The sequence below is a fragment of the Cervus elaphus genome, chromosome X, assembly GCF_910594005.1.
Source record: "Cervus elaphus chromosome X, mCerEla1.1, whole genome shotgun sequence".
Lineage (NCBI taxonomy): Eukaryota > Metazoa > Chordata > Mammalia > Artiodactyla > Cervidae > Cervus > Cervus elaphus.
In genome coordinates, this window is record NC_057848.1 from 128,243,603 (window position 1) to 128,315,691 (window position 72,089).

A 72,089-nucleotide genomic window follows, 5' to 3' on the forward strand; every position below is an offset into this window, starting at 1 on the left:
GAAACTGGAGGCAGAGGTACTTAAGAATATTCATCAGCATGAATTATCCTGGAAATCACCCATGAGCCAGTCCTGCTCATGGCGCCAATTGTCTTGCTGTTCACACTGTGTGCACTGTTCGCTGAACCCAGGGTAAGCAAGGCACGAGCTAAGAGGCTGAAAAGAGACTCAAGGAACAGTAGGAATTGCAGACACATTTATTCTTTCCTGATTTCCCTGATGACCTGGGTTCAATCCCTGGGTCAGGAAGATCTCCTGGAGAAGGAAATGACAACCCACTCCAGTACTCTTGCCTGGAAAATCCCTTGGATGGAGGAACCTGGTAGACTACAGTCCATGGGGTCGCAAAGAGTCAGCCACGACTGAGCAACTTCACTTTCTTTTATTCTTTCCTGGCTGGCATGGCAGCCATAACACAGTCTTTCTCCTGGCTGATGCAGCAGCCATAGCAGCAGCCACAACATAACCATAGCATAGCTGTAACAGAGCCATAACATAACCTCATATAACATAACCATGATGTTACTCCAGTGTAACCCCAAAGAAGTAGCAGCTAGGGCTTTCATGGTGAAGCTCATACAGGGGTACTGCACAAAGTAGCCGTGACCAAAAGAGTACCTTGTGATGCACATGTGCAGTGTTATAAGTGATCTCAGCTGTTACATAACCGTGCAAAGTCATTGTTTACAGAACATGGGGCAAGAGGGCATGAGAGCATGGGGTGAGAGAGCCTGACTGGCACCATCTTGCTAATTTCCCCACACCTACTTTTCTAACTTGTTTAACTTGGCATAACCATCAAGGCCATCCTCCACGAAACTTTGATGCCCCCCCCCCCCGCCCCATGGAGAGAAGGAATCTTTTCATCTGCAGTGCTCCAGATCACCTTTGCTAGACCTCTAGTCTACCTTTCAGCTCCTCTCAGAACTCCATCCCCAATTTCCCCCTTCTCCCAGAATGTTATCACTGTACCCACTTCTCCCAATGCTTATCACCAGGTCTGCCATAGAGGAGGTGCCCATGGAACATTTGGGGAAGAAAGAAATGAGCACTGTAGTCAGGTGAATCAGTCTATGTTTATAGAGTTTCCTCTAAACAGCCTGCACATCTGTTCTCATGGGTTTTCCAATACAGGAACAAGGTACTGAGCAGCAAAGAGATTATCTCCACTTTGTAGGTGAAGAAACTTAAGGACATATTCTTGCTCTCCACCACCAGCCCCTGTAGTGACCAAACAAGTTGATTGTGTGTCAGTCAGCATGTATAATGGGGGCCTGGAAGGCACTCTCTTCGAGAAAGCAGTTTGAGGTATAAGTTTGTGCCCACACTTGGTCTTGCCATACATTGTTCCTGGGGAGGAGTGGGCCATACAAACAAGAAGCTGTGCCATCCCCCACAACATCCCTTCTACCTTAACATGCATATATACAATCTTCACCTGAGACTTAGAAATATCAGCACCAAGAAGAAGTGCACCCATCTGGGACCTCTTTATCATGTCAAAAATTACTTTCATTTTCTGCAATCCCTATTTCTTTTGGGCCCAGCCCAATGTCAAATACTTATCAGTCCCAAATCTGACTGGTGTGGAATATTGTTGGTAGCTGGGTAGAGGATATTGAGGACTAGCTCCTGTGACAGGAGCAGTGCATCAGTGCCCCTCACCTCAGTGTTATTTCAAGCCCACCACTTCACTACTGTGTACATCTCATCTTCCTGCTCCCACAGCTGAGACTATCCTGGCCCTGTGTTTCCCTGGACTCCAGATTTAGAAACTGTCTCCTCCAAATTGTAATCTTTGGTCTACTCCAGAGAATCAAGGTTCTGGGTGAAATGGGAACAGGTGGCAGGCAACCAAAGGCATGAGGCAGTGAAGAAGTTTATGAAGGAGGTACTGGGAAAAAAGACACCACCAAATCAGGTCCAATAAATGAGAATCAGGGCTTTACAAAGCAGGAAATCACAGCTCCAGGGAAACATTACAGTCCAGCCATCTAAATAGGGAAACTGAGGCTAGGGAGAAGAAAGCACTTGCCCAACAAAGTTGCACAATGAGCCAGCCGCAGCCCCCTTCTCTCTGACATTTATTTGGACCTAAGACAAGGAGAGGAGGTACGATGTTCAAATACTGATGTTTGTTGACAAAGTATAGAATGTCATGGAAAGTCATGTAATGTTATAAAAAGAATTGAGTTGAACTGTCAGAGTTGGAAGACTCTATATGCTTGATCAGTTTTACACCCTCCTTGTGGAGATGGTGTGATGGTCTGGCCCACAGAAGGAAACGGACTGGCTAAGGTCATACAGCAAGTCTGAGGCAGACCTGGAGCAGATCCCAGTCCTAGCAACCGTGTAACTTCCTTTGGTCCACACACGCAGGGGGCAGTAGTCCTCCTCTTACTAGTTTAGCAGCTGGATCTTTTCAAGGCAGATAGAACCCAATAGAGCAACGGACAGCACTCCTCCTGCAATGCAAAAAATGGCAGGCATTGTTCTTTAATCCCTCCCCTCTCCTCAACCGTACCACTTCCACCCCTCCTCGCCCCCCTCCCCTGCTTTTTAGACATTCACAGAGTTTTAGGGCTGGGCCTTCTGGATACTCCTGAGCTAGTGGTAGAACTGGATTCTTTGTTGCCTCAGCTCACCTGGCCCTGACAGCCACTAATGCCATTTAATGCCCTCAGGCTAGAGACCCAAGTTCAGGCTGGCCCCCTACCACATCCCAGACACATCAGCAGCAAGGCTGGTACAGGCTTCCTCATTCCACCTTCAACTTTGACCTCCAGTAGCCCAGACAAGATTTTTCTCTCAGTACCCAGGTTTCTCAGGGATAGGGAACTGCACAAAGCCTAGCTCAACATCAAAGGGCTGAGAAGGCCACTAGAGACTTTGGGGATCCCCTCAAGTTCCATAAAAAGTGGGAAATTAGGGTGAGAGTCAATCACGGAAACAGGTCTCTACGAAGAAGAAAAGTGAAAGCAGCCTTGGACTGGGAGCCCCGGTCCTCAATTCCAAATCTGCCCCAGTTACTAGCAGGATAGGTGACCTTGGGGAAGCATTTTCTCTTCTCTGGGCAGCAACAGACTTTTCAGTAACTGGTAGAAGCTGGACTCTATGGTCTCTTAAGGCTCCAGTGTGCCGAAAAGGCGGAGGAAGCTGGGACGCTGGAGCTGCAATTGACTTTCCTGGCAGGTGGGTTCCCTCTGAGCGGCTCCGGGGCAGGCGCCCGGGGCCCTGATTCTACGCCTAAGGATGGGGCCGGCAAAGTGCAGGGGGTGCGTTGTAGTCCCCCAGGAACCCCAACCACTCCGCCCCGCCTCTCCCAGCTGGCCTCTCGTTCTGGAATAAACTACCGGTGGCGGCCAGCGCGCCGCAGCCCAATTGCACCGCGGCCACGGAAATAAAAGCGCATGCAAAGCGAAACCGGGCTCCAGAGAGCTCCGTACTGACGGGACCAGCCCCTGGAGTTTACGGCGTCGCCATGCAGCCACCCGCCCGGCGTGAGGGGGTGGGGGACTGAGGAGTCCCAGCTAGGGGTTCTGGAGCCTCTCCGCCCCCTGCCAACACCACGCCCGCGCTTATTTGCATTTAAAGAGAAACGCACCAAGGAAAACAGTGGGCGAGTCAGGAAACGCCTTCTCACCGTGGCGATTGGACCACACGCCTGCCAATCAGGAAGCCAATGCCCCACCCTGTGGCTGTGAAGTCCGGGGTGGGGGGGAGGGGTATGGGGGAGCAGCCCAGAGCCTGGGGAAGGGGATCTGGTGCAGGAGGTGACTGGAGCCACAGCGGCGGCAGAGGCGGCGGTGGCGACGCTCTCAGCCGTAGCAGCCAAGGCTCCAGCTCCGGCCAGGGCGGCGCAAGAGACAAAAACCGGGCTGGAAACCGGACCGAGCCGGGTAAGCATTGCGCGCAGCAGGAGCCTCCGCCTGCCCGCCATACGGTGCAGTCTCGCGTGCTCCACTCTGGCCGCCTGGAAAGGAGCTCTAAGGGCTGGGCCGGTCGGCGTCCGGACTGCTCTGCGCTCCTCTTTGGAACCAGCTTTGAGGACTTTCTGGTGAGGGTCAGAGCCATGTCCTCTGAGCGCTAGCGACCGCGGCTAGAGGTGGAAAGAGGAAGGCAGGCCGGCGGGCTATCCTGGGCCATGCCTCGGGGCTCTCGGGGGAGGCAGCCCGCACGTGCTGCCCTGTGGTCTCCTGAGGGGAGAAGCCAACCAGCACCCCCAGCGGTGCTTTTGTAGGCCGGGAGCTCTACAGCTTTGTTGTAGCACATTAGCTGGAACAGCTGTGTTAGAAGAGTATCGCTCATCACAGCGGCCAAGCTGCCGCCCCTCCCCTTCCCGGTGCATCTCCTGCCTCTCCCTCTTTTCTAGGGACGAAGCCTACGCGCTGGCCTGGGTCCGACGAGTACTTGCTTTGGCGTGGGTTGGGGTATCTACTTTGTCTGTCTCCTCCCTGGAGGAGCTCAGTTGGGCCTGTGGGCTGCTCACTTCCCTTTGGAACCTCGGCCTTGAGGCCCCAACCAGCCGCGCCCCCTGCTCCTGGGCTTCCGGGCGCATCTGGCGCCCGCCCCCGCGGGCAGAGGGGCTGGCAAGCCATCTCTCGCAGTACCTTGGGTTAGGGCAGCAGCTCAAGCTAGTCCTTGGGTTAGAGCTGCAAGGCCGCTTTGTCAAATTCCCTCTCGCCCCCGCGCCTCCCTCCTGTCCCTGCTCCCCCTCCCCCGCCCTGCCTCGCCTCCTGTCCCCTTGGAGGGTACTGGCCGCGCTTTTTTCTCCAACCTCTGGTTAAAAATAGCGATAACCATGGTGTGGTGTGGTGTGGTGTGGTATGGTGTGTGTGTGGCGGGGGGCGGGGGGGGGCGCACGGTTCTGTGCCATAGGTAGGGGGAGTAATTATTGTAGTAGAGAAACAGCCGTTTGGGTGTGTGTGAGAGCTAGAGAAGCAGCCAAATCCTCCAACTTCAAAGTTACTGAAAATACCCAGCCTGCTGGGCTGCTGTCATTGTCTGCTGCAGACACCTCTGACTGGTGACCGTCAGACTTGGCCTAGGCTCTTCCAGTGGTGAGGGGCTGTGCCAGGCGTGCCACAGTTCAGGACAGGCCCTGCAGAGCCAGCCTCCATGGGCCAAGCTTGCCTTGGTGTGGGCCGCGGGAGTCAAGGTGAACCTTTGCCCCTCACACAAATATCTCCTGCAGCTTTGCCTGCCTGCTGCATTCACATGGGCTTGATGGAGGGTCCTGCTTTGTTGGACTCCCCACACCCCCCACCTTGGGAAGTCCAGCAGAGCCCCCTCCCTCAGTGCAGCTCCCCTCATTCGACCCCACTCACTGCTCAGTCTGCACCGAAGTGTGCCCCTTTCTGTGGACTCTAGGCCTTTCTGAGGAACAAGAGGGAAGGAGCTACGTGTGCAGTGTTTAATCGCTCAGTCGTGTCTGACTCTTTGCCATGCCATGGACTGTAGCCCACCAGACATCTCTGTCCATGGGGATTCTCCAGGCAAGAATACCAGAGTGGGTTGTCATGCCCTCCTCAGAGGAGCTTCCCAACCCTGGGATCAAACCCAGGTCTCCTGCATTGCAGGTGGATTCTTTACCATCTGAGCCACCAGGGAAGCCCAGGAGCTATCTAGGGACTTGAAAGGCTCTTCTTGGACCTTTAACACACCTCTGAGGGTGGAAAACTCTGTGTACTACAGGGCCTGGCAAAGCCTAGGCACCTCTGAGAGGAGAAAATGAGACCCAATAAATCCCTCACTTTAATGGAAGGCTAGCTGGGGACTTTTGTGACACTAGCAAGAACTGCAGATAGGACACTACATTCACCTCCTCTCAATTTGACCAAGCACCAATACAATCCCCCTACTTACATCTGGGCATCTCTGATTCAGAGCTGGACATGTCCGCTGCACTATCTTAAACCAGCAGCCACCCAACATATCTGCCCTATATGACTCCCCTCCCCACACTCAGACTCTCTCACCCTACACTGTTCAAATTCTCTTCCCTCTCAGCTCTGGGCCTATCTCCTTAGTGCCTTTCCATCTCTTGCAATCCGTGATGCCCTCTTCTTTCTCAGAACTTAGAACTCCTCCAGGCCACCTGCATCCCTTGGGCATTTTCTGACTTAAATTATAATAGGAAACAAACTATAATTAAATTTCCCTGCCTCTACTTTGTTTCCCTGATACCATGGACGTCTGGGTTCTTTCCGAACTTCTCACAGGGCAAAATGAAACCTGAATCTCAGCCGAAGTTCCCTGAAACCCTAGCAATGCATAGCAGTTAATGAATGCTCAGGAAGTACTTAATGTCTGTAAAACTTTGGAGAAGATCTTTATGTTCCCAACTGGCATTTGTCCTGATTCACATGAAAATGATACTCAAGTCTCTGATATTTATTGAGTATACATAATGAAGATTAAGAAAGGGAATGGGTTTCATCTACAATTTAAAAAAAAATAAAACACAATGTCTAACTTTATAAGCTCAGGACCTGCATTGCCCAGTCCCCAGCTAATTCATGAATCTAGAGACAGTTGCCATGGAGGGAGATGAGAGATCTGTGTGTACATGGGGTATTGTCCTGGGAAGCCTCCAGAAATTAGAGGGGTTTTGGTTAGGCAAAGGATAGTTGTATAAGCAAAATTAGGAATGGGAGGGAGTGGCTGGCAAGCAGGATGAGTGGTGACAGTCTTTTCTGGTTGAGATTGTATGGCTCCAAGGTACAAAGGCCCCTTACAATATCAACCAGAAAAGACCCAGAACTTCCAGATGTTCAAGCTGGATTTAGAAAAGACAGAGGAACCAGAGATCAAATTGCCAACATCTGTTGGATCATAGAGAAAGCAAGGGAATTCCAGAAAAACATCTACCTCTGCTTCATCGACTACGCTAAAGCCTTTGACTGTGTGGATCACAACAAACTGTGGAAAATTCTTAAAGAGATGGGAATACCAGACCACCTGACCTGCCTCTTGAGAAACCTATATGCAGGTCAAGAAGCAACAGTTAGAACTGGACATGGAACAATGGACTGGTTCAAAATCGGGAAAGGAGTACATCAAGGCTGTATATTATTACCCTGCTTATTTAACTTGTATGCAGAGTATATCATGTGAAATGCTGACCTGGATGAATCACAAGCTGGAATCAAGATTGTCAGGAGAAATATCAACAGCCTCAGATATGCGGATGATACTACTCTAATGGCAGAAAGTGAAGAGGAACTAAAGACCCACTTGATGAAAGTGAAAAAACTGGCTTAACACTCAACATTCAAAAAACTGAAATTATGGCATTCGTTCCCATCACTTCATGACAAATAAAAGGGGGAAAAATTGGAAGCAGTGACAGATTGTATTTTCTTGGGCCCTAAATCACTGCAGACAGCGATTGCAGCCATGAAAATTAAAAGATGCTTGCTCCTTGTAAGGAAAGCTATGACAAACCTATATAGCATATTACAAAGCAGAGGCATCACTTTGCCAACAAAGATCTGTATAGTCAAAGCTGTGGTTTTTCCAGTAGTCATGTATGGATGTGAGAGTTGGACCATAAGAAGGCTGAGTGCTGCAGAATTGATGCTTTTGAACTGTGGTATTGGAGAAGACTCTTGAGAGTCCCTTGGACTGCAAGGAGATCAAACCAGTCAGTTGTAAAGGAAATCATTCCTGAATATTCATTGGAAGGACTGATACTGAAACTGGAGCTCCAGTACTTTAACCACCTGGTGTGAAGAGCTGACTCACTGGGAAAGACCCTGTTGCTGGGGAAGATTGAGGGCAGAAGGAGAAGGGGGCAACAGAGGATGAGATACTGACTCAACGGACATGGATTTGAGCAAACTCTGGGAGATAGTGAAGGACAGAGCAGCCTGGCATGCTGCAGTTCCTGGGATCTTAAAGAGTCAGACATGACTTAGCAACTGAACAACAGCAACAGCAATGTAAAAAGGAAGTTGAGGCCCAGTGGTGTTGGGTTTCCCAAATGCCAGGTTGTGAAATGGGGTCTGATCTTGAAGGAATGAAGGAAGGGGCCATCAAAGAGTGGGTAATTGGGAGGTTCTGATATTTTTTTTGTGTGTAGCTATGCCACAATAAAACAGGATTTTAGAAAGGGTTTTAGAATGGGTTCTTAGAAAGGGATTGGAAGAGTGCCATAAGTTGGGCAGGTAAAAAGTCATCTTTGGATCTGGAAGAACTAGGGGAGTAGGCTATCTCTAGAGGAAAACTGTATATTGTCAGCCTCTCTTTGGCTTTGCAGGGGATCTTGGTGGGGCAGCGGGGAAGGACAGAGCCAGGCTTCTGTATACCAATGTGGTAAAGGCTGAATGCCCCTTAGTCCTTTGCTGATCGTTTTTCTCCCAGCTGGACAGGCCTTCAGGAAGCACCAGTTTGGATTCCTTTTCTTACAGACAGGAATCCTGAGACCTTGGAAAGCAGCAGAGACTTGCTTAAGTTCACACAGAATTTAGGGAGAGGCTTAGCAACTAAACACCACCACCAACAGCTGCCTCCTGTGCAACTCCTCTTATCCACTGTATCCGTTAAGCATAAATCTGTACAAATCACATTAATCAACCCCTCTTCTTACCTCACCCATTCATCAAGAGTGAAAAGAAGCTTGGTTAGCTTTCTAGGAACTCCTCCCCTTTCACGTCTCTTGCTTTTTCAATCTTGGTCTACAGCCTGTCGGGCTGAAAGTTTCAGAAGAGAAGTAGTTGAAAGAAGCTGGCAATCTAGTGTTTCTCTTATAGTATAGTGGAGATGTTAAAAATTCCTCAAGAACTGTTACATTTACACTCTCTGAACCAGAGGATGAAGGGAATGAGAAAAATAGCAACAAGTCTGGCTCCTTTGAAGAACCAAAGAGGAAGAAGGGGCTAGAAGAGAGCTGCCTAGTGTTATTTCTTCAGTTCCCCTGCCTCAAGTCCTGTCCAGGCAGATAGACTGGGTGATAAAAGTAAAGCCCTCGGATGAGGCATTTCATTGACTTCCTGTGTCACTCATTCTTGGTTTACCCATCTCGTGGCCAGGAAGTTCTTTCTCAGATGTAATCTTAGCCTCTCATGCTATACTTAAACCGTGTGTGTGTGTGTGTGTGTGTGTGTGTGTGTGTGTGTTGAGAACAGCTGGCTACCATACATGGAGATTTCATGGGCATTAAACCATCTCTTCCACCTTCAACTTCTCTGAATTAAAAAATCAGAGTCTGTCTTCTCTCCTTGGTCTTATTTTTTAAACCTGTGCATGTCGCTAGCAAGGCAGGCAGGGAAACCAGAACCACTGCAGAAGTGCAGGTGCTAACTGAGTGAGGGTGCATTGCTCCCCTGCACCTTCCCTTTTGGGATTAGGGGATAATAAGTACAATGAAGAAAATGGCCTGAGGGAGTTTGGTGGAGGCAGAGGCAAGCATAATGGTGCTGCAGGAGGTGGGGATGGGGGAGCTTTGCAACCTTTTGATCTGCATTTCTTGTTGCAGAGCCTTTATTGCTTTCATCTACAGGTTCGTTTTTTTTTTGTTTGTTTGTTTTTTTCCCTGCTGGGTTTCCAAGCAGATACTAACACCTCTTCTCTAGATAGTGCCCCTCAACTGGGGGCTGCAGCTCTTCTTCAGAGAGAGAGGGCTGGGCCTGGCCAGCTGTGGTCCCTCGAGAATCTGTACATTTCATATAAGCTAGGCCTAGCACATTCAGAAAAGTAGAATGTTGGGTGGGCTTGCGGGGGGAGGGTAGAAGTGAGAGGCATATGGAGTGAGGCTAGGCTGCAGTTCACCTCTGTTCTACAGTGGGCCAAACCAGGTAGGCATCCAGGCCTCCCAATGAAGCCTAGAACCTCCAAAATGACATTTCCTCAACATGACTCCTGACTCAGCAGCCACTGGAAAACTAAACACAGGACTGTCCTTTCCCCAGCTTCATGCAGCCTGGAGGAAGCAGGTTCCCAGTCCAGTCTCCCATTTCTAAATGGGAAAACCGAGGCCCAGAACAGAGAAGTGATTTGTTTGCCAAAGGTTACATAAGAGCATAAAGTTCCTGGCCCTCAATTTAATGCTTCTTCCTCTAAGCACACTGATCTGATCCCCTCCCAAACCTCAGTTTCTTTATTGAGGTCTCTCACTTAGGGTATGGTGCATATAGAGGATATCGTACATATAGAGGATACATAGGAAAGTCAGGAGTCTCCATTGTTCACTTGATCCAGCTACTCCTTGCAGGCTTTCTTGACTGCCTTATCATGTCTCTTTCCCTGGAGTTAGCTCCTCTCCTGTTCTTCATTTGAACAGAGGAGGAAGGAGGTATGTTGCCTGTTTTTGATCTCACCCTTGCTGAGTTAGTACTGAAATAATGGAAGCCTTATGATGCAGGCATGACACCTTCTTTGAATACATCCCTTTCTAAGGAGGTTTGGGAGCCTTAGAGGAGAGTGGCAATTAGGTGGTTCCCAGAGCCCCCACCATTTCAGGCAATCTGGAGAGGCAGCCTCAGCAGCCTGAGGAGAAAGCTGCTGCATCAAGAAGTTTCCCCAGGTAAGCCCAATTCTAGGTAGAGGCAGAGTCTGAGTGACCATACCTCCTAGACTGGATAAGCCCTGTATATTTGGGGCTGAGGCTAAGGGGCAGAGAAGTGAGCCTAGGAAACCTGCAAGCGACATGCAGAGAGCAAGTCTTAAAGGTCAGGCAAAGGGAGTTGGCCTTAATCTTGTAGGCAGTGCAGAATAATTTGATAAGTCAAGGTGTGATGCACTGAAATCAGAGTTGTAAGAAAATGAATCTGGCAAGGGTGTGCAGGATGGATGAGATGGAAGTGGGGAGGCAAGGGGGTGGGATTTCAGTGCTGCAGCAGGAGAGACCAGAGGGAACGCTGTTAAGAGACTTTTGTCATCCTCATCACAGTGAGGGGAAATCTGAGGAACTAGAGTGGAGAAGGAAGCTGCAAGAGGCCCTGTCACAAGGGCCCTTTATTGAACATCTGCTTGGTACCTAACAAGTAATCAATCTTTTATATTTATCATCTCTAATCCTTACTGTGACTCCATATGGTAGGTAGTATTTTCTTCAAAAAGGTTAGGTCACTTTCTCAAATCTCACAGCCTGAAAGAAGTGAAGCTGGCATTTTAGTTCTGGGCTGATAAGCTCTAGCTGAATTAGAATTCAGTTGAACCAACACTGTTTGAGCTGCTGCTCTGTGCTAGATGTGGTGACTGCCGTATAAGATGAAGGAGGCTGCATTCAAGAGAAAAGAACAGACAGGCTGAGGCTGGCCAGAATGAATTACTCATGGCTGAATATGATAATTCATTTGAGGGGCTGGTGTTGAGGAAATAGGAACAGGGGCTAGAGGGCTCATTTTAGGGTCTATGCTGCATCTAGAGTTGGTGAGATGCCCCCTTAAGAAGAGGTACCTCTCAGGAAGGCTGCAAATTAGGGGAGGAGTGGTTGCAGGGATAGCTTGATTGGGGCTCTACCAGCAGCATTTACAGATCTGACAAAGAGTATAAAGCTGGATAGCCCTTCTGTCAGGTCCTGAAAAAAAAAAAATGGTTTTGAGAGTAGACATTGGCTGTGGGCTTTAGAAATGTTAATTCAAATTCCAGATCTTGTAGATCATTTTCCTTAAACTATAGCTCAAGTTCTTTATTTTCATTTTGTCTTTACCTTCATGTTTGTCCCCAGTGTCAGGTTTCTGTCTGGACCTTTGTTTTGGCCCCTCAAACTTATCTCCCAAGGAGAAGAGTAGAGGAACACGTTCCACGGTTTGGGAGTGGTGATAGTGCAGTTTCTGGATAAGAATAATGGCCACAGAAAGCTTTCTGGAATGTGCTAGGTGGGGCCAAAATAGTGGTAGCCAGTGATGACTGGAAATGCTGAAGAGAAGGCTCAACTAGTTTGGTACAAGAGTGTGATAGGAGAGGAAGAGGATGGCTCTCATAGGTGGGAGGGGAACCTGCACAGTCCTCACTCTAAGTCTTCTTCCTTGATTAGGGGCTAACACAGTGCAGCAGAATGGCATAGAATTGGGACTCAGAGGCCTGGAAGTTGGTGTGGCTCTGTCATCATCCCACTGTGTGACCTTAGGCAAGTCTTCTTCCAAGCTTAAACAATTTCCTTCTCTGTGACAAGGAGTTAACATCCCCCAAGGAAATGGCAACCCACGCCAGTATTCTTTTTTTTTAATGTATTAATTTATAATTTAAGGATAATTATTATATTATATTGGTTTCTGCCCTACATCAACATGGATCAGCCATAGGTATACTATGTCCCTTCACTCGTGAGCCTCCCTCCCACCTCATCCCACCCCTCTAGGTTGTCACAGAGCCCCAGTTTGAGTTCCCTGAGTCATACAGAAGATTCTAACTGGCTGTCTATTTTACAAATGTTAGTGTGTATATTTCCATACTACTTTATTCATTTGTCCTACCCTCTCCTTCCTACCACCCTGTGTCCATAAGTCTGTTCTCTATGTCTGCATCTCCATTGCTGTCATGCAAATAGGTTCATCAGTACCATCTTTCTAGATTTCATATATGTGTGTTAATACATGATATTTGTTTTTCTCTTTTTGGTTTAATTCACTCTGTATAATAGGTTCTAGGTTCATCTACCTCCTTTGCACTGACTCAAATATGTTCCTTTTTATGGCTGAGTAATATTCCATTGTATATATATGTACCACTTCTTCTTTATCCATTCATCTGTTGGACATCTAGGTTGCTTCCATGTCCTAGCTACTATAAATAGTGCTGCAGTGAACACTGGGGTACATGTGTCTTTTTCAATTATAGTTTTCTCAGGGTATATGCCCAGAACTGGGATTGTTGGATCATATGGTAGTTTTATTCCTAGTTTTTTTAAGGAATCGCCATACTGTCTTCCATAGTGGCTATATCAATTTACATTTCCATCAACAGTGCAAAAGAGTTCCCTTTTCTCCACGCTCTCTCCAGAATTTATTGTTTGTAGATTTTTTGATGATGGCCATTTTGACTGGTGTGAGGTGATATTTCATTGTAGTTTTGATTTGCATTTCTCTATTATGAGCAATCTTGACCATCTTTTCATGTGTTTTATTAGTCATCTTTATGTATTCTTTGGACAAATGTCTCTTTAGGTCTTCTGCCCACTTTTTGATTGGATTGCTCGTTTTTTGTTTTTGTTTTTCTGGTATTGAACTGCATAAACTGCTTGTATATTTTGGAAATTAATTCTTTGTCAGCTGTTTCATTTGCTATTTTCTCCCATTCTGAGGGTTGTCTTTTCACCTTGTTTATAGTTTCCTTTCCTGTGCAAAAACCTTTTAAGTTTACCTAGGTCCCACTTGTTTATTTTTGTTTTTATTTCCATTACTCTAGGAGGTGGGTCATGGGACTTCCCTGGTGGCTCAGTGGTAAAGAATCTGCCTGCAATGCAGGGGACCCAGGTTTGATCCCTGAGTTGGGAAGATCCCCTGGAGGAGTACATGGCAACCCACTCTAGTATTCTTGCCTAGAGAATCCCATGGACAGAGGAGCGCGGTGGGCTGCAGTCCATTAGGGTCATACAGAGTCAGACAGGACTGAAGTGACAAAGCAGCAGCAGCAGTGGGAAGTGGGTCACAGAGGATCTTGCTGTAATTTACATCAGAGAATATTTTGCCTATGTTTTCTTCTAAGAGTTTTATAGTTTCTGGTCTTACATTTAGGTCTTTAATCCATTTTGAATTTATCTTTGTGTATGGTGTTAGAACAGAGTAGGCAATGGCAACCCACTCCAGTACTCTTGCCTGGAAAATCCCATGGACAGAGAGGCCTGGTAGGCTGCAGTCCATGGAGTCACTGAGAGTCAGACACGACTGAGTGACTTCACTTTCACTTTTCACTTTCATGCATTGGAGAAGGAAATGGCAACCCACTCCAGTGTTCTTGCCTGGAGAATCCCAGGGATGGGGGACCATGGTGGGCTGCCGTCTATTGGGTCACACAGAGTCAGACACGACTGAGGCAACCTAGCAGCAGTAGCAGCAAGGTGTTAGGAAGTGTTATAATTTCATTCTTTTACAGATAGCTGTCAAGTTTTCCCAGCAGCACTTATTGAAGAGACTGTCTTTGCCCCATTGTATATTCTTGCCTCCTTTGTCAAAGATAAAGTGCTCACAAGGTGTGTGGGTTTATCTCTGGGCTTTAGATCTTGTTCCATTGGTTTATATTTCTGTTTTTGTGCCAATACCATACTGTCTTGGGGTTGAGAAGACGGCAACCCATCTTCCAGCATCGTTGCCTGGAAATCCCATGGACAGAGAAGCCTACAGCCCATGGGTTCACAAAGATTTGGACATGGTTGAGTTACTGAGCACACATACCATACTGTCTTTATGACTGTAGCTTTGTAGTATATAGTCTGAAGTCAGGAAGGTTGATTCTTCCAGTTCCATTATTCTTTCTCAAGATGGCTTTGACTATTCAGGGTCTTTGCGTTTCCATGCAAATTTTTGTTCTAGTTCTGTGAAAACTACCATTGGTAGTCTGATAGGGATTGTGTTGAATCTATAGATTACTTTGGGTAGTATACTCATTTTCACTATATTGATTCTTCCAATCCAAGAGCATGGTATATTTCTCCATCTATTTGTGTCATCTTTGATTTCTTTCATCAGTGTTTTATACTTTTCTATATACAGGTGTTTTGTTTCTTTAGGTAAATTTATTCCTAGGATCATTTCCTTAATTTCTCTTTCTGATTTTTCATTGTTAGTGTATAGGAATGCAAGGGATTTCTGTGTATTGATTTTGTATCCTGCAACTTTACAAATTCACTGATTGGTTCCAGAAAGTTTATGATAGTATCTTTGAGATTTTCTATATATAGTATAATATCTGCAAACAGTGAGAGCTTTACTTCTTTTCGAATCTGGATTCCTTTTATTTCATTTTCCTCTCTGATTGCCATAGCTAGGACGTCCAAAACTGTGTTGAATAATAGTGACAAGAGTGGGCACTGTTGTCTTATTCCTCATCGTAGAGGGAATGCTCTCAGTTTTTCACCACTGAGAGTAATATTTGCTGTGGGTTTATATGGCCTTTATTATGTTGAGGTAGATTACTTCTATGCCTATTTTTTGAAGAGTTTATATCATAAATGGGTGTTGAATTTTGTCAAAGGCTTTCTTTGTATCTATTCAGATTATCATATGGTTTTTATCTTTCAATTTGTTTTTTTCTTTTATTTTAAATTTATTTATTTTAATTGGAGGCTAATTACTTTACAGTATTGTGCTGGTTTTTGCCATACATTGACATGAATCAGCCATGGGTGTACATGTGTCCTCATCCCGAACTCTCCTCCACTTCCTCCCCATCCCATCCCTCTGTGTTCTTCCAGTGCACTGGCTTTGAGTGCCCTGTTTCATGCATCAAACTTGGACTGATGATCTATTTCACATATGGTAATATACATGTTTCAATGCTAGTCTCTCAAATCATCCCATCCTTGCCTTCTCCCACAGAGTCCAAATGTCTGTACTTTATATCTATTTTTTTGCTGTCTCACATACAGGGTCATCATTACCATCTTTCTATATTCCATATATATGCATTAATATACTGTATTGGTGTTTTTCTTCCTGACTTACTTCACTCTGTATAATAGGCTACACTTTCATCCACCTCATTAGAACTGATTCAAATGCATTCTTTTTAATAACTAAGTAATAATTCCATTGTGTATATGTACCACAACTTTCTTATCCATTCATCTGCTGATGGACATCTATGTTGCTTATATGTCCTAGCTATTGTAAACAGTGCTGCAATGAACATTGGGGTACACATGTCTCTTTCAGTTCTGATTTCCTCAGTGTGTATGCCCAGCAGTGGGATTGCTGGGTCATATGGAAGTTGTATTTTCATTTTTTAAAGGAATCTCCACACTGTTCTCCATAGTTGCTATACTAATTTGCATTCCCACCAACAGTGTAAGAGGATTCCCTTTTCTCCACACCTTCTCCAGCATTTATTGTTTGTAGACTGTTTGACAGCAGCCATTCTGACTGGTATGAGATGGTACCTTATTGTGGTTTTGCTTTGCATTTCTCTGATAATGAGTGATGTTGAGCATTTTTTCATGCGTTTCTTAGCCATCTCTATGTCTTCTTTGGAGAAATGTCTGTTTAGGTCTTCGGTGAATTTTTTGATTGGTTCGTTTATTTTTCTGCTATTGAGCTGCATGCACTGTTTGTATATTTTTAAGATTAACTCTTTGTCAGTTGTTTCGTTTGCTTTTATTTCCTCCCATTCTGAAGGCTGTCTTTTCACCTTGCTTATAGTTTCCTTTATTGTGCAAAAGCTTTTAAGTTTAAATAGGTCCCATTTGTTTATTTTTGCTCTTATTTCCATTACTCTGGGAGATGGGTCATAGGGGATCTTGCTGTGATTTATGTCAGAGAATGTTTTGCTGTGTTTTCCTCTAGGAATTTTATGGTTTCTGGTCTTACATTTAGATCTTTAATCCATTTTGAGTTTATTTTTGTGTATGGTGTTAGAAAGTGTTCTAGTTTCATTCTTTTACAGGTGGTTGACCACTTTTCCCAGCATCACTTGTTAAAGAGATTGTCTTTTTTCCCTGTTGTATTCTTGCCTCCTTTGTGAAAGATAAGGTGTCCATAGATGCATGGATTTATCTCTGGATTTTCTATTTTGTTCCATCGATCTATATTTCTGTCTTTGTGTCAGTACCATACTGTCTTGATGACTGTAGCTTTGCAATATAGTCTAAAGTCAGGCAGGTTGATTCCTCCAGTTCCATCCTTCTTTCTCAAGATGGCTTTGGCTATTCGAGGTTTTTTGTATTTCCATACAAATTATGAAATTGTTTGTTCTAGTTCTGTGAAAAATACCATTGGTAGCTTGATAGGGATTACATTGAATCTGTAGATTGCTTTGGGTAGTCTACTCACTTTCACTATATTGATTCTTCTGATCCATGAACATGGTATGTTTCTCCATCTATTTGTGTCACCTTTGAATTCTTTCATCAGTGTTTTATAGTTTTCTATATATAGGTCTTTTGTTGCTTTAGGTAGATTTATTCCTAAGTATTTTATTCTTTTCATCACAATGGTGAATGAGATTTTTTTCTTTAATTTCTCTTCCTGTTTTCTCATTGTTAGTGTGTGGGAATGCAAGGGATTTTTGTGTGTTAATTTTATATCCTGCATCTTTGTTATATTCATTGATTAGCAATTTTCTGGTAGTGTCTTTAGGGTATTCTATGTAGAGGATCATGTCATCTGCAAGCAGTGAGAGTTTTACTTCTTCTTTTCTGATCTGGATTCCTTTTTTTTTTTTTTTTTTTTCCTTTTTCTTCTCTGATTGCTGTGGCTAAAACTTTCAAAACTATTTTGATTAGTAGTGGTGAGAGTGGGCACCTTTGTCGTGTTCCTGACTTTAGGGGAAATGCTTTCAATTTTTCACCATTGAGGATAATGTTTGCTGTGGGTTTATCACATATGGCTTTTATTATGTTGAGGTATATTCCTTCTATGCTTGCTTTCTGGAGAGCTTTTATCATAAATGGGTGTTGAATTTTGTCAAAGGCTTTCTCTGCATCTATTGAGATAATCATATGATTTTTATCCTTCAATTTGTTAATGTGGTATATCACATTGATTGATTTGCAAATATTGACGAATCCTTGCATCTGTGGGATAAAGCCCACTTGTTCATGATATATGAGCTTTTAGATGTGTTGCTGAATTCTGTTTGCTAAAATTTTGTTGAGGACTTTTGCATCTATATTCATCAGTGATATTGGCCTGTAGTTTTCTTTTTCTGTGTTGTCTTTGTCTGGTTTTGGTATCAGGGTGATGGTGGCCTCATAGAATAATCGGAAGTGTCCCTTCCTCTGCAATTTTTTGAAAGATTTTTAAAAGGATAGGCATTAGCTCTTCTCTAAATGTTTGATAGAATTCTCCTGTGAAGCCATCTGGTCCTGGGCTTTTGTTTTTTGGGAGATTTTTTATCACAACTTCAACTTCAGTGCTTATAATTGAGTTGTTCATTATTTCTATTTCTTCCTGGTTCAGTCTTAGAAGATTGAACTTTTCTAAGAATCTGTCCATTTCTTCCAGGTTATCCATTTTATTGCCATATTGTTGTTCATAATAGTCTTTTGTAATGCTTTGTATTTCTGCATTGTCTATTGTAACCTCTCCTTTTTCATTTCTAATTTTGTTGATTTGATTCTTCTCCCTTTTTTCCTTCATGAGTCTGGCTAAAGGTTTGTCAATTTTATTTATCTCTTCAAAGAATCTGCTTTTAGTTTATTAATCTTTACTATTGTCCCTTCATTTCCTTTTCATTTACTTATGCTCTGATGTTTATGATTTCTTTCCTTCTGCTAACTTTGGGTCTTTTCTTTTATTCTTCTTTTTCCAGTTGTTTTAGGTGTAAAGTTAGGTTGTCTATTAGATGTTTTTGTTTGTTTGTTTGTTTGTTTCTCGAGGTAGGATTGTGTATAAACTTCCCTCTTAGAACTGCTTTTGCTGCATCCCATAGGTTTTGGGTCATCATGGTTTCACTGTCATGTTTTTCTAGGAACTTTTTGATTTCTCTTTTTACTTCTTCAATAACCTGCTTGTTATTTAGAAATTTATTGTTCAATCTCCATGTGTTTGTGTTTTATACAGTTTTTTTTTCTCCTGTAATTGATACCTAGTCTCAGCCTTGTGGTCAGAAAACATGCTTGATATGATTTCAGTTTTCTTAAATTTACTGATTCTTGATTTGTGAACCAGGATGTGGTATATCCTGGAGAATGTTCCATGTGCATTTGAGAAGAATGTATTCTCCACTCCAGTATTCATGCCAGGAAAATCGCATGGACAGAGGAGCCTGGTGAGGTACAGTCCATAGTGTTGCAAAAGAGACATGACTTAGTGACTAAACAGCAACAGCAACCAGGCATGATTAATGAATCACTGGGAAGGAGAAATGGTGGTGAGTGAGGAAGTGGGGAACATTTTGTAAGCTGGTAAGTACCATGAGTGCTTCCCTTGTGGCTCAATGGTAAAGAATCTGCCTGCCAATGCAGGAGATGTGGGTTCTATCCCTGGGTTGGGACGATCTCCTAAAGAAGGAAATGACAACCTACTGCAGTTTTCTTGCCTGGGGAATCCCCTGGGCAGAGGAGCCTGGCAGGCTATAATCCATGGGGGTCACAGAAGAGTAGCACATGACTTAGTGATTAAATAACAAGTACCAGGAGTGGATGAAGGACATTTGTTGATTTGAATTTCCTTAGTATCAGTACCTTAGCTAAGTTTGGATTGTTGACCTTTCTGGTTTGGGCTAGAGAACCTGGTTAGTGGAAATTCCCAGATAAACCAGAGCTGTTAACCAGTAGCCGATTTGAGGAAACATTTTGGACCCCCGAAATCAAAAGTTGACTAAAAGAACAACTGAAGCCTCCTGTGAGAAGAAATGAAGCCTCCTTTATTTACCATTTGTGGAAATTGAGGCCCAAGAAGGTTTGGTGACATACCCTTAGAGCCTGGGAAGCACCTTAGTCAACCCTGATTGAGGTAGTTTTGCTGCTAGAAATTGTCCAACTATAGTTTGAATAAAACAGAGAAGGCAGTGGCACCCCACTCCAGTATTCTTGTCTGGAAAATCCCATGGACAGAGAGGCCTGGTAGGCTGCAGTTCATGGGGTCGCTAAGAGTCAGACATAACTGAGTGACTTCACTTTCACTTTTCACTTTCATGCATTGGAGAAGGAAATGGCAACCCACTCCAGTCTTCTTGCCTGGAGAATCCCAGGGATGGGGAAGCCTGGTGGGCTGCCCTCTTTGGGTTGGCTCAGAGTCAGACATGACTGAAGCAACTTAGCAGCAGCAGTTTGAATAAAATATATGTAAAACTAGTTGCTATGTTTTTGAGCCTCTGTTATATAATGGATTTTATTTGTTACTTTATATACATCAGATTTTAATTACTTAAAATAGCTTTAAAAGGTAGGCACTCTTAATAGCCTCATCTTCCAGTTGAAACCAAAAGAACTTGCTGGATTTCCCCCAGGTAGGGAGAGCTGATTACAGTGCAGAATTGGCTGACTCTCAGGAAGTGGGGGGAGGGTGGCCGGACTTCCTGTCCTTATTACTCCTTCCTTAGACCACCTTCCACTGCATGTACAAGTGCAGGATGCACCCAGAGTGGGCTTGCTCCCAGGAAAACTTCTTGGAGGAGGTCTGGGAAACTACGACTGGTTAAGGCCATGCCTCTGGAGCTACTGCATAAATCCACATACTTCTTCCCTGAACTCAGCCTTCTCTAAGTTGGCTGAGCTGGCCCCAGGAAATAGGGCTGGGAGCAGAATGTGCAAGACTGCAGCTGTTTCCCCGTTACTGAGATGGATTCCTGGAGCAAATTTGTGACTGAAAAAAAAAAAGAAAGAAAAAAAAAATCTGTGACTGGTCTCTTGCTGTATTTTGAGATGAGAGGAGGAGGAAGTAGCTCTGACCTAGCCTTCCACTGGTCTAAGAATGGCCTGAGGCTGGCCTCTCTTGAGCAGGGATGGACACAGCCCAATTCCTGCCATGCTAGCAATAGCTGCAGCTAGTGGCCCCTGCCAGGGATCACAGGGTAGCCTTACAGTATTCCCTCACCCACAAGTCCAACTGAAACTTAGATAGGCATGCAGTTTGAGAAACCTTAGGGTGGAGGGGCTCTGCACTTAGCAGGACTACTTTCTTGGCAGAAACTATGAAGAGAGCCAGCCTCAGCCTGAGGGAGCTGCAGAATCTCTCCCTTTGCAGTCCCCTTTGCCTTCTGCCCCACCTCACTCCTGAACTCTGGTCCCGAGCAAAGGTAGCATAGCCCACTGGGAAAGGACAGCATTGGGACCTGGTGAGGTAGTAAGGAGTATGAAAAAGAGGCCTGAGTGAGATGGCTAGGTGGAGCTGGGCTTAGGAGGCACTAGCTACAGGCGATTCCTGCCAGCTTCTGTCCTACTGCCTTGTGGGGGACACAGGGCAGAGACACTATGGGTGGGTACTTGGCTCTGGAAGGGACAAAGCAGGGAGGTAGGAGACAGCATAATTTCAACTCTGGCCTTTGCCAGCAAAGATGGCCCTGGGCCTAGTTAGGAGGAGGACCTGAAGCTGGGGGAAGAGAATTTGATTCCCAGGGATACAACCCTGCCTAGTTCACCCACTCCCACCACAAATACAGAAGGCTTTTTAAATTGCCCTTAACAGAGGACTTTGTATAAATCCACAAACGTCTTTAAAATCCCTTAACCCTTGGCTCTTCCTCAGCATGGGCCAAGGCAGCTGGTTCCTTGGACTTCCTGTAGTTGAATGGCTCTCTCAAATGAGTGGCCTTTTACACATGGTCTCGACTTAGTGACTAAACAACAACAAACAACTACTTCCTAGGAAACTGGGATCTGACTTGAAATAACAGGAATGCCAGTCTTTCTCATTTGCTTTGCACTTTACAGTTTACAAAATGCTTTTGGTGTTGATTATCCCATCTAACCTCACATCCCTGCAGTGGACCACAGATAGAGAAGCTATTTTGATCTCCATTTCACAAGTGGCCAAGGCTTAGATGGATGCCTTGGCATGATCTGGAACCCAACTCTGTGGACCATGGCTCTATCCACAGCATACTGCTGATCCCTATGACAGAGAAGGGGACAATGTAGAGAGCTGTGGGCTGGCCTCTACTCCAACAGAGCAAAGAAGCAACGGCAAGAGAAAACCCAAAGGGACTACCCTGTAGCCAAGGCATCAAGGTTCTATAAAGCAGCCCTGTTTGAGATTCAGTTTGCCTAATTCTTCTGTTTGCAGGAATTTCAGCTCCAAAACCCATAGGACGATTAAGCCTTCAAGTCACAAGGATGGGTAAGACTATAAGGTTTTTCACTTAGCCTTTGGTTTTCCTTGATGCCCAACCACACTTACTAGTCTTGCCCATCCTTTCCTCTAAATAATTGACAGTTTCACTCACTCCTGTCTAAAAAGGCCCAGATTGAATGCCTCCTTCTCAAGGCATTCTCTTTTCTGAGCCCAGGGATTATCTTTTTGCCTTTCAAGTTTATCCTGGGACATGATCATAAGGTATGAAGAATGATATTTCAGCACTCAGCTTAACCAGTAAGGAGGGCTCTTCTCTAAGGTCTGCATCATATTGTGCCTTCAGACTGTTATATAGAGGATTCTCTATCTGTTAGCCTAGGAGCTTCCCAAAAGCAAGGACTGGGGTTTTGAACCCTTCTGGCAGCACTGAGCTTAATAATTATCATTTAACCAAGTGTTCTAGTGAGGTTCCTTTCATTAATACCACAGAGGGGAATATAATTTCACAAATAACTCCACTTATCACCACCCCATCTCCTCAGTGCTCAACACCATAATGACAACATTGTCAGTAATTTCAGGGCTGAGGTAAAACATCTGTGCTTTGGAAAGTGAAGGACTCAGATAGATGATAGGGTCCCTATTCCCTTTTGATCCTGCGGCAGAGGACTCAGAGAGTGTGTGTGTGTGTATCATTGTGTATTTGAGGGGTAGCACTGTTTATTGTGGTCCTATCAGTTGCAGGGCTGAGCTGGAACAATGCCATGTTAAACTATGGCACACAGAATCAAAAAACAAAAACCTAACCTGAGCAATTTGCAATACAGATTTCTGCAGAGAAGAGATCAGATGATGGTATTTTTTTCTCTTACTTTGGGGGTAACCAAACATTATCATGCTACAAATTAAATATTAAGTTCTGCAGAGTGCTTCTGATAGAAGCTTAGATCACATTGATGAGTCAAGTGTCAGGCCAAGCATGGTACAAGGCACAAAATTACTATTTGCAAGACAAGATCAGGGACTCCAGGAAGATTCCTCTAATGTGGTCAGAGGATAGAGTGTAGCTGCCAGGCTCTCTCCACCCCCAGAGTGCTAGTTCTTAGTTTCCCACTGTAGGTGAATGTGAGAGTGTTTCTACAGTGGCAACCAGTCACAAGGCTGATGTATTGGCCAGCTACTCTTAGGACGACAGTGTTGCTTGCCTCTCCTTCTCTCTGTCTCTCTGGCTCCCAGCAGCTATTCTGTCTCCCTTCCCTACCCAAGCTCCTTAGGTGCTGGTGGCTACCCTGCAAAGAGAGGACAGTGGTGAGGGACTTTCCAGGAAGGGGTCACTGGGCTTTAGCAGGCTGGTCACTGATCCAGCTGTTAATCAGCTAGTCACTGGAGTGGATACATCAGACGATGGGGGTGGGGAGGGGGATATGTTGGGATACGGGATATGTTGGCTAGCCCTTCTTTTTTTTTTCTATCTCTGTGACATTTGGCTATTTAGAGGACTGGGAGCCTAGACCAGAAGGGTGTGTCTTGCATCAGGTTTGTTTATTGAAATAGCTGTTCAGAGCCTAACTGACCAGGGACATGAGTTGTGTGGAGTTGTGCCTTCAAGGAGTTCCCTTTCTAGATAAGAAGTTAGATGGGGGTCAAAATAATGAAAGGAGCAGAGAAGAAAACAGTCTGTCTCATGGTTTTCATGGTGGTTTCAGTTACAGAAAGCGAAAGTGTTAATTGCTGAGTCCTGTCTGACTCTTTTCGACCCCATGGACTGTAGCCTGCCAGGCCCCTCTGTCCATGGAATTCTCCAGGCAAGAATACTAGAGTGGGTAGCCATTCCCTTCTCCAGGGGATTTTCCCAACCCAGGGATATGAACTCCGGTCTCCTGCATTGCAGGCAGATTCTTTACCATCTGAGCCATCAGGGAAGCCCCTGTGGACCACATTAAAATCTGTTACCAGCAGAACAGTCACTATAGAGTCTAGGTTAGACCTATCCCTCACATAACCACCATCAGAGGGAGGTATTTCCAGGCCTCTTGGACAGAGGATACTGAATCTCAGAGAGTGCCTTGCCCAGAGGCTACCATGCCATATTAGCTGATTCTGGATTGCAGCTCTGGAATGTGGGTCGGCAAGGCTCCTATTCTGGGCTTTTGAAGGTCTGAGCATGGTCCTACAGGCAATTTAGGTAGCCTGAAGGAAGAAAGTGAAACTTCAGGTATACTTTTCTACCCAGTTCCAGGCAAAATGTCAGTGAGAGCCCTGGCTAATGTGAAATTGAGGCCTGGTTCTTACAGAACCCAGTGAATACTTAATGGGCTGTTTTTGCCAGGTGCTTTTCAAAACTTCTCTGTCATCAGAGCTGACTTCCCTTCCACCTTCCTACACCACCACCCCTTGATAATCCCTCCTGTGGCCAATAGCACCTGGGCCTTTTTCATATCTGCAATTCCCCCTGCCCAGTGTGCTCCCCTGAACTTAAGGTGACCTGAAGTGAGTAGACCCAGCAAGTGGGGTAGGGGTCATGGCTGCCTGTTGTTCAGTGTATGGTTTTGCTGCTTTGCGGCCTAGAGAGGGCTGATCCAACAAGCCAAGCATATGGAGTGCATTAAGATTTTCCCTATATTTTCTTTCTTTGTGGTTCAATTCAAGCCTGAAACCACAGACACCTGTGAAAACAAACCCAGCCTGGATGCTTGCTCACCAGTACTGTCTCTCTTTGTCTCTCTTATCTTCAGCCCCAGCTGTGATGCTTCCTGACTGATGATGTTATAACAGTGCCGAGAAGCCAGAAGGCTGCATTTTTTAGCTGAATACACCTGAGTTTTCCCCACCATCATGGAGACCCAAAAGGATGAAGCTGCTCAGGCCAAGGGAACAACAGTCTCTATGGATACCCAGGATCAAGGGACAGAGAAAGGGGCCAAAAACAAGGCATCTGAGGCAACAGAAAGGCCTGCATCAGAGCCACCCTCATCTGGTCCAGGTAGGCTGAAGAAAACTGCCATGAAACTCTTTGGTGGCAAGAAGGGCATCTGTACCCTGCCTAGTTTCTTTGGAGGGGGACGAAGCAAAGGTTCCGGGAAAGGCAGCTCTAAGAAGGGTCTTAGCAAGAGCAAGACCCACGATGGCCTGAGTGAAGTAGTCCATGACCCTGAAGACATTGTCAGTGAAGGAACCGGCCTCTCCTTACCTTTGCCTGAGTCATCATCCCGACTTCCCAGCTCTCAGAGTGTCCATGGGTCTTTGGAGACAGGCTCCAGATGCAAGAGGTCTGTGGCTGGAGCCACAGAGAAAGCTGGAGTTGAGAAGGCTCACTTTGTGCCCAAGCCAAAAAAAGGCCTGAAAGGTTTTTTCAGTAGTATCCGCCGTCACCGAAAGAGCAAGGTCTCTGGGGCTGAGCAAAGCAATCCAGGAGCCAAGAAGTCTGAGGGCGCCAGAGCCAGGCCTCATGAGTATGTGAGCTCAGCCCTTCCGTCCCACACTGATGAGGTCCTCCAAGCCCCAAGAAAGGAAAATGCCAAATCCCAAGATGTCCCTGGGCCGAAAGTTTCTTCAATATCAGAGACTTCTCCAGCAGCCACTGAGAAAGCAGCCTTTAAAGATCCAGAAAAAACCTTGGAGGCCTTTGCCTCAGCACTCTTGCAGCCCAAACCTGCCCCTGAAGCCAGTGGCCCAGAGGAGCTCCATAGTCCAGAAACAGGGGAGAAGCTTGTGGCAGGAGAGGTAAATCCACCTAGTGGCCCTTTAGGGGATCAGCTGAGCCTCCTCTTTGGGGATGTCACATCTCTGAAGAGTTTTGACTCACTGACAGGTTGTGGTGACATAATAGCAGAACAGGATATGGATAGTATGACAGATAGCATGGCCTCTGGAGGCCAGAGGGCCAACCGAGATGGAACCAAACGAAGTTCCTGCTTGGTGACTTACCAAGGAGGGGGCGAAGAGATGGCCTTGCCTGATGATGATGATGAGGAAGAAGAGGAAGAGGAGGTGGAATTAGAGGAGGGAGAAGTCAAGGAGGAAGAAGATGATGATTTAGAATATCTGTGGGCAAGTTCCCAGATGTACCCGAGGCCCATACTAAATCCAGGCTACCATCCCACCGCATCCCCAGGCCATCTTGGCTACATGCTTCTTGACCCAGTTAGGTCTTATCCTGGCTCAGCCCCTGGAGAACTTTTGACTCCTCAGAGTGATCAGCAAGAGTCGGCCCCCAATAGTGATGAGGGTTATTATGACTCTACTACACCGGGACTTGAGGATGATTCAGGTGAGGCCCTGGGGCTTGTCCATAGGGATTGCTTGCCCCGAGACAGCTATAGTGGTGATGCCCTCTATGAGTTCTATGAGCCAGATGATAGTCTTGAGAACTCCCCACCTGGGGATGACTGCCTTTATGACCTCCATGGTCACAGCTCTGAGATGTTTGACCCCTTCTTGAACTTTGAGCCCTTTTCTTCCCCTCGGCCACCTGGGGCAATGGAGACAGAGGAAGAACGGCTAGTGACCATCCAGAAACAGTTGCTATATTGGGAGCTTCAGCGGGAGCAGCGAGAGGCCCGAGAGGCATGTGCCCAAGAGGCTCACACCAGAGAGGCCCATGCTCGAGAGGCCCACACCCGGGAAGCTTATGTCAGAGAGGCCCGACCTCGAGAGGCCTATGCCAGGGAGACCTGTGGCCAAGAGGTCCGTGCTCGAGAGGCTCAAGTCCGAGAGGCCCAGGTGCGGCAGGAAAAGCCCATCATAGAGTATCAAATGAGGCCTTTAGGCCCATCAGTGATGGGTCTGGTGGAAGGGGCATCAGGGGCCTCTCAGACTTCCCACAGAGGAACCACCTCAGCTTTCCCTGCCACTGCAAGCAGCGAGCCAGACTGGAGGGACTTCCGTCCTTTGGAGAAGCGTTTTGAGGGAAGCTGCTCCAAGAAAGATCAAAGTACTTGCCTGATGCAACTCTTCCAGAGTGATGCTATGTTTGAGCCAGACATGCAAGAAGCAAATTTTGGAGGATCTCCCAGGAGGGCCTACCCTACTTATTCACCCCCTGAGGAGCCAGAGGAAGAGGATGTTGAGAAGGAAGGGAATGCTACTGTGAGTTTCTCTCAGGCCCTTGTGGAGTTCACCAGCAATGGGAACCTCTTCTCCAGCATGTCCTGCAGCTCTGACTCTGATTCATCCTTCACTCAAAACCTTCCTGAGCTGCCTCCCATGGTGACCTTTGATATCGCTGATGTGGAGCGGGATGGGGAAGGCAAGTGTGAAGAAAATCCTGAGTTCCACAATGATGAAGACCTTGCAGCCTCCTTGGAAGCTTTTGAACTGGGCTACTACCAAAAACATGCCTTCAACAACTACCGCAGCCGATTCTACCAAGGCCTACCCTGGGGTGTGAGCAGTCTCCCTCGATACTTGGGACTACCTGGCATGCACCCTCGTCCTCCACCTGCTGCCATGGCCCTCAGCAGGAGGAGCCGCTCCCTTGACACTGCTGAGACCCTGGAGCTGGAGCTCTCCAATTCTCACCTGACCCAAGGCTATATGGAGTCTGATGAGCTTCAGGCCCAGCAAGAAGATTCAGATGAAGAAGAGGAGGAGGACGAATGGGGCCGAGACAGTCCCCTGTCTCTCTATACTGAACCTCCAGGATCCTACGACTGGCCTGCCTGGCCTCCCTGTCCTCTTTCAGTGGGACCTGGCCATGCCTGGATAAGTCCTAGCCAGTTGGATGGGCCTTCTAGCCATCCCTATGGGCAGGCAGTCTGTTGCATATCTCCTCTCACCATGTCAATGTTGCTGTCAGTATCAGGGCCAGAGCCAAGGGCACCTGGGGAATCCAAGTCTCAGCTAGCTCGGCCTTCGCACCTACCCCTGCCCATGGGCCCTTGTTATAACCTCCAGCCAAAGGCCTCCCAAAGTGTGAGGGCCAGGCCTCCAGATGTGCTGCTGCCTGTTGATGAGCCCAGTTGCTCCTCCATTTCTGGAGGCTTCAGCCCCAGCCCTGTGCCCCAGGCCAAGCCTGTGGGCATTACTCATGGCATCCCTCAGCTGCCCAGGATCCGGCCTGAGCCCCCAGAGCCTCAGCCCATTCACTATGGGGCTCCCAGCCTTGACCTGTCAAAGGAGAAGGCTGAGCAAGGTGCCTCTCTCCCCACCAGCTGCTCCTCCACTGCTATGAATGGAAAACTAGCTGAGTAGTTATCATCAATTCTGGAGTGAGGGGCATGGGGCCTGAGCATGTGAATGGGGATAAGGGTTGGGCAGAGGGGTGGGGGTGGGGGTTGCTGTTTAACTTGAAAATCCTTTTGGCCAAGGAAAGCTCCTATGAGTTTTCACCTTTGTTTTCCCACTTCCCTTGTCTGCCATCTGTGGCCACATTCAGCTCAAGTACATCTGCCCTGAGAGATTGCTGCTTCTGTGCTCCAATTTTTGCTTTTGGGTTTTTTCCTTGTGACCCATGCAGGGTTTGAGATGCTCTAATTTTGTGCCTATTCTAATTGCCAAGGTAATGATCATATATATATACATATATATGTGTATATATATATATATGTATGTATGTATGTATATATATAATATATATATATATATAATATATATATATATATATATATATATATATCATGCATCCTTGACACAGTCTGAACCCTTAGCACCTCTGCCGTTTCTCCATCCAGTAGATGAGCAGCCAGGTCTACACTGCCTCCCACTTGGGGACAAGGAGCTTGTTAGCTTGTTTGCTATTAGCAGTGTGAAATTATGGTACAGATCCTCCCCACTCCCACTTCCTTTGGTCTTGGCATAGCTGCCGCCATCACATCAGATGTATAATCTAGTAGCCCCAGCTTGCTGTCCTCAGAGAGGATCAAGTAGCATGTGTCTCACTGCCTGTTCCTATGGACTTAGGCATCATAACCAGTGAGGGTCTTTTAACCTGGCCTGCTATAGCTTGGGTTGAAGACAAAAATGCTAATTTCCTTAATGTAATGACCAAATTCATCTAGTTGCAAACAAGACAAAATAGGGTTATATTGTAGACACTACCATAAGTCTTGAGCTCCAGAATGATAGTTTTTTTTTTCCTTCTTTGTTTCTTTAAGCTTGTGACAGCCTGAATTGCAGATGCTTTTGAATTTTGGTTATTTTTTTCTCCAAAGGAAATTTTCGTTATCTCATTACAAGGAACACATTCTTTTAATTGAGATACGGGAAGAGAAGTGGCCTAAACTAGGCTCGGCTGTAGGGGATGGGATTTTTACAGGTTGCAGGAGAAGGATAGGAAAAGGAGATTCATTCATTCTTTTCATCAGGAGAGAGGATTTCATACATTGCAGAGCTCATGTCAACTCAGCTTCTTAAAAGGGAAAATTGCTTTCCCCCAAAGACAAAACGTTCCTTAAGCCTTGCCCACCCTTTCACTGGATGCTTTAAAGAGGCTTCATGCTAGCATTCCCAAGAGACAGGACACCAAGGGTATTTAGGTTGCTGTTCCAGTTTTTCTAAAGAGCCTTCATTTTCCAATTAGCCAAGTTCTTAGTATCATCATAAGACTGGGCGTCTTGAGAGGAAAGACTGATCTGCCCTTGCTCTGCCAAGCTGAAGGACTCCGATTTGTGTGGTAATTGCAGCCCCTTATGGAAAGAATGGCACCCTTATTTCTGCATTTACACAGTTTTCATGTTAAACTAGCTTGGAAATATTGGTGAGGAAGAGTTGCTGTCAGGAAGGCATTGCAACAGGCTAATCTTGCCAGGCTCTGTCTCTCATTAATCACTAATACGGAGGGGTCCTATTAAATTTCACCATTGGAAATGGTATATGAAACTTTTTACCTATATATGTTGACCCAAATTATGATCCTTGCTCCCTTGATCCTGTCCCCATCCTCCACCCATCTCCATGCCTATTAAGAGGTAAACAGGGCTCTTGCTATTCCAGAAGAGATGCTGTTGCCTGCCACCCCAAGTCAAGATGACTTTGTGGGAAAACTGCCCCTTGGCCATGGGATGTGTCTGTGCTGGTCTTTGTCACCATTTTTTGGATTGGGGTTGGCCCAGTGCCCCTCCCCACAAAAAGTAAACCTGGATGGTACAAGCTGTACCCCTGGAAGCACCACATGAATTTGCATGGCACCAACACCAACATTCAAGGGATGCAGACCAGCTCTCCAGGCTGACTTTGTCTGCATTATGAAGAAATCTGTCAATCATGAAGCTGGAGAATCAAAGAAGGTGAGAAAGGCCCTCCTCAACCCTAGCAAAGCATTAAGAGAGAAGTGCCCCAATTCTGGCTTCTCACCAAAGTTGCCCTGGGAGGGTGGGACTAGAATTGGCCTGGCTGTTTGACAGGAAGGAGACACTCACCAAATGCCTTTACAACAGGGGAATGCTCACCACTTGCCTCTTCTGTCTCTGCTTGTCCTTCAGGGCAGCTCAAGCTCCTGTTTGTATGTAGACTGTGCCAGCCACAGCAGGTAGTAGAGCCATCACCAACCACCAGAGCCTGCTGGATCACCAGCCTGTCTGAGAAGAGAAAAAGTAGGTGGTCAAACTTTGGCCAAGGGCTGAGAGCTGCCCTCTGTAGCACAAGGGCAGCAAGAGGTGCCACCTCTGAAGGGGGCAGTCATAGCCCTGACACACATTGCTGGGCTCTGGAAAGTCTCATATCACAGTAAGTTTTAGGACTGAGCATCAGCTCATGGTTTGAACGCTGCTGCCTGCAAGTCCTTTCACTTTCCTGGCCAGCCAGCCCAGAGACAGGATCCTCACCACCAGAAATAAGGCAGTCAGGGTGTATGGCTGCAGAAGCAGGCTCCTTTGAGTCTACTCTAGATCCAAGCAGTTCATTTCTGAATCCCAGCTGTGGCCTAGAAGAGGAAGGAGGACCAGCTGGAGACTTTGTGTGACAGCACAGGGTGACACTGGGAGAGCCAGCCAAGCTCTAGGCCCCTCCCCGAACATACACCAGTGTTTGCTTGGCTAACACCAAATATATCCCAGGCTATTAAATGTGTAGATGTTAAGTCCACAAATAAACACCATTTCAGCATTGCAAAGTCAATGTTTTTGGATGTGACTTCACAAGAAGGTACGACTTGGGAGAAGGTGACTGCTCTTACCTTGCTATCCAGCAAGCAGGCTTTTATATAGTGTCAGATAGCTCTGATCCTGAGAATTCCCAAATAAGACTAATCTTAGGGGACCAATGAATGGATAGAGAAGACCACCTAGAACATCGCTCCCAGGGCTGTCAGTTTCTTTGTTTTAACACCTTCAAGGAAGCCCTGCCTTGGGGCTCTTTTAGGTCCTACCCCAATCATCTGGACTCAACTTAGGCAACAGTCCATGAGCCTTCTGGGCCAGAGGCTTTGGTCAACACCAGTCTTTTCTCCCTCAATACTGTACCAAGGAGGGAAGTAACTTCCCACACCCAGGGTGCATTCCCCTCATCCTGCTGCCAGTGACTTTCCTCCCCTTGCCAGTGCTACCACCCCACCTGCCCTTGGCCCTCAGGCCCAATTGCTAGAGGGAGTCGGGGTTTAGCAGGGAGACTTCAAGTTTACCCATGTGTATGTTACATCCAAGTTGTTTTTAATATATATATATATATATCAAAATTCAATTATCTATTTTTGTATTGTTTGCATTTTATATTCATGGAAAACAATGTATCAATTGTTCTTTTCTGATATATTTTATTTTTAAGCGGTGCTGTTTACAGTTTTAGACAAAACTAAGATGACACAAAAATTGCTGCTGCTTGTGCAGAGGGCTGGCATCTCAATTGCCCAAGACCCTCGCTCTTTCCCCTCTCCCCATCCCTGATGTATCGCACTGTCCATCCCCTCCCTCCATGATAGGGACAGCATAAGATGCCCAGGTATTAAGACAAATGCCAGGTGACTCAGGCATGTGGAACCTGGTAGATAGCATGTCTTTTTATGGTTTTATTTTTTTCTTTCAGACTCACCCTTCCCTGTGTGTAGATCTTCTAGAAGTACTCATGTCTGTGTCTCTCTCTTTCCTCTTTATGTTTTCTGCTCTAGTTTTGAAACTAGAATGCCCATGTTTTGCTATTTGTCATGTTGGGTTTCTCCAAAGAGCATTTTGGGGGTATTCTCCACCCAGTAAGGAGGGCAGGAGATTTCTCAACTATTCCCCATTTCCCCAAGAAGCTGGGGGAGACAAATGAAAGTGATGCTTGAACCATCAGGAATTGGCCATCTCATTGAGGAAACCCTTACATGGGACTTTCCAAGGAGCTCAGTTGATTGTGACATTCACCCAGAAGAGACGTTGGGGAATTCCTTGACCCCTCTTGCTGCTTTGGGGGAATCTCTTCCTCTACCACCATTCCCACTCCCCTGCTGTGCTCCAGCTCACACATGGATGGAACTTTGGGGGAACAGTGACTATTAGGGTGATGGCTTGCTGGCCTGATTACCTACTTTTCCATTATATAGTCACTCCAAAGAAGAAAATTCACATGGCATGTGTGTGTGTGAGGACTGGACCTACTGAGAGGCGGGGCTTTAATTATTATTCTTGTTACTATTGGTGCTTATTTTCCCTGATGTATATGGGGGTGGGGTGGGGTGGGGTGGGGTGGAGTGGGGTGGTGGACGGTGGGGGGGACCAGGAATGTATACTTAGGTCATGTTAAATAAAATGGCTGGGGGACAAAGGAAAGAAGTTGGAAACTGCAGTACATCCTTACCCCAGGTGTAAGAGTTCTTTCTCTCCCAGTGAAAAATGGGAAGCATGGCCCCTGGATGTGCCCTAGCTTCCCCTTCCCTATCCCTGAGACATCATGGAATTGCCTGGATTGTGACCTCTCCAATCCTAGTTCTCATTGATGTCTGGATATCTTGATGCACTGCCTGTTTGTAATAACAAATATTTCTTTTACTGAATGTTAATAAACTGGGTTCAAGAGGGACCCCCGGTCACTAAAGCGCATTCTTGTGGTTTGTTCCACATCAGTATGCCTGTGACCCATGGTTGCTGGGTTTGACCTTGAAGGGAAATGAAGAAAGCAAAGGGATGTGGGGTGGTCAACTGGCAAGGGGGAAAGAAAACAGAGCTGAAAGTAAAGGAAACTTTAACTTCAGTTCATCCAAACCATGCCCCGAATCTCAATCTGATGATGTAGTACTCTCCATCATATTGCCCATGCCCTGAAACCTGCCAAGGAGCTGGCTTCTGAAATTAACCTCTGTTCATGTAAATGTGTTAGCCTCCCCACCAGCCGGGAGGCAGAGGTGTGAAGCTCTTATCCATGGCTCCAGCAAAAGGATACATTTAAAGTGTTGCAAAGAGTTGGACATGACTGAGTGACTAAGCACACACACACACAGCACATGGGCATAGATTTGACTAGACTAGTTTCCATATGTAAGACACGAAGATAGGGCTACCCCCAAGTGACCTATGGCATTTTATCAACTACCTTAAGTCCAGCACGCCCCAGCTATTTAATTCAGTTGGACTTGGGGGGAGTTCTATTGTGGTTCCCACCATGACTGATGTATTAGACCTCTTTCTGTTCTACTGTGACTAATGGCTGCCTTTGCTGTGACCCCCTGGGGAGTCCTTAGCAATACTGGAGAGAGCCATTGGTGGAGGAAATCTCTAAAGACCTTTCTTAGATCATCAAGAAAACTGCCTTGGTCAGCTGTAGTGCTATTCTCTGGTCTGCTTGGACTCTGGGGTTGTGTGTAGTGGATGGCCCTTCTTTGTTCCTCATTTCTGTTTAGAGCAGATGGAAATCTGATAGACGAGACATTTGTGCAAGTCTTTTGGAGGATGCTGTAGGCAAGCTGTTAGCTCTGTACTGCCACTACCTTGACTGGACTCTGGACCCCAGTGACTGTGTTCCTCTTCTCTCTAGATAATTCCTAGACTTTGGCTTGTATGACTTTTGGGGGCCAGACCTAGCCAATAGGAACAAGTGGCCTGAGGTAGCACTTTCTAGTCTGCAAATTTCTTCTGTCTCCATTAGTTTCTAAAAGGCCACTGAAGTAGTTGGGCAGAATGGATGAGATTATCCCAACTTTACAGATAAGGACATGGAGGCAGTGAGAAGTGAAATGACTTGCTCATGGTGATCTAGAACATTGACTGCAAGTCAGGATGGGTAAGAGGATGGGCAGGCTGGGGTGAAATATGTGTAAAAGAATACTACTAATAATTTTCCAAGCACAAAATAAATAATATAATTGATATGTACCAGGCACTAGACACTTTAACTGCATTATCTTGTGTAATGTTTACCTTAACTGTATGAGGTTGACATTATTGTATCTGCATTTTCAGATAAGAAAACAGAGCCTCAGAAAGGTTAAGACCCTTGCCAGAATTCACACAACCAGGTCATTAGACTTCAAATCTCCTGCTTTTTCTGTTGCACTTGTAGTGAAGCTGCTGTTTCTATGTACATTGGGGTACTAGGGGTTGAATCTCAGCAGCAGGCCCAAAGTCAGAACATCCTAAAGCTAAATTGGACCTCTGGCTGCCTCTTTATCTCACTGAGCCCAGCCAAGCTTCCCAGCTCCAAGCCCAGGTCAGAGGCCCTTGTGAGCCCAGGGAGCAACTACTTTCCCTCATTCCCACCTCTAGCCTTGGATCTCTGGGAATTGTTCCCAGCCAGGTGGACCTACCCCTTCTCCCATTTAAACCTGCTAATAAGCAGCCTGGGGGAAAAAGATGACTAGCAGAGTGAATCAATAGGTGTGAGCTTGGAGAACTGGTGTCTGGCCACTCAGACCTTCACCATCAATTGGAGCATTTCCTCATGAAGAGTTAATTGCAAATCACTTAACAGTCACGGTGAGAAACAGTCTCATTTTCTAGAAGAATAATTGCTGTCTGATGGGCTCTTGAAGGCTACTCTACTCTGCTCCTTCAGTTTCTCTCCTGCTATTCCACTTCCTCCCTCTGGATGCCTGAACATATTTTCTCTCAGCCCATGAAGAACCTTATGAGATTTCCAATGGGCTCCTATGTAGAACCCAGTGCCAACAGGAAGTGGATGCTCTGTCTGTCCACAAATTCTGTGATTAAAATTAATATTTATGTCCTTCAAGAGGCAGAAAATGGAATGGACATCCGTGTCCATACACAAACTCAGATGTGGGTGGGCAAGAAAATAGTCCTTGTTTGTTTTATTTAAAGTAACTGAATTCTGACTCCAAAACTCCCATTCAAGCAGAGAAGCAGAAAATTCCATGTTTTTCATGACTGGGGACCCACTTAAGTTTGGCACTGGAATCCAAGGGGTACTTGTATTACCCAAAAGTTAAGGGCAACTAATCTCTAATCTATTCCAGTCACCACTGATATCCTCATTTTCCATGCCTACAGTGATGGAAGAGAAGCTGAGAGCCCCAAAGTCCTAGGTCCTGCCTCCCTCTGGGTACCTTAAAACAATCTCCTCCCCATCTTTGAGGCACTGCCCTAAGCAGTTTTTGTGCTTCCCTACTGCCCCAGACTCAGGAGCTCTCCATTCCCACGTGGGGCTGGGAGTGGGAGGGATCCCTCTTCATTTTTTTTTTCTTTCAGGGCTTTTCCTTGTCCTTTATGATTATATATCAATGGTGGCTTCATACTTTTATAAAACAGTGATAGAGTCAGTGATGTCAGCCTGCTTTGGCTTTCTACACTGTGAAATCCATCTTGCAAGAGGTCTTTTAAGGGCCTGGTTACCTCCATGTAGTGGGGGTATGGGGTGTGGGGATATAGAGGGGCAGCAAACAAATAAACATGAATATTTCCAGAAATTACCCTGCCACAAAATACTGCTTTATTGAAGGAAAAAATTATTTCACTGTCCTACAATTTAGGACAGCAAGATTTTAGTCCCTGTTCTACCTGCAACTGATGGAAACTTCATATCTCAGAGCCCCAGGTTCTTCATCCTTAAATGAGTTGGAGAACACAGAATCTCAGACTGTGGTCCTTTCCTCACCCTTTCCTTTTTGATGCTTAAATTCTTCCTATATCATCTGTCTTGCTCCTGCTCACCTCCACTGGCATAGATTCCTGGGGCAGTTTTAATGCCTAAGATGTCCCTACTTACATTGAACTGGAATAGGCCTAGCTTAGTCTCTGGGAGTCACACAGATCCTATTTGCTATCTACTCTTTTTGCCCCATAACAGTCCTTCCAGATCTGAAGGCAGAGATAGTATTCTTTGGTTCAACAAATGTTAAGTACCTATTCTAGGTGCTGAGGGTCAAGCAGTGAATAAGTAAGATAAAAATAAATCCCTCCCCCACCCCCCACCCCCACTTATGGGACTTACATTTTTCTGCAGGTGGGCAGATAATGAAGCAAAATAAAGTTATCATATGTCAGATGGTGATAGGTACAATGGAGGGAAATAAAGGAAAGACAGGAGGTTCCAATTTAAAATAGAGTGGTCAAGAGAAGACTCACTGTGCAGGTCACATTTGAGAGAAGAACTGAAACCTCAAGGTAAGAGAAGATAATAAATACCAGGAACAACCAGGAGTCCAGTGTACCTGAAGTGGAATGAGTGAAGGGATGAGGTCACAGAGGTAATGTTGGAGTGAGTGAGATGAGAAGACTGTTGAAAAGACTGACTCCTGTCCTGAGTTAGAGGGGAGCAGAGAATGACATGGCCTGATTCTTGTTATCTGGCATTGTCTTTTTTCCAAGCTAAACAGTGCTACATCCTTCCAGTCTTTCCTCATATGTCCTTGGTCTAAGTCCCTTCCCCAGCATTCTCAATCCATGCTGAATGCACTCCACTATTAGTGGCCCTCTTCAAGTGTGGGTCTCAGAATAAGACTCTTTAGACAAATTCACCTAGGTCCTTTTTTATTACTCCTGAGCACCTGCAAGAGTCTAAGTGGTATGAGTTTTCAGTCAAACAGACCTTGATTCTCTTTTTGGTCCCATGACCTACTTATGTGAGCTTGGATAAGTGAGACCTTCTCTAAGTTTCAACATCTTCATCTATAAAATGGACGAGATAATCTGTACCTTGTGGGAATTAGCAATGATGTGTATAAAGCTTCTCTATCCAGTGCCTGGCCCATGTGGGCCCTACCCAGATGATGGTCAATCTCAGTTGTCACTGTGGCCTGTACCCTTGGCACATAGGCAACCTCAATTTGGATCCTTGGTAGGTGCGGACCCTATAGTGGTTGAGAATCTAGTCAACCTGGTCACCCTCTGTGAAGACCTAAGCTGCTCAAGAAATATGAGTATGGGCCCCTCATATTTCCCTCACTGAGTTTTGTGAGTGCCTGTTGGTGGCTAGACTTAAGCATCCCAGAAAAGCCAGAGCTGTCAGCAGGGTGCAAATAAAGGACTAACCAAAATGCTTTCCTCAGGGTCCCTCCCTTGAGGGCTGCTTTCAGGCCTTAAAGCCAAGTATTTGTAGGATATTTATAATGCCACCTCTGGGGCTGGACTTAGAGGTATGCCAGTCTGAAGGACCCTACTCACCTGGAAGTTGAAAAAAATGGCTTGGGACAGGCCTGTGCAGAGAGCAGCCAGAGTGTGTAACAGGCAAGTCCTTGAGATTCTGACTAGGTCTGTCACCAGCCCTGAGCATGTTTTCTCCCCTGATAAATGGGGTCATTAATGCCTACTCAGGCTCTCTCTCCCACCAATCCTGTGCTTCAGCAGAGACTACCTTCATTTTTCCTACTGGAAAATGCGTGTGTGCTAAGTCGCTTCAGTCATGTCTGACTCTTTGTGACCCTATGAACTGTAGCCCACCAGGCTCCTCTGTCCATCGGGATTCTCCAGGCAAGAATACTGGAGTGGGTTGCCATGCCCTTCTCCAGGGTATCTTCCCTACCCAGGGATTGAACTAGCCTCTTTTATGTCTCCTGCATTGGCAGGCTGGTTCTTTACCATTAGGGCCACCTGGGAATGCAGTAGATACTAAATGTGAAGGTACTTTTTAAAAAGTTGTAAAAGGCTACAGAAATGCAAAATGGTAGTAGTATTCAAATGCTTTGGTATTGGTTGTCTGCCCTCTATGAGTTCATTTTTCTCACAAAGTCAGGGCCCTGTGAAAAGACCAGTAGCCAGATCCCTTCTGCTAAAAATGACATTCTATTAGGTTGAAGTACATGAATTATCCAGTCATTGGATACAGTGACTTAAAAGTTTTATTTTTGACGTGTATGTGTGGGATGTATTTTTTTTTAATTGCCGTAACTAAAGGAATTCACTCTCTTAATGCTCCCAACCTCTCAATCTCAGTGTATCCCCAACTTCCTCATTCAATCAGGTAAGACTATGAATTGCTATCCTATCTCCCTCCTGCCTTCCTCCCAAAATAGATATGCAAATTATCTGGAAAACTGTAAAGCAAAGTGCCAAAATGGTTGTCATTATTACTGGCATTTTCTGTGCAATTTGGATTCTTAAGGAGGAAGCTTCGTGTTCAAATTGACTATTACTGCCCTCATACTGAGATCCTTTACTAAATGTTATAAAGGGATGTAGAGATAAGCAGTGGTATGTTACAGACAACTTGTATCAACTCTTAAGAACCAATTATGTATGCACATCTCTTCCCAACTCCAATTCAGTGACATCACATGGTGGTGGTCGTTTAGTTGCTAAGTGGTGTCCAACTCTTGCAACCCCATGGACTGTAGCCTGCCAGGCTCCTCTGTCCATGGAATTCTCCAGGCAAGAATACTGGAGGGGATTGCCATTTCCTTCTCCAGGGAATCTTCCCAACCCAGGAATCAAACCTGGGTGTCCTGTGTTGCAGGCAGATTCTTTACCGACTGAGCTACGAGGGAAGACATCACATTGGTAGATGAAATTGGCAATGATAATATCCTCTATGGAAATGGGCAAACACTACAAATACGAATTTTTTTTCAAAAATCTAGAATTGTTTCAATCATAAAGGATCTGCCAATTTAGCAGTGGTGTGTGTGTTTCCATGTATATATGTCTGACTGCACAGTCATACATACTGTGTGAAAGTGGTAAGGTAAGCAGGCACATAATTACAATAGATGAAAATACTAAGTTGAATCATGTAATACTGCTGTTTGTGCCAGTCAAAACTAGGTGAGTATTGGCAATTTCATATAGTTCAACCTAACAGAATGTCATCTTTAGCAGAGGGGAGTACTTGGAATGGAAAAGGTTTTCCTGAGGCCCCTCAGATGACCTGAGGCTGAGCTGGAGTTAGGCCCCAGGGCTCTTAGTTCCTTGTCTTAACCCTAAAGGCTCTGTTACCACTTTATTTTCCTCTGATTCCTTACCAAAATGGACAAGGCTCTGACATGAGAAACACAGCACTGATGGGGTAAGAATAACCACATGTCTTTTGCCTCATTGTCTGCACTAAGTTAAAGGTCAGAATTCAGGTCCTTATATCCTTATACCATAGCCTCATTATTCCACCACACACTTTCTCTCTTCCTCACTCTTTCTCTTCACTCCACCCTCACCAGTCTGCCTGTGTCTTATCCTAAGAGTGCCGGAAATTTGAGTATGTCCAAAGGAGAGCAAAGGAAAGTTATTACAACAGTTGGAAATAGGATCTATGAGGAAAGGTGAAAGGAAGTGTCCCTTGAGAAAAGAAATGTGCCTGTCAACAGAATAATAGTCTTCACTTATCAAAAGACTGATATACAGGTGTTGCTATACTGCTTTTTTACATTTCCTGAAGGCAGAAGAATTCAACATATCACTTAATGGCATTACCAGCCAGCCAGACTCCTAAAAAGAGTCATCCTTTCTTTTACTCAGTCACCATATCTAATAAGTCACTAAATTCTCTTGATTCTACCCCCTAAATATCTCCTAAATCAATTATCTCCTTTCCATCTTGACTGCCATGGTCCTAGGTCAGGCCTTCACCCCTAGTCTCCATGAGCTCCATTTATCTACTCTCAGCTACTGCCACTAGAATGTTCTTTAGAACATCACCAAACTACTCAGGTCATGCCTCTTGTGAAGTCACTATTGCCTATGAAATTAATACTGACTTCCTCAACTTGGCATTCAAAGACTTATATCTTATGGCTCCAAACATTTTTATAGTCCTAACTCTCACCACTCTATATAGTAGAGTGATTTCCTCAATAGGCCCCATTATTACCACCACAGGGTCTTTATACATGCTCTTCTTTCATACTAGACTTTCACCACCTTAAACCATTGAAATCCTTCTTATCCCTCATTACACCTCCTAAATGCCACCTCATCCTGATTTCCACATCATAGAAGGTTCATTTACTGTTCTGAACCCTATTCATTTGCCTCTTTGTGTTGTTACCCAACTTAGTATAGTAGAGTAGCAGCTTTTAAGAAGGACTGCTTAGGTTCCAGTCCTGACTTTGCTAGTTACTAGCCATGTGACTTCCTTGGTGGCTCAGATGGTAAAGAATCTACCTGCAATGTGGACGACCCAGGTTTGATCCCTGGGTTAGAAAGATCTTCTGGAGAAAGGAATGGCAATCCACTCCAGTATTCTTGCCTGGTGAATTCCATGGACAGAGGAGACTGGTGGGCTACAGTCAATGGGGTCACAAAGAGCTGGACACGACTGAGCAACTGACACAGTCATGTGACACTGAGCAAGTTGCTTAAATTTTCTTGCACATATTTAAAATGGGCAACTGATTAGTATCTCTTTCAGAAGGTGTTATAAAATTTTAAACACTTATTAACTTAAACTCAGGATGCTGTGAAAGTGCTGCACTCAATACGCCAGCAAATTTGGAAACTGAATGCTTACTAACTATAAACTGAAACATAGTAAATAGTAAGTGCTATTGTTATGTTTATATTCTTGTCTCATCTCTCTGACTAGCCTATTGTTCCTTAAGGGCAAAAGTAATACATTACTCTACTTTATGACAGGTAGTAATGATTTTTAAAAATGCTTTATGGGTGTCTTCTGGACAGAGGAGCCTGGTGGGCTACAGTCCATGGGGTCGCAGAGTTGGACACAACTGAACAACTAACCCACACTGGTCCAGATGTGCTTCACTTAAAGTACAATGATAAATTCTGGAAATAACAAGACATACCAGAGGAGAATGTGAAAAGTGGTAAGAAGAGGTGAACTGGTTAGGAATATAGCACAACAGCAGAACATCATACATCCTCCAACCCATGAAAAAAAGGTGACATAGACCTGGCATTTCCTGACCCCAAACCTAACAACAGAAGGCTGTCAAGGAAGGTTTAAACTTCTCCCAGAAAGAACAGATATCCCTCTGACAACATCATGTGGTTCCAACAGCACCAGCAAAAATTGACAGGGAGTCTGGCTGATAAAAAGCTGTAAAAGGAATCATTTTCCTTCTCTGCCAGGCCTCAGAGTCTACTATTAAGAGACATCAAGTAACTAGGTGATACCAGCAAGGGGTATCCTAGCAAAACAAATGGCCCAGCCTGGGATATGCTCCTCCTCCTTGCAGAACAGTGACTATTTTCACCCAGTCTAGGTTCACCAGGTAGCCTGGCCTGGAGGATTGTCTCTAACCCCCAGGCAGCAGCATCAGAAATAAATGGGAATTCCATCAGGACCAGATAGACCAAGAGCACTAAAATAGTATGGTAAAGACCCAAAGAAAACTACCATCAAAGTCACAGCTAACAAAAGTAGTCCAGACTACTGTTAAACCTAAACAGGATGACTTCCTTCCAACATAAAACATTTATATAGAACTTAGAGTCTCCTAACAAGCTATACAAAATATCCATGATAAAATAAAAAAAAAATCACCCATCATACAAGAGCCAGGAAAATCAAACTTTAAAGAGAAATGACAATCAAAAGATGCCAACACTGAGATAAATTAGATGTTGGGAATTATATGAAAAGGATTTTAAAGCAGCCATCATAAAAATGCTTCAGTAGCCAATAATAAATTCTCCTGAAGCAAATGAAAAATCAGAAAGTCTCAAGAATGAATTAAAAGTTATCAAAAAGAACCAAATAGAAATTTAAAAACTAAAATAAAAAATTAAAATGTGGGTAGGCTCAGAATTGAAGAAGATAACAGAATCAGTGAACTTGAGGACAGCTTAGTGGCATTTAGAGAGAGTTTAGAGACAAAATAGGTTGAAAACAATGAACAAAACCACAATACTGGTGGGACTAAAAAAAAGGATATAACATTTGTATCATTTGAGTCACAGAAGGAGAGAAAAGAGAGTGGAGGTGAAAGAGTATATGAAGAAATGATAGGTGAAAACTTCCATATTTCGGTGAGAGGCATAAACTTGCATATTCAAGAAACTGAATGAATCCCAAATCGGATAAATTCAAGCAATATAATTAAAACTTGGAAACTAAAGAAAAGCAAAAAAACCTTGAAAGCAGCCATAGAGAAACAATATATTGCTGTAGGGAAAGATGAATTTGATTTTATTTTAAAAATTATTAAAGAAAGTCAAAATTTTATTCAGTTTATTTTTTCTGATTTTAGTAAATAAAAATTCAGTGGTTCAGGAGTAATTCTTTTCATACTGAAATATGATTGAATTATATATATTTCAGGTATACAACATATTGCTTTAGTATTTTTAGATTATGCTCCATTAAAAGGTTACAAAATAATGTAAGCCCCTGAGTCTCCCTGTGCTGCACAATACATCCTTATTGCTTTTTCTATTTTATACATAGTAGTTTGTGTCTCATAACCCTGTACCACTATTATGCCCCTCCACTCTTTGCTCTCCCCACTGGGAATCATTAGTTTCTTTTCTATATCAGTGAGTCTGTTTCTATTTTACTATTTATAACAGTTTTCTTTATTTTCTTAAATTCCACATATAAGTGATATCTCTGACTTAAATCACTAAGCATTATATTCTCTATGTCCATTCATGTTGTTGAAAATGGCAGAATTGCATTCTTTAATATGGCTGAGTAATATTCCATTGTATGTGTGTTAGTTGCTCAGTTGTTTCCGACTCATTTGCCACTCCATGGATTGTAGCCCACCAGCTCTTCTGTACATGAAATTCTCCAGGCAAAAATACTGGAGTGGGTTGCCATTCCCTTCTCCAGGGGATCTTCCTGACCCAGGGATTGAACCCGTGTCTCCCACACTGCAGGCAGATTCTTTACCATCTGAGCCACCAGGGAAGCCCATTGTATACATATGACATATCTGCTTTTTTTTTTGTTTTTTTTGGTCAAACTTTGATGATAGCCATTCTATCAGGTGTGAGGTGATATTTCATTGTGGTTTTAATTTGAATTTCTTTAATGATTAATTATGTTGAACGGCTTTTCATGTGCCTGTTAGCCATTTGTCACCTTTGGAAAAATGTCTACTCAAGTCTTCTCATTTTTTTATTGGATTTTTTGGACCTTCAGTTATATGAACCATTTATGTATTTTGTATATTAGCCTCTTGGTAGTGATATCAATTGCAAATATTTCTTCCATTCCATATGTTGTCTTTTCATTTTGCCAATGGTTTCCTTTGCTGTACAAAAGCCTTTAAGTTTAATTAGGTCCCATTTGTTTGATTTTGCTTTTATTTCTTTTGCCTGAGGCAGATAAAAAAATATTGCTATGATTTATGTCAAAGAATGTTCTGCCTAGTTCTCTAAGAATTTTAAGTTTTATCTTTCAATATTTAATTCATTTGAGTTTATTTCTATGTGGTATAAGGAACTATGCTAATTTCATTCTTTTACATATAGTTGTCCAGTTTTCCTGGTATCACTCATTAAAGAGATTGTCTTTTCCCTGTTGTATATTCTTCCCACCTTTGTTATAGATTAATTGACCATAGTTGTGTGGATTTATTTATGGGCTCTCTATTCTGTCCTATTGTTCTATGTGTCTATTTTTGTGCCAGCATCACACTGTTTTGATTACTGTAGCTTTGTAATTCAGGGAAGGTGATACCTACAGCTTTGTACTTTTTTACTTTTTTTCTCAAAGTTGCTTTGGCAATTTGGGGTCTTTCATGTAAAGACCTAAAATATAAATTTTAGAATTATTTGTTCCAGTTCTGTGAAATATGTCATGGGTGTTTTGAGGAAATTACATTAAATTTATAGATTGCTTCAAGAAGTTTGGGCATTTTAGCAAAGTTAGTCATTCCAATCCAAGAACACTGGATGCCTTTCCATTTCTTTGTATAATCTTTAATTTCCTTCCTCAGTGTTTTATAGTTTTCAGAGTATAAGTCTTTCAACTTGTTGGTTAAGTTTATTCCAAGGAATTTTATTCTTTTTGATGTGATTTTTAAACAGGATTTTTTTCACTTTCTTATTCTGATAGTTTATTATTAGTGTATAGAAAAGTAACAGATTTCCATACATTAATCTTGTCTCCTGAAACTTTGCTGAATTCATTTACTGTTTCTAATAGTTACCTGGTAGAGACTTTAGGGTTTTCTATATAAAGTATCATGTAGATGACAGTAGTGACACTTTTACTTCTTCTCTCCCAATTTGGATGCCATCTATTTCCTTTTATTGTCTGAATGCAATGGCTAAGACTTCTGATGCTGTGTTAAATAGAAGTGGTGAGAGTGGCCATCCTTGTTTCTCTTTCCTCAATTTAGAGGAAAGACTTTCAAATTTTCACCATTGAGTATGATATTAATTGTGGACTTTTCATAAATGGCCAACTAATGTTTGAGATATGTTCCCTCTACATTAACTTTGATGTGTTTTTTAAATCATGAATGGATATTGAATTTTCTCAAATGCTTTTTCTGCATCTTTTGAGATGATCATGTAATTTGTATTCTTCCTTTTATTGCTGTGGTGTGTTACATTGACTGATGAATACTGAATCATCCTTAAGTTCCTGAAATAAATCCCACTTGATCATGATGTATGACTATTTTATATATTGTTGGATTCATTTGGTTAATATTTTGGGGGGGGATTTTGTTTGTATATTCATCAAAGATATTGGCCTGAAATTTTCTTTCTTTGTTTTTAATTGTGTCTTTGTCTGATTTTATTATCAGAGTAATGGTGATCTCATAGAATGAACTTAGGATCGGTCCATCCTCTTCAATTGTTTCAAATAGCTTTAGAAAGATAGGTATTATTTCTACATTCTATGTTTGGAAGTGTTCCCCTGTGAAGCCATCTGGTCCTGGAGTTTGGTTGCTGAGAGTTTTGTTTTTTTGTTTTTTATTTACAAATTCAATTTCACTTCTAGTGTTTGATCTTTTCAAATTATCTGTTTCTTTTTGCCAGGTGTATGTTCCTAGAAATGTGTCCATTTCTTTTAGGTTGTCCAATTTGTTGTCATATAGTTCATAGTATTCTCTTATGATTTCTTGCATCTTTGTGGTATTGGTTGTTACTTTTCCTCTTTCATTTCTTATTTTGCTTATGTCTCTGCCCTTTTTCCTTCTTGGTGAGTCTAGCTAAAAGTTTATCAGTTTTATTTATCTTTTGTTATATCTTTTAAAAAACAGCTCTTGGCTTCATTGATTTTTTTTATTGTTATTTGGTTTCTATTTCATTTATTTTCTCTCTGATCTTTAATATTTTATTTTGTGCCTATTCAGACTCTTTTCTTCTTTTTCTAATTGTTTAGAGTGGTACTTTAGGTTGTTTATTTGAGATTTTTCTTGTTTCTTTAAGAAGCCCTGTAACACTATAACATTCCCTCTTATGACTGCTTTTTTTTTTGGGGGGGGGGATCTTAAAGATTTTGGAGAGTTGTGATTCCATTTTTTTTCTGTCTTGAGGTATTTTCTGATTCTCTCTTTGATTTCCTCATTTAGCCCTTTGTTTTTTAGCAGCATGTTGTCTTGACTCCATGTGTTTGTTCTTTTTCCATATTTCTTACTGTAATGGAGTTCTAGTTTTATAGCATTGTGATCAGAGAAACTGCTTGATATATTTTCTATCCTTTTAAATTTGTTAAGCCTTGTTTTGTGGCCTAACATGTGACATACACTGGAGAGTGTGCCATGTGCACTTGGAAAGAATGTGTATTCCACTGTTTTTGGATGGAATGTCCTATAGGTATCTATTAATTCCCGCCGGCCTATTGTGTCATTTAATACCACTGTTACCTTACTGATTTTCTGTCTGGATGATCTGTCCATTGATTTCAGTTGTGTTACAGTCCCCTACTATTATGGTATTATTGTAAATTTCTCCCTTTACATGTTAGTATTATTAATAGCTTTATATATTTAGGTGCTTCTGTATTATGTTCATATTTTTTTGTTCATATATCTTCATGAGTATAATATTCTCTTCTTATACTGATCCCTTCATCATTATATAATGTCCTTTTTTATCTTTTTCTATCCCCCTTGTTCTAAAGTCTATTTTGTCTGATATGAGTATTGCTACCTCTACTCTCTTGTTCTTTCTGTTTACATTAAATGTCTTTTCCCATCCCCTCACTTTCAGTCTGTGTGTGTCTTTAGGTCTGAGGTGAGTCTCTTGTAGGCAGCATATAGATGGGTCTTACATTTTTATCCCATCACCCTGCATCTTTTGATTGGAGCATTTATTCCATTGATATTTAAAGTAAATATTCATAGGTATGTACTTATTGCCAAGTTATTACTTCTTTTCTGTTTTTTTTTTTTAGTTCTTTGATCATTACTTCTTTTTGTTTCTTTCCTTGTAATTTGACACTTTTCTTCCCTGATAGCTCAGTTGGTAAAGAATCTGCCTGCAATGCAGGAGACCCTGATTCAATTCCTGGGTCAGTAAGATCTGATGAAGAAGGGATATGCTACCCACTCCAGTATTCTTGGGCTTCACTTGTTGCTCAGCTGGTAATGAATCTGCCTGCAGTGTGGGACGCCTGGGTTCCATCCCTGGGTTAGAAAGATCCCCTGGAGAAGGGAAAGTCTACCCACTCCAGTATTCTGGCCTGGAAAATTCCATGGACTGTATAGTCCATGGAGTTGTGAAGAGTCAGACATGATGGAGTGACTTTCACTTCACTAGTTTTATGCTTGTTTTCCTTTATTTTTAGTTTTTTGTATCTATTGTAGGTTTTTTATTTTTGGTTACCGTGTGTTTCATATATGTTGACTTGGTAGTGGTTTTTTAAGTTCAAACTGGCAGTTATTTAAGTTCAAGCACATTCTAAAATATCTATGTTTTTCTCCCCTTCCTCATATTTTGTGTTTTTGATGTCATATCTTAAACCTTCATGTTTATCCCTTACTGGTTTTTGTAGTTGTAGTTCCTTTTACAGTTTACATGATTTTTCCCTTTTGAATAGATTCTTACTTCTTGTCCATTTAGAGAAGATCCTTCAGCATTTATTTTAATGCAGTTTTAGTATTAATGGACTTTTAAAATTTTGCTTGTCTCAGAAGAGCTTTTATTTCTCCTTCAATTCAACATGATAATCTTGCTGGGTAGAGTATCCTAGGTTGCATGTTTTTCCCCCTCATCACTTCCAAAATACCATACCACACTACCTTCTTGTCTACAAATTGTGTGCAGAAAAATCAGTGTTCCCTTGTATACGACTTTTTTCCCCCTCTTGCTGCCTTTAGAATTCTTTCTCACCTTTAAATTTACCATTTTAATTATTAAATGTCTTGGCATAGGTCTTTCTGAGTTCATCTTGTTTGGGACCCTCCATGCTTCTGTACCTGGATATCTGTTTCCTTCTTAAGATTTGGGATGTTTTCAGCTGTAATTTCATCAAATACAATTTTGATCTCTCTCTCTTCTCCTTCTGTGACCCCTGTAATGTGAATGTTGGTATGCTTATTGTTATCACAGAGACCTCTTAAACTTTTCTCATGTTTTTACTTACTCACTTTATAGACACTTATTATTTTTTTATAATTACTCATTTAAAATAAGATTTGTTTGCTATACAGTAGGTCCTTGTTGGTTATCCATTTTAAATATAGCAGTGTGAAACTGTTCTCATGAAAAAAAAATTAATTTCCTGTTCTAACCATTGATTTCCATTATTCTATCCTCCAGATCACTTATATATGCTTCTGTGTCACTTAATCTGTTCTTCATTCCTTCTAGTGTGCTTCTCATATCAGTTATTGAATTCTTCATTTCTGATTGGGTTTTTAAAAATAGTTTTCCAATTCATTATCAAAATTCTTACTGTGTTCATATATTATTTTTTCTTAATTCAATTAGTGTTCTTATTACCAGTGATATAGAGTAAGTGGGGCTGGGGCTTTGCTTGGCTCAGGCTGGGGTACAGAGCTAGGTGGTTGTGGGAAATGAGTCAGCCAGCCATGTGATTTCAATCTGCCCTTTCTCCTCTGCCTTGAGGGAAAAGCAGGGTTCACATGCTCCTCAAGAGCAGAGTCCAGGCTTCCTTCAGCTTTCTTGTTAGTCCCAACCCTCTTCCAACCAGCCAAGGGGGCTCAACTCCTCTGTGTAGGACTCCAGAACTGTGGCACCCAATCTGTGGCTTAAAGTACTCATTCCCCAGGTAGATTTCTACCCATATATTCTCTTTTCCTGTGAGTCTCCTCCCAGGTGTACAGGTCATGACCTGATCACTTTTCTTCCCTTCCTACCTAATTACCCGTAGATCTTTCTTACAGCCTTGGTTGTACAGAAGTTTCTGCCAGTTTCCAGTTAGTTTTTAGTGAGAATCGTTCCACATGTAGGTGTAATTTTGATGTGTGTGTGGAGGGAAGTGAGTTCCCCATCCTCCTATGCTGCCATCTTGATCTATTCTGCAGGGGAGCTAGAATTTGAATGGGAGCAGATTTCTCATCCAAAGCCATGAAGGACAAAGGGAAGTGGCAAAATATTTTTCAAATGCTGAAAGAAAGGAAGAGTAAACTGGGAATTAAGTGTCCTGTGAATAGGGAAATAAAAGCATCCTTGGAAAACCAAGACTAAAATGTTTAGCAAGGTTAAAAATATAAGATCAATATACAAAAGTTAATCTCACTCTGTGTAATAACAATGAACCTGTGAAAAGCAAAATTAAAAACTCAATAACAGCATTTACAACCTAAAGCAGAACAGAGACTTTAAAGTGAAATGTAAAGCTATATCACGTAAAAACTAGAAGAAAATTTGGAGAGATCTAGGGCTACTCCATGAGTTCATAGACTTGATAACAAATGTGATGTACAAAAGGAAAAACTGTTAAACTGGATCTTTAGAAAATTAAAAACTTTTGCTTTGCAAAATACTCACAAGAGGATAAAATGATAAGTTACATAAAGGGAGAAACTTTTATTTTTGTTATGGTTATAACTGTAAATGTGAAGTGGCATTATATTGCACGAAGAAAGCTGAGTGCCGAAGAATTGGTGCTTTTGAACTGTGGTGTTGGAGAAGACTCTTGAGAGTCCCTTGGACTGCAAGGAGATCCAACCAGTCCATCCTAAAGGAGAGCAGTCCTGGGTGTTCATTGGAAGGACTGATGCTGAAACTGAAACTCCAATACTTTGGCCACCTCATGCAAAGAGTTGACTCATTGGAAAAGACCCTGATGCTGGGAGAGATTGGGGGCAGGAGGAGAAGGGGACGACAGAGGATGAGATGGCTGGATGGCATCACCGACTCGATGGACATGAGTTTGAGTAACCTCCGGGAGTTGGTGATGGACAGGGAGGCCTGGCATGCTGCAATTCATGGGTTTGCAAAGAGTCGGACACAACTGAACGACTGAACTGAACTGAACTGAATAAAGAATGATGTTGAGCATTTTTCTTGTGCTTGTTTACCACTGTAGATCTTCTTTGGATAAAATTAGATGATCTGCCTTTTTCTGGTTGTGTTGTAAGTTATGTATATGTTCTAAATACTAGGCTCTTTTCAGATATATGAAGGCCTTCTCTGGTGGCTCAGTAGTAAAGAATCCACCTGCAATGCAGGAGATGCAGTTTTGATCCCTGGGAAGATCCCCTGGAGGAGGGCATGACAACCTACTCTAGTATTCTTGCTGGGAAAATCCCATTGACAGAGCACCCTGACAGGCTACAGTCCATAGGTTCACAAAGAGTTGGACACAACTGAAGCGACTGAGCATGTGTCAGATATATGAATTCCAGTCTACAGCCATACTACCCTGAATGCACTCAATCTCATCAGATATATGAATTCCAAATATTTTCTCCCATCTGTAGGTTATTTCTTAACTTTCTTGATAGTCTTCTGACTCACAAAATTTTAAAATCTTGATGAAGTCTAATTGATCTGTTTTTTTTTTCTTTTGTCACTAGTTATTTTGCTTTAATATATAAGTGTGCATGCATGGTAAGCTGCTTCAGTTGTGTCTGACTCTTTGAGGCCCTATGGGCCATATCCCACCAGGCTCCTCTGTCCATGGGATTCTCCAGGCAAGAATATTGGAGTTGGTTGTCATGCCCTCCTCTGGGGATCTTTCTGACCCAGGAATAAATATAAAAACCATTGCTTAACCTAAGATCATGAAGATTTACTCCTATGGTTATGTATTAGTGAACAGCAGAAATGTATTGTCCCACAGTTCTGGAAGCTAGAAGTCCATGATCAAGGTGTCAGTTGAATTGGTTCATTCTGAGATCTATGAGAAAAATTATGTTCCATGACCCTTGCCAAACTTCCTATCATCTCTATGTGTGTGTGTGTGTGTCTCTGTGTCCAAATTTTCCCTTTCTATAAGGCAACCGATCATGTTGGATTAGAGCCCATCCTACTGGACTTGTAAAATTACTACCTCTGTAAAGACCCTGTCTTCAAATGTGGTCACATGCTAAAGTTTATAAATGCAACAATTGGAGGGGAGCAATGCAATTCAACCCATTACAGTTTTTATCTAAAAATTTAATAATTTTGAATTAGTTTTAACTCTTACATGCAGGTATCCCTTCCATTTTGAGTTAATTTTTGTGTATGGTGGGAAGTAAACATCCACATTCACTCTTTTGCATGTGGATATCCAATTGTCACTGTAGAAGGGACTGGCTACCCACTCCAGTATTATTGTCTTGGAAATCTCATGGACAAAGGAGCCTGGCAGGCTACAGTCCATGGGGTTAAGAATCCCCCTACAAAGCTAGAGTTGCAGAAGGTGCGGGTTTGACCCCTGGGTCACGAGGATCCCCTGGAGGAGGAAATGGCAACCCACTCCAGTATTCTTGCCTGGAAAATCCAATGGACAGGAGAAGCAGATGGGCTGCAGTTCATGGAGTCACAAAGCATCAGACATGACTTGGTGAATGAGCACACAGTAATGACCTCATAAGATGAGTTGGAATGTGGTCCAGTAGAATTCAGTAAGAAATCATCCTTGACTTCTTTTTGTAAGATTTTAGATAACTGAATCACTCTCTTTTATGTAATATGTCTATTAATGTTTCCTATTTTTCCTTGAATCATTTTAAATAATTTGTGTTTTCATGGGAATTTATCCATTTCATCTAGGGTAACTATTGGCATGCAATTGTTCATAGCATTCCATTATAATACTTTTTATTATGTAAAATTATTGTTAATGTCCATCTCTGATTTTAGTAATTTGAAATTTCTTTTTTTTTTTTTTTTCTTGGTCACTTGAAGTAAAAGTTTGCCACTTTTTTACCTTTCTGAAGAACAAAGGTTTGTTTGGTTGGGTTTTTTTTTGCAGATTTTCTTTGTTGCTTTTATATTCTTTATTTCATTCATTGATGTTCTTTTCCTTATTTGAATGGAAAGACATGAAAAGGCCTTCATCTATCACTTCTGTCTGACTTTGTGATGCTTCACTATGATCATGAAAGCTAAGGCAGAGTTGAAAACAGCTTAACTGAATATTTAAGGCTTGTTCCGACATATACACTGAACTCCTTTGTAACAGCTAGAAAATGTACTGGTTTCAGGCATTCAAGGACATTTTAATTCACTTATTAGTTGGTCATTAAGCTATCCAAGCAGGAACTTCAGTCGCCACATATGTCAAAGAATATAGACTTCACAGAGTTAGATGAGGAAAGCCACTAAACAAACAGTAACAAAAATAAGAGCCATAAAGACAAATCTTGTGGAAGAGAGCAACTAATTTCCTGAGTTGCCACATTATATTAGTTAAAAAGGTGTTTTTTTTTTTTTTTTACTAAAAGTTATGCACATTAAAGAATTCTTTAATTCTGAATTAAAGAAAAGCATTAAAACAATGACTCACTAAATATAGATTTACTAAAGAGAAAGATGCTTCCCTGGTGGCTCAGATGGTAAAGAATCTGCCTGCAGTGTGGGAGACCTGGGTATGATGCCTGGGTTGGGAAGATCCCCTGGATGAGGGCATGGCAACCCATTCCAGTATTATTGCCTGAAGAATCTCCATAGACAAAGGATCCTTGCAGGCTACAGTCCATGGGGTGACGAAGAGTAGGACATGACTGGGTGACTAAGCACAAAGAGAAAGATAATGAAAGTTTAAAAAAAGAAAGAACTGAATAAAACTTCTAGAGTTGAAAAGTTAAATAACTGAAATTTAAAAAAAAATTATTAAAGGTGCTCAATGGAAGATTTAACCTGGTAGAAGAAAGAATCAGTAAGCTTGAAGAATATATCACTTGGTATTTTCCAGTCTGATGGACAGAAAGGAAAAACAATGAGAAAGAATAAAGAGACCTGTGGGACACCATCAAGGGTACACATAGTGGGAGTCCAGAAGTCGATCAGAGAAAGAGAAAGAATATCTGAACAAATATTAGCTGGGATCATCCCAATTTTATTGAAAAACAGTAATCCACACATCCAAAATGCTCAGTGAACTTCATGTAAGATAAATTCAAAAATATACACATCTAACCACAGTTTAACTGCCAAAAACAAGGATTCTTGAAAAGAGAAAAGTGACTCATCATACACAAGAAAATCACAAGAATAACATATGACCTGTTATCAGAAACAATAGAATTACTTGGACAGCATAGCCAAAGTGCAGAGAGAAAGAAAATAAACTATGAAACAAGAATTGTATGGCAAAGTTATCCTTAAAAATGAAGGAGAAATTAAGACATTCACAAATTAAAACAAAGAATTTGTTGCTTGAAGATATGCCTTACAAGAAATACTAAAGGAAATTCTTTAGCTTGAAAGGAAGTGACACCAGATTCTAATTTGAATCCCCATGAAAATATTAACAACTCCAATACATGTAATTATGTAGGTAATAATACAAAGCAGAATTGCATACTTGTTTACTTTTTTTCTTAATCAATTAGAAAGCAATTGTATAGGATGATGTCAGTGAAAAGGACAGGCATTTGGACCTCCCCAAATTTTCCCTGTTATAAAAGCAAGGTAAAACCTGGTAAAATTTGTCAAAATTAACATTTTCAAAACACTGAAGTTAACAAAAGACTTTTAGAAACCTGACTAGTGTTTATTCAAGAAACACAATTGAATCTCAGTAAGAATAGTGAGCTGTATGGTATTATCATTTTCTATATGGTATTATAAGTTCCAGGCTCTAGAAGTGAAGTTGCTCAGTCATGTGCAACTCTTTGTGATCCCATGGACTGTAACTTACCAGGCTCCTCTATCCATGGAATTTTCCAGGCAAGAGTACTGGAGTGGGTTGCCATTTCCTTCTCCAGGGGATCTTTCTGACTTCAGGATAGAACCCAGGTCTCCCACATTGCAGGCAGATGCATCCAGGCTCTAACTTCTCTCCGATTATGCCATAAACTTAAAAAAATACCAGCCCATATTCCAAAGCATCTTGACAGCCATTAGAGGAAGTAAAATGAAACAACTCTCTTGAAAAATTATTATCAAAGAATTGTTATCTGTCTGTTGGTTTACTGCAAGATCCGCCTTACAAGACCAACTCAGCTCTCAGTACAGTTCAGTCTCTCAGTCGTATCCAACTCTTTGCGACCCCATGGACTGCAGCACAACAGGCTTCCCTGTCCATCACCAACTCCTGGAGCTTACTCAAACTCATGTCTATCGAGTCAGTGATGCTTTCCAACCATCTCATCCTCTGTCATCCCCTTCTCCTCCTGCCTTCAATCTTTCCCAGCATCAGGGTCTTTTCCAATGAGTCAGTTTTTTGCATCAGGTGGCCAAAGTATTGGAGTTTCAGCTTCAGCATCAGTCCTTTCAATGAATATTTAGGACTGCTTTCCTTTAGGATGGACTGGTTGGATCTCCCTGCAGTCCAAGGGACTCTCAAGAGTCTTCCCCAACACCACAGTTCAAAAACATCAGTTCTCCGGTGCTTAGCTTTCTTTATAGTCCAACTCTCACATCCATACATGACTACTGGAAAAACCATAGCTTTGACTAGATGGACCTTTGTTGGCAAAGTAATGTCTCTGCTTTTTAGTATGCTGACTAGCTTGATCATAGCTTTTCTTCCAAGGAGCAAGCAACTTTTATTTCATGGCTGCAGTCACCATCTGCAGTGATTTTGGAGTCCAAAAAAATAAAGTCTGTAACTGTTTCCATTGTTTCCCCATCTATTTGCCATGAAGAGATGGGACTGTATGCCATGATCTTAGTTTTCTGAATGTTTAATTTTAAGCTCTCGTCCAATGATAAAAAGTGTTCTTTCTTGGCGGGGGGTGGGGAGGTGTAGAATGTAGGTATTTGTTAAAAACAACCACAGATATGTGTTTTAAATTTTCATCTGGCTGAGATAATGAATCGGAGAAGGCAATGGCACTGTACTCCAGTACTCTTGCCTGGAAAACCCCATGGACAGAGGAGCCTGGTAGGCTGCAGCCCATGGGGTCGCTGAATGTCGGACACCACTGAGCAACCTCACTTTCACTTTTCACTTTCATGCATTGGAGAAGGAAATGGCAACCCACTCCAGTATTCTTGCCTGGAGAATCCCAGGGATGGGGGAGCCTGGTAGGCTGCCGTCTATGGGGTCGCACAGAGTTGGACACGACTGAAGTGACTTAGCAGCAGCAGCAGCAGCAGAGATAATGAATAATGTTTGTGGAAAACAGTAGATTAACAAAAAGATTAAAAGGAGAAGCAGAGGATTGAGCTGTATTGTAGATAAGGACTTTGACAAGCTCCAACATATTCCTAGGAATCCAGAAGGCCTACATATGCCTAGGGCTGTGTGCATGCTTGGGTAAGAACTGAGAAGAACCTGTACCCTCTCCACTAGCTGACCTTGGAGTTCTGTACAAGTAGGGACAGAAAGGTAATGTATGGTTATCAACTGCTTGGCTGAGTGTTGAAGGCATGCCCAACAAACATACAGTATTTCTCAGCAAAGATGGAAGCATTTATTGTTTCCAAGACTTTAAGGAAATTGCTGTCCAATTATTAGCAGATTACTAAGCAATCAGGGCAGAGAGTTCAATAGCTATACACAAAAAACACAGAGTTTACAAAAATAGCTCATAAAACTCACAAAAGAAATGAAATAACAATGACAACAATAAGCAGCAACATTAAATCCTGAGAAGCTAGGAGAATCTGATTTTCAGAGTTGCCACATTATGTTATTTAAAATGTAGAATTTTAATTAAAAAATATGAGGTGTGTAATGACAAAAGACAGTAAGGGTCATACAAAGGAGAACAACTTTTAATAGAAACTGCCCCTGAGAAAACTCAGATGTGAGTTAAATGTACTATTTTAAACATTTCCAAAGAACTAAAGGAAACCTTGTCTAAAGAACTGAATATGACAACTTACTCTCTCATAAAAGAAAGTAGGAGGATTATTTCTTACCAAATATCAATGAGATAGAAATTGTAAATATATATATATATATATATTCTAAAGTTTCATATCTACAAAGGTAAATGATAAAAACAGTATAAATGTATTTTTGTAACTCATTTTTAGTTCTACCTGATTTGAAATACAACTGCATAAGGCTGTAATTATAAATCAATGTTGATAAGCATATGATTTACAAAGATATAATTTGTGATAATAGCAGCATAATGGGGAGATGGAGTAATACAACAGCAAATTTTTTTTATTATTATTGAAAAAAGATGGTAATCCAAACTATTTAATGTATCATTATATATTAAGATATTAATTATAATCCTCAGAGAACCCATTAAGAAAATAGAATTATGTAGAAAAGAATTGACAAGAGGGACTTCCCTGGTGTTTTAGTGGCTAAGACTCTGCACTCCCAATGTAGGGTCCTAGGTTCAATTCCTGGTCAGAGAACTAGATCCTACATGCTGCAACTAAGAGTTGGCATGCCGCGACTAAAGATTCCACATGCCACAATGAGGACTGAAGGTCCTGTGTGCTGCAACTAAGACTGGTACAGTCAAACAAATAAATAAAATAAATATCTTTTTTTAAAAAGCAAAGTGACAAGGGAATTAAAATAGTATACATAAAAGTATGTATTTAACTACAAAAATCCAATGATAGAAGAACAAAAAGACATGAAATATATGACACCAAATAGAAAAATGTTAGGCATAAATAGTATTTTATCCTTAATTGCATTAAATGTAAATGGACTAAACTCTATAATTAAAAGTAAGATACTGAAAGATTTGATAAACATAATACATGCACATAAGAGACACAACTTAGATTCAAAGACAAACTTCAGTTTAAAGTAAAAGTATTTAATATGAAAACAATAACCATCATGAAAACAATAATAAAAAAGGAGACGGAGCAAGTATGAAAATATTAGACAAAATGGACTCCTGCAAGTGATCTACAGATTGAATGCAGTCTCTACTAACAATACTAGTTGGGTTCTTTCAGAAATTGTCTTACTTATTCTAAAATTCATATGGAAATGCAACAGATTCAGAATAGCCAGAAAAAGTTGAAAGAGAATAATGAATTTGAAAGACACATATTCCTGATTTTAAATCTTACTACAAAGCTGCACCAATCAACTCTGTGTAGTATTGGCATATATATTATAAATATGAGTCTAAAAGGAAACCCTTACATTATTGGTCAATTGATTAAAGTTTTTTTTTTAGTTTTTATTTTATATTGAATGGTAGTTGGTTAAAAATGTTGTTAGTTTCAGGTGTACAGCAAAGTGATTCAGTTATACATATACATGTATCTAATCTTTTTCAAATTATTTTCCCATTTAGGATATTAAAGAGTATTGAGCAGAGTTCCCTGTGTTATACAGTAGGTCCTTGTTGGTTATCTATCTATAGCAGTGTGTATATACCAATCCCAAACTCCCATTATATTCCTCTCCATCACCCTCCCTTCCTGGAAACCATAATTTCTTTCTGTAAGTCTTTGAGTCTGTCTCTGTGTCATAAATAAGCTCATTTGTATCACTTTTAAAAAGATTCTACATACAAGTGATATTGATATTTGTCTTTCTCTGTCTGACTTACTTCACTTTATCTATACTCTGCAGGTCCATCCTTATTGATGCAAATGGCATTATTTCATACTTTTTCATGGCTGGGTAAATATTCCATTATATTTATGTACTGCATCTTCTTTTATCCATTTATCTGTAGATGGACATTTAGGTTGCTTTCTTGTGTGACTATTGTAAATAGTAATACAATGAATATTGTGCTGCAGGTCTGCTTTCAAAACATGTTTTTCTCCAGATAGATGCCAAGAAATGGGATTGCTGGATCATATGTTAGCTCTATTCTTAGTTTCCTAAGAAACCTCCATATGGTTCTCCATAAGGATTCCACATATTTACACTACCAGCAACAGTGATGGGGGGGTTCCATTTTCTCCATATACTCTCCAGCTTTTATTGTTTGTAGATTTCTTGATGATGGCTATTCTAACTGGTGTGAACTGGTACCTAATTGTAGCTTTTATTTTAATTTCTCTAATAATTAGTGATGTTGAGCATCTTTTCATGTGCTTTATGGTCCTCTCTATGTCTTCCTTGGAGAAATGTCTATGTAGATATTCTGACCATTTAAAAAATTATTTATTTTTTAGTTGAAGGATAACTGCTTTACAGAATTTTGTTGTTTTCTGTCAAACCTCAACATGAATTAGCCATAAGTATACATATATCCCCTCCCTTTTGAAACTCCCTCCCATCTCTCTCCCCATCCCATACCTCTAGGTGATATAGAGCCCCTGTTTGAGTTTCCTGAGCCATACAGCAAATTCCTGTTGGCTATCTGTTTTACATATGGTAATGTAAGTTTCCATGTTACTCTCTCCATACACCTCACCCTCTCCTCCTCTCTCCCCATAACCATAACTCTATTCTCCATGTCTGTTTTTCCATTGTTGTCCTGTAAATAAATTCTTCAGTACCATTTTTCTAGATTCCATATATATGCCTATATGCCTTAGTATATGATATTTATCTTTCTCTTTCTGATTTACTTCACTTTGTATAATAGGTTCTAGGTCCATCCACCTCATTATAACTGACTCAAATGCGTTCCTTTTGATGGCCAAGTAATATTCCATTGTGTATATGTACCACAACTTCTTTATCCATTCATCTGTCGATGGACATCTAGGTTTCTTCCATGTTCTAACTTTTGTAAATAGTGCTGCAATTAACAGTGAAATACATGTGTCTTTTTTAATTTTGGTTTCCTCGGGATCTATGACTAGGAATGGGATTGTTGGGTCACATGATGCTTTTATTCTTAGTTTTTTCAGGAATCTCCATACTGTCTTCTATAGTGGCTGTATCAATTTACATTCCCTCCAACAGTGCAAGAGTGTTCCCTTTTCTCTACTCACTCTCCAGCATTTACTGTTTGTAGACTTTTTAATGATGGCCATTCTGACTGACATAAAGTGATATCTCAATGTAGATTTGATTTGCATTTCTCCAATAATGATCACTGTTGAGCATCTTTTCATGTGTTAGCCTTCTCTATGTCTTGTTTGGAGAAATGTCTGCTTAGGTCCTTTTCCCACTTTTTAATTGGGTTGTTCGTTTTTCTGGTATTGAGTTGTATGAGCTGCTTGTATTTTTTGGAAATTAATCCTTTGTTGGTTGTTTCATTTGCTATTATTTTCTCCCATTCTGAGGGCTGTCTTTTCACCTTGCTTATAGTATCCTTTGCTGTGCAAAAGCTTTTAAGTTTAATCAGGTCCCACTTGTTTACTTTTGCTTTTATCTCCATTACTCTAGGAGGTGGCTCATAGAGGATCTTGCTTTAACTTATGTCATTCAGTGTTCTACCTATGTTTTCCACTAAGAGTTTTATAGTTCCTGGTCTTACATTTAGGTCTTTAATCCATTTTGAATTTATCTTTGTGTATGGTGTTAGGAAGTGTTCTAATTTCATTTTACATATAGCTGTACAGTTTTCCCAGCACCTTTTATTGAAGAGACTGCCTTTGTGCCATTGTGTATTCTTGCCTCCTTTGTCAAAAATAAGGTACCCATAGGTGCATGGGCTTATTTCTGGGCTTTCTATCTGGTTCCAATGATCTATATTTCTGTTTTTGTGCAAGTACCATACTGTCTTGATGACCGTAGCTTTGTAGTATAATCTGATGTCACGAAGATTGATTCCTCCAGCTCTATTCTTTCTCAAGACTGCTTTGGCTATTTGGGGTCTTTTGTGTTTCCATATGAATTGTGAAATATTTTGTTCTATTTCTTTGAAAAATGCCATTGGTCACTTCATAGGGATCACACTGAATCTGTAGATTGCATCTGGTAGTGTAGTCATTTTCACAATATTGATTCTTCCAACCCAGGAACATGGATTATCTCTCCATCTGTTTATCTCATCTTTGATTTCTTTCATTAGTTTTTTATAATTTTCTCTGTACAGTTCTTTTGTCTCCTTAGGTAAGTTTATTGCTAGATATTTAATTATTTTTGTTGTAATGGAGAATGGGATTGATTCCTTAATTCCTCCTTCTGATATTTTCACTGTTAATATATAGAAATGGAAGTGATTTCTGTGTATTGATTTTGTATCCTTTGATTTTGCTAAATTCACTGATTAGCTCTAGTAATTTTCTAATACTATCTTTAGGATTTTCTATGTACAGTAGCATGTCATTTGCAAACAGTGAGAACTTTACTTCTTCTTTTCTGATCTGGCTTCCTTTTATTTCTTTTTCTTCTCTGATTGCTGTAGCTAGGACTTACAGAACTACGTTGAATAATAGTGGTGAAAGTGGATACCCTTATCTTGTTCCTGATCGTAGGGGGAATGCTTTCAGTTTTTCACCATTGAGAACAATGTTTGCTGTAGGCTTATCATATATGGCCTTTACTATGTTGAGGTAGGTTCCTTCTATGCTCACTATTTGAAGCATTTGAAGCATAAATGGGTGATGAATATTGTCAAAGGCTTTTTCTGCATCTATTGAGATGATCATATGGTTTTTATCTTTCAATTTGTTAATATGGTGTATCACATTGATTGATTTGCATATACAGAAGAATCCTTGCATCCCTGGAATAAACCCAACTTATCATGGTGTATGAGATTTTTGATGTGTTGCTGAATTCTGTTTGCTAAACTTTTGTTGAGGATTTTTGCATCTATGTTCATCACTGATATTGGCCTGTAGTTTTCATTTTTTTTTTTTTTTTGTTGTTGTTGTTGTCTTTGTCTGGTTTTGGTATCAGGTGATGGTGGCCTCATAGAATGAGTTCAGAAGTATTCCTTCTTCTGCAATTTTTTGAAAGAGTTTTGGAAGTTAGGCATTAATTCTTCTCTAAATGTTTGATAAAATTCTCCTGTGAAGCCATCTGGTCCTGGGCTTTTGTTTTCTGGGAGATTTTCGACCACAGCTTTAATTTCAGTGCTTGTAATTGGGTGATTCATTATTTCTATATCTTCTTGGTTCAATCTTGAAAGACTGAACTTTTATAAGAATCTGTCCATTTCTTCCAGGTTATCCGTTTTATTGTCATATAGTTGTTCATAATAGTCTCTTATAATCCTTTGTATTTCTGCATTGTTTGCTGTAACCTCTCCTTTCTCATTTCTAATTTTGTTGATTTGATTCTTCTCTTTTTTCTTCATGAGTCTGGCTCAGTGTTTATCAATTTTGTTTATCTTCTCAATGAATCAGCTGTTAGTTTTATTAATCTTTACTATTGTTTCTTTCATTTTCATTTAATTTTACTCTGATCTTTATGATTTCTTTCCTTCTACTAATTTTTTTCTTCTTCTTTTGCCAGTTGTTTTAGGTGTAAAGTTAGGTTGTCTATTTGAAGTTTTTCTTGTTTCTTGAGATAAGATTGTATTGCTATAAACTTCCCTCTTAGAACTTTTTTTGTTGCATCCCATAGGTTTTGAGTTGTCCTGTTTTCATTGTCATTTTTTTTCTAGAAATTTGTTGATTTATTTTATGATTTCTTCAGTAACCTGTTGGTTATCTAGAAATGTATTGTGTAATCTCCATGTGTTTGTGGGTTTTTTCTTAAAGTTTTTTTTTTTTTTTTTTTTTGTAATTGGTATCTAATCTCATAGCATTGTGGTCGAAGAAGATGCTTGATGCAATTTCAATTTTCTTAAATTTACTGAGGTTTGATTTGTGACCCAAGATCTGGTCTATCCTGGAGAATGTTCCATGTGCACTTGAGAAGGTATATTCTTCTGCATTTGGATGGAATGTCCTGAAGATATCAATGAGATCCATCTCATGTAATATATTATTTAAGACTTGTGTTTCCTTATTAATTTTTTGTTTTGATGATCCATCCATTGGTGTGAGTTGGGTTTTTAAGTCTCCTACTATGATTGTGTTACTGTCAGTTTCTCCTTTTATGTCTGTTAGTGTTTGTCTTATATATTGCAGTGCTCCTATGTTGGGTGCATAGGCATTTACAATTGTTAAATCTTCCTCTTGGATTGGTCCCTTGATCATTAGAGTCCTTCCTTATCTCTTGCAATATTCTTTATTTTAAGGTCTATTTTGTCTGATATGAGGATTCCTACTCATGCTTTCTTTTGCTTCCAATTTGCATGAAATATATTTTTCCATCCTCTTTTAGTCTATTTGAGTCTTGAGGTCTGAAGTGGGTTTATTGTAGACAGCATTTATATAGGAATTGTTTTTTTACCCATTCAGCCAGTCTGTGTCTTTTGGTTGGAGCATTTAATCCATTTACATTTAAAGTAATTATTGATATATATGTTCTTATTGCCATTTTCTTAATTTTGGGGGGTTGATTTTGTAGATCTTTTTCTTCTCTTGTATTTCTTGAATATATAAGTCCCTTTAACTTTTGTTGTAAAACTGGTTTGGTGGTCCTGAATTATCTTAACTTTTGCTTGTCTGAAAAGCTTTTTATTTCTCCATCAATTTTGAATGAAATCCTTGCTGGGTAATCTTGGTTGTAGATTTTTCCCTTTCAGTACTTCATATATTCCCTGCCATTCCCTTCTGACCTGCAGAGTTTCTGCTGAAAGATCAGCTGTTAAGCGTACGGGGTTTCCCTTGTATGTTACTTGTTGCTTCTCCCTTGCTGCTTTTAATATTCTTTCTTTGTGTTTAGTCTTTGTTAGTTTGATTAGTAGGTGTCTTGGCATGTTTCTCTTTGGGTTTATCCTGTATTTGATACTTTGTGCTTCTTGAACTTGACTGCCTATTTCCTTTTCCATGTGGGGAAATTTTTAACTATAATCTCTTCAAAAATTTTCTCATACCCTTTCTTTTTCTCTTCTTCTTTTGGGACCCCTATAATTCAAATGTTGGTGCATTTGATATTGTTCCAGATATCTCTGAGACTATCCTCAGTTCTCTTCATTCTTTTTACTTAATTCTATTCTTCAGAAATTCTTTCCACCATTTTGTCTTCCAGGTCACAGATTTTTATGCTTCATATATTCTGCTATTGATTCCTTCTAGAGTATTTTTAATTCCAGTAATTGTGTTGTTTGTCTCTGTATGTTTATGCTTTTATTCTTCTAAGTCTTTGTTAATTGATTCTTGCATTTTCTTCATTCTGTTTTCAAGGTTTTTGATAATCTTTACTAACATTATTCTGAATTCTTTTTCAGATAGTGTGCCTATTTCTCCTTCATTTATTTGGACTTCTGTGTTTCTAATTTTTCCTTCATTTGTATAGTATTTCTCTGCCTTTTCATTATTATTTTTTAAGTTATTGTGTTTGAGATCTCCTTTTCCCATGTTTCAAGTTTGATTTCTTTCTTCTTTTGGTTTCTGCCCACCTAAAGTTGGTCCAGTGGTTTGAGTAAGCTTCATATAGGGTGAGAGTTGTGCTGAGTTTTTTTGATTTTTTGTTTGTTTGTTTTTCCTCTGAATGGCAAGGTTTAGTGAGGTGGTAATCCTGTCTGCTGATTATTGGGTTTGTATTTTTGTTTTTTTGTTGTTTATTTTTCTTTTTTTTTCTTTTTTTTTTATTAGTTGGAGGCTAATTACTTCACAACATTTCAGTGGGTTTTGTCATACATTGATATGTTGTTGTTTAGATGAGGCATCCTGCACAAGGTGCTATTGATGGTTGGATGATGCAGGGTTTTGTATTCAAGTGGTTTCCCTTGTGTGGGTTCTCATGATTTGATACTCCCTAGGATTAGTTCTCTGGTATTCTAGGTTCTTGGAGTCAGTGCTCCCACTCCAAAGGCTCAGACCTTGATCTCTGGTCAGGAATGAAGATTACACAAGTGATTTGTTATGGTATTAAGTGAGATTAAAACACATATCCAAAAATATCTAAAAATGAGAAACCAAAGATGAATCCCAGGCAAAAGGCATGTGCAAAATAAGGCAATAATAATTAAAATAATGGAATATACACATATGCATATACACCCATAAACAAAATCAAAACAGTCTAACAAAAATAGCATACAGTAGATTCAGCCAGCAATCAAAACAGATCAAAAATTATATTTACCAGTTAAAAACAAAACTAACTAAAGCACAAACTGAAAACAAAACTAAAGCAAGGTGCTAAGTGGGGAATAAATCAATGGAAGCAAAACTTACAAATATATTGAGAGGAAAGGAAAGAAGGAAAAGAAAGAAAAAAAATACATATTCAAAGTTAAATATAGGTAGATGAAGATTTATATATATTAAAGATTATCTGCAAGAGGAAAAGAACAGTAGGAAAGAGAAACAAAGGAAAGGTGTAGAAAAATATAATAAGTTAAAAAAATTAAAAATTAACAAAAGGGAAAAGAGTAAAAGAAGAAGAAAAAAGGGGAAAAAAAAGAAATTAAAAAGAAAGGGAACGTGCCACGTACTGCAAAAGCCCAATGGAGAGGCAGAGGTTTATAACAACAATAAAAAGTGTGGCTGAATATATACACACACCCATAAGCAAAATCAAAATAGACAAAAATAAAGTACAATAGATTGACCTCGTGAACTAAGGAAACTAAAAACTATATATACTGGTTAACAAAACTAACTAAAGCAGAAAGTCGAAAATAAAACAAAGCAAGGTGGCAAGTAGGGAGTAAAACAATGAAAATAAAACTAACAAATATGTTGAGAGGAAAGGAAAGAAAGAAAGAATAAATATGCAAAGTTAAATAGATGTTGATAGAGAAGATTTATATACATTAAAGATTAACTTCAAGGGGGAAAGAATAGTAGGAAAAGCAAACAAAAGAATAATTGTAGAAAAGATAATAATAGGTTTAAAAATTAAAATTAAATAAAGGAAAAAAAAGGAAGAATAAAGAAGAAGAAAAAACGGAAAACTTCACAGAACTGCAAAAGCCCAACATAGAGGCAGAGGTTTGTAACAACAATGAAAAATGCGACTGAGGGGAAAAAAGTTCCAAAGCTTAATTAAATTTCATAGTGCCAATAAAATTGATAACTACAGCAAAGAGGGAGGAAGGGGGAAAAAAAACTCTAAAAGTATCTACAGAACAAATCAAAAAGTATGAATAATATACGCTTTTCTTGATTCACTGCTGTCAGAGTCCTTTCCCTCGCTGGGAGTCACAGTCCACTTCACCTCCCTAGCATACCCTTCAACACTGTGCTGGTCTCTTAACCTGCTGCGAAGGCAGCTTAGATTCTAATTTGGTCCTAATCCTGTGTGTTCTTGCCTCCAGTATCCACAGCTATGAAAACTAGTGGATTTTCTTTTGTGGGAGTTCTCAATGTCCTTTTATATATTCCATAGACAGAGAGTCTGCGTAGTTGATCATTTGGATTTAATCTGCAGCTTGTACAGCTGGTGGGAAGGTTTTGAGTATTCTTCTTTAGCCACACTGCCCCTGTGTTTCAACTGTGGTTTTATTTCCACCTCTACATGTGGGTCATCCACTGGGATTTGCTCCTGAGGCTGCCCTAGAGAACTTCAATGTGCCCCAGTGAGGGCCAGGTGCAGAGGTGGTGCAGCTGCTTGGTTCGCAGGGGTTATGGCAGCACCAGGTACTCAGGGGAGTTGGTGGCTAGGGTCAGTTCAGTTCAGTCACTCAGTCGGGTCAGACTCTTTGCGACCCCATGAATTGTAGCACGCCAGGCCTCCCTGTCCATCACCAACTCCCGGAGTTTACTCAAACTCATGTCCATTGTCGGTGATGCCATCCAGCCATGTCATCCTCTGTCGTCCCCTTCTCCTCCTGCCCCCAGTCCCTCCCAGCATCAGGGTCTTTTCCAATGAGTCAACTCTTTGCATGAGATGGCCAAAGTATTGGAGTTTCAGCTTCAACATCAGTCCTTCCAATGAACACTGAGGACTGATTTCCTTTAGGATGGAGTAGTTGGATCTCCTTGCAGTCCAAGGGACACTCAAGAGTCTTCTCCAACACCACAGTTCAAAAGCATCAATTCTTCAGCCCTCAGCTTTCTTCACAGTCCAACTCGTACATCCATACATGACCACTGGAAAAACCACAGCCTTGATTAGACCTTTGTTTGCAAAGTAATGCCTCTGCTTTTCAATATGCTATCTAGGTTGGTCATAACTTTCCTTCCAAGGAATAAGCGTCTTTTAATTTCATGGCTGCAATCACCATCTGCAGTGATTTTGGAGCCCCCAAAAAATAAAGTCTGACACTGTTTCCACTGTTTCCCCATCTATTTCCCATGAAGTGATGGGGCCAGAGGCCATGATCTTAGTTTTCTGAATGCTTAACTTTAAGCCAACTTTTTCACTCCCCTCTTTCACTTTCATCAAGAGGCTCTTTAGTTCCTCTTCACTTTCTGCCATAAGGGTGGTGTCATCTGCATATCTGAGTTTATTGATATTTCTCCCAGCAATCTTGATTCCAGCTTGGACTTCTTCGAGCCCAGCGTTTCTCATGATGTACTCTGCATATAAGTTAAACAAGCAGGGTGGCAATATACAGCCTTGACGTAGTCCTTTTCCTATTTGGAACAAGTCTGTTGTTCCATGTCCAGTTCTAACTGTTGCTTCCTGACCTGCATATAGGTTTCTCAAGAGGTGGGTCAGGTGGTCTGGTATTCCAATCTCTTTCAGAATTTTCCACAGTTTACTGTGATCTACACAGTCGAAGGCTTTGATATAGTCAATAAAGCAGAAATAGATGTTTTTCTGAAACTCTCTTGTTTTTTGATGATCCAGTGGATGTTGGCAATTTGATCTCTGGTTCCTCTGCCTTTTCTAAAACCAGCTTGAACATCTGGAAGCTCACAATTCACATATTGCTGAAGCCTGGCTTGGAGAATTTTGAGCATTACTTTACTAGCATGTAAGATGAGTGCAATTGTGCAGTAGTTTGAGCATTCTTTGGGATTGCCTTTCTTTGGGATTGGAATGAAAACTGACTTTTTCCAGTCCTGTGGCCACTGCTGAGTTTTCCAAATTTGCTGGCATATTGAGTACAGCACCTTCACAGCATCATGTCTCAGGATTTGAAATATCTCAACTGGAATTCCATCACCTCCACTAACTTTGTAGTGATGCTTTCTAAGGCCCACTTGACTTCACTTTCCAGTATGTCTGGATCTCGGTGAGTGATCACACCATCGTGATTATCTGGGTCATGAAGATCTTTTTTGTACAGTTCTCCTGTGTATTCTTGCCACCTCTTCTTAATATCTTCTGCTTCTGTTAGGTCCACACCATTTCTGTCCTTTATTGAGCCCATCTTTGCATGAAATATTCCCTTGGTATCTCTAATTTTCTTGAAGAGATCTCTAGTCTTTCCCATTCTGTTCTTTTCCTCTATTTCTTTGCACTGATCACTGAGGAAGGCTTTCTTATCTCTCCTTGCTGTTCTTGGGAACTCTGCATTCAAATGGGAATATCTTTCCTTTTCTCCTTTGCCTTTTGCTTCTCTTCTTTTCCAACTATTTGTACTGCCTCCTCAGACAGCCATTTTGCTTTTTTGCATTTCTTTTCCATGGGGATGGTGTTGATCCTTGTCTCCTATACAATGTCACGAACCTCCATCCATAGTTCATAACCCACTTTGTCTATCAGATCTAGTCCCTTAAATCTATTTCTCACTTCCACTGTATAATCATAAGGGATTTGATTTAGGTCATACCTGAATGGTCTAGTGGTATTTCCTACTTTCTTCAATTTAAGTCTGAATTGACAATAAGGAGTTCATGATTTGAGCCACAGTCAGCTCCTAGTCTTGTTTTTGCTGACTGTATAGAGCTTCTCCATCTTTGGCTGCAAAGAATATAATCAATCTGATTTTGGCATTGACCATCTGGTGATGTCCATGTGTAGAGTCTTCTCTTGTGTTGTTGAAAGAGGGTGTTTGCTATGACCAGTCCGTTCTCTTGGCAAAACTCTATTAGCCTTTGCCTGCTTCATTCCATACTCCAAGGCCAAATTTGCCTGTTACTCCAGGTGTTTCTTGACTTCCTACTTTTGCATTCCAGTCCCCTATAATGAAAAGGACATATTTTTGGGGTGTTAGTTCTAAAAGGTCTTGTAGATCTTCATAGAACCATTCAACTGCAGCTTCTTCAGCGTTACTGGTTGGGGCATAGGCTTGGATTACCATGATATTGAATGGTTTGCCTTGGAAATGAACAGAGATCATTCTGTCGTTCTTGAGATTGAATCCAAGTACTGCATTTCGGACTCTTTTGTTGACCATGATGCCTACTCCATTTCTTCTAAGGAATTCCTGCCCACAGTAGTAGATATAATTGTCTTCTGAGTTAAATTCACCCATTCCAGTCCACTTTAGCTCGCTGATTCTTAGAATGTCGACGTTTACTCTTGCCATCTCCTGTTTGACCACTTCCAATTTGCCTTGATTCATGGACCTAACATTCCAGGTTCCTATGCAATATTGCTCTTTACAGCATCAGACCGTGCTTCTATCACCAGTCACATCCACAACTGGGTATTGTTTTGGTTTGGCTCCATCCCTTCATTCTTTCTGTATTTATTTATCCACTGATCTCCAGTAGCATATTGGGCACCTAATGACCTGGGGAGTTCCTCTTTCAGTATCTTATCATTTTGCCTTTTCATACTGTTCATGTGGTTCTCAAGGCAAAAATACTGAAGTGGTTTGCCATTCCCTTCTCCAGTGGACCACATTCTGTCAGAATGTGGCAGCTAGGGTAGTAGGAAATATAGTGCTCTAGAATGGTATGGCAAGCAGTGTTGGCCAATGTACTCCAGTATTCTTGCCTGGAGAACCTCCCTGACAGAGATGCCTGGAAGGCCACAGTCCACAGTGTTGCAAAATCAGACATGACTGAAATGACCCTGTGCACATAGACGCAAGACATTTTTGCCTGAGGCAGCTCTGACCCAGTGAGAGTTGAACATGAAGGCGGTGCAGCTGCTTTGCTTGTGGGGATCCTTGCAGTGCCAAGTGTGTGGGACACAGACTGTCTCCATTGCAGGAGTTATGGCCCTATCACAGTCTTTTTTCGAGTCTCTTGTAGCTGGCAATCAGAAGGCCTCTTTGGCCAGTCTTTCTCCATAGCTCCACCAGTTCAGGCACTTAGAAGGCTCCCTTGCCTGGAGTCCTTCTCTGTTGTTCCTCACGTGAGGCACATAGAGTGGCCTCCCTGGCTAGGGTCTTACTCTGTAGATCAGTGTATCAAGCACTTAAAGAGGCACCCTGGGTGCAGTCCTACTCTGAAGTTCAGTGTGTCAGGCGTTTGATGGGCCAGCCTCTTTATTGTTCAGCTGCCAATGAACAATAAAGGCTATGGTGATGGCTCCACCCCCTATGCATGACTCAGCACCATTGCCTTATCTTCATGGCTGCCTGACCTTTCCCCACAGGCATTTTCCACCACAATCTCCTCCCAAACAGCCCCTCAATCTGTCTTCTCACAGTCACAAATAGCCCTCACCCTGGGATTGCTCCACAACCCCCAAACTCCTGATCCCAGCTGTTTGTTGTGCCTTCTAGGGGACCTGTCTCCCTGTCTGGAGTATGTATGTCTGTAGCAAGGAATGTCTGGTTCTCATTCCATTTAGGCTGCCACAGATCAGATGTTTCACTCCCGGTCTTAAATGTTTCTCCTCTGAATCAGACAATTGCCCCGGTGTGGAGATCAGACCACTGCTTCAGTTCCCCCACCCCCTGAAGGTAGGTCTAGTCCTAGTAACACTCCTGTTTTTCCCCCAGTTTCTTTGTCCTACCAAGTTTTGTGTGGTTCTTGATATTCTTTTCCACTGTCAGGTACTCCTGTATGCTCTCAGCTGGTGTTCTGCATTTACTTCTGTGTCTGAAGGTATATTCCTGATGTATCCATGGAGAGAGATGTACTCCATGTCCACCTGCTCCTCCGTCATTTTGTCTGTCCTGATCTTCTGCCCATTTTTTAATTGGGCTTTTGTTATTGTTGCTTTTGATACTGAGCTGCATGAGCCATTTGGATATTTTGAAGATCAATCTCTTGTCAGTTGCTTCTTTTGCAATTATTTTTTTCCATTCTGTGAGTTGTCTTTTCTTTTTGTTTATGGTTTATTTAGTTGTGCAAAAGTTTTTAAGTTTAATTAGATCCCATTTTTATTTTTTTTTCATTACTCTAGGTGGTGGATTGAAAATGATCTTGCTATGATTTACATAAAAGTGTGTTCTGCCTATGTTTTCCTCTAAGAGCTTTATATTATCTGGCTGCACATTTAGGTCTTTAATCCATTTTGAGTTTATTTTTGTGTATGGTGTTAGGGAGTGTTATAATTTTATTCTTTTACATGTAGCTGTCCAGTTTTCCCAGCATCACTTATTGAAGAGGTTGTCTTTCCTCCATTGTATGTTCTTGCCTCCTTTACCATAGGTTAGGTGACCATAGGTGAGTAGGTTTGTCTCTGAACTTTCTATCCTATTTCATTAATCTGTATTTCTGCTTTTGTGCTGAAGCCATACTGTTTTGATTATTGTGCTTTGTAATATGGTCTCTTTTTGAAGTATGAACTTCTCCAGATACATACCCCATAGTGGGGTTCCTGGATCATATATGCTACTTCTATATTTAGTTTTTTAAGAAATCTGCATACTGTTCTCCATAATGGTTTTACCAATCAACATTCCACAAGCAGTGTGGGTGGATACCCTTTTCTCCATACTGTTTCCAGCATTAGTTGTTTCTAGACATTTTGATGATAACCATTCTGACTGGTGTGTGGTGATATGGCCATTGCAGTTTTGATTTGCATTTCTCTGGTAATTAATGATGTTGAGAATCTTTTCATGTGATTTTGGACATCTGTGTATCTTCTTTTGGGAAATGTCTGTTTAGGTCTTCTGTCCCTTTTTTGATTGGCTTGTTTGATTTTTTGTTGAAGTGCCTGTGCTGTTTGTATATTTTGGAGATAATTTTCTTGTCAGTCAATTTGTTTGTATTTTTTTCTTCATTACAGATGTTGCTTTTTTTGGTTGCTGTTTATGATCGCCTTTGCACTGCAAAAGTTTTTATTTGTAATTAGGACCCATTTGGGCTTTTTTGTTTGTTTTTAGTTTCTTTACTCTAGGAGGTCAAGGAGTATCCTGCTTATGTTTTCTTCTAAGAGTTTTATAGCAACTGGTCTAACATATAGGTGGTTAATATATTTTCACTCTTATCTCTAGATTATTTTGGAAAAGGTCAGTTTTCATTCCAATCCCTAAGAAAGGCAATGCCAAAGAATGCTCAAACTACCACACAATTGCACTCACCTCACACACTAGTAAAGTGATACTCAAAATTCTCCAAGCCAGGCTTGAGCAATACATGAACCACGAACTTCCAGATGTTCAAGCTGGTTTAGAAAAGGCAGGGGAATCAGAGATCAAATTGCCAACATCTGCTGCGTCATCAAAAAAGCAAAAGAGTTCCAGAAAAACATCTGTTTCTGCTTTATTGACTATGCCAAAGCCTTTGACTGTGTGGATCACAATAAACTGTGGAAAATTCTGAAGGAGATGGGAATACCAGACCACCTGACCTGCCTCTTGAGAAACCGATATGCAGGTCAGGAAGCAACAGTTAGAACTGGGCATGGAACAACAGACTGGTTCCAAATAGGAAAAGGACTACGTCAAGGCTGTATATTGTCACCCTGCTTGTTTAACTTGTATGCAGAGTACATCATGAGAAATGCTGGGCTGGAAGAAGTTCAAGCTGGAATCAAGATTGCTGGGAGAAATATCAGTAACCTCAGATATGCAGATGACACCACCCTTATGGCAGAAAGTGAAGAGGAACTAAAAAGCCTCTTGATGAAAGTGAAAGAGGAGAGTGAAAAAGTTGGCTTAAAGCTCAACATTCATAAAACGAAGATCATGGCCTCTGGTCCCCCTTCATGGGAAATAGATGGGGAAACAGTGGAAACAGTGTCAGACTTTATTTTTTTTTTGGGGGGGGGCTCCAAAATCACTGCAGATGGTGATTGCAGCCCTGAAATTAAAAGACGCTTACTCCTTGGAAGGAAAGTTATGACCAACCTAGTCAACACATTAAAAAGCAGAGACATCATTTTGCCAACAAAGGTCCGTCTAGTCAAGGCTATGGTTTTTCCAGGGGTCATGTATGGATGTGAGAGTTGGACTTTCACATGTGAAGAAAGCTGAGTGCTGTAGAATTGATGCTTTTGAACTGTGGTGTTGGAGAAGACTCTTGAGAGTCCCTTGGACTGCAAGGAGATCCAACCAGTCCATCCTGAAGGAGATAAGTCCTGGGTGTTCAGTGGAAGAACTGATGCTGAAGCTGAAACTCCAGTACTTTGGCCACCTGATGCGAAGAGTTGACTCATTGGAAAAGACCCTGATGCTGGGAGGGATTGGGAGCAGGAGGAGAAGGGGACGACAGAGGATGAGATGGCTGGATGGCATCACCAACTCGATGGACATGAGTTTGTGTATATTCCTGGAGTTGGTGATGGGCAGGGAGGCCTGGTGTGTTGCGATTCATTGGGTCACAAAGAGTTGAACACGACTGAGCGATTGAGCTGAACTTCCCCAGGCTATAGGAGTGTATTCCTTCTTGATTATAATCTCTGCTCCTGATTGGTGAGGTTGGTCCTTGTGTATGCTTTGTGTTAGAAAGTATTTTGCCTGCATTCTTGTTGGAGGTGAATTTTTCCCTCTGATGT

The 72,089-nt window shown here is 41.7% G+C and overlaps 1 protein-coding gene across 2 annotated transcripts; it reads left to right on the top strand.

Annotated features, from left to right (window-relative positions):
- The first annotated feature begins 3,739 nt into the window (after positions 1-3,739).
- On the top strand, positions 3,740-32,780 carry AMER1 (APC membrane recruitment protein 1). Of its 2 annotated transcripts, none has more exons than XM_043895246.1 (2): positions 3,740-3,899; positions 24,569-32,780. In XM_043895246.1, the coding sequence occupies exon 2, from the start codon at positions 24,669-24,671 to the stop codon at positions 28,023-28,025; it is 3,357 nt and encodes a 1,118-aa protein (XP_043751181.1). In that variant the 5' UTR covers positions 3,740-3,899; positions 24,569-24,668; the 3' UTR covers positions 28,026-32,780. The 2 variants fall into 2 exon arrangements, with proteins under 2 accessions (XP_043751181.1, XP_043751182.1); XM_043895247.1 differs by lacking the exon at positions 3,740-3,899 and adding an exon at positions 3,933-4,057.
- Positions 32,781-72,089: the final 39,309 nt, after the last annotated feature.

Excerpts from the sequence above, each read along its gene's own strand:
- AMER1 (XM_043895246.1), top strand. The coding sequence starts at position 24,669 with ATGGAGACCCAAAAGGATGAAGCTGCTCAGGCCAAGGGAACAACAGTC.